Source organism: Neoarius graeffei, chromosome 7, assembly GCF_027579695.1.
Source record: "Neoarius graeffei isolate fNeoGra1 chromosome 7, fNeoGra1.pri, whole genome shotgun sequence".
Lineage (NCBI taxonomy): Eukaryota > Metazoa > Chordata > Actinopteri > Siluriformes > Ariidae > Neoarius > Neoarius graeffei.
The window spans coordinates 50,965,026-51,037,114 of NC_083575.1; the positions used below are offsets into that span (position 1 = coordinate 50,965,026).

The 72,089-nt window shown below is 41.0% G+C and overlaps 1 protein-coding gene across 1 annotated transcript; it reads right to left on the reverse strand.

The window, feature by feature from the left end:
- Nucleotides 1-1,626: 1,626 nt before the first annotated feature.
- slc25a28 (solute carrier family 25 member 28) lies at nucleotides 1,627-44,205 on the reverse strand. The gene is made up of 4 exons (XM_060925885.1): nucleotides 43,676-44,205; nucleotides 7,108-7,336; nucleotides 4,475-4,531; nucleotides 1,627-3,271 (listed from the first exon to the last, which is right to left on the reverse strand). The coding sequence occupies exons 1-4, from the start codon at nucleotides 44,012-44,014 to the stop codon at nucleotides 2,733-2,735; spliced, it is 1,164 nt and encodes a 387-aa protein (XP_060781868.1). The 5' UTR covers nucleotides 44,015-44,205; the 3' UTR covers nucleotides 1,627-2,732.
- Nucleotides 44,206-72,089: the final 27,884 nt, after the last annotated feature.

The window sequence follows — 72,089 nt, forward strand, 5'->3', positions numbered from 1 at the left end:
ATTAAAGTGAGAAGAAAAAAAACAAACAAAAGGCCGTCTGTCAGCAACTCCATGACTGAATCAACACCGATATGAACACACCTATATGGATACTTTCACGTTCTCAGTTATGGAACTTCAAAATGTTCACGGATCAGGTAATCATGACTGACCCAGACACCAGCTCTGGAAAAGAAATCAATCATTGTTACCTCAAAAGAACCTAAACACTTTGTGGCTCAGTTTTATAAACACCTCCAGGTAATCCTCTGCAGCTTCTTCTGAGGAAGCTCATCAGCGTGCATTGTGGGCAAGCTCATGCTGGCCAGCCGTGCCATGGATGGGAGGACGGAGATAAACGAGTGCTGGGGCAGGGCGGGGCGAACCACACCGTCACACACTCAGACACACAAAGACTGCTCATTAACACTCCCTGTTTGAACAGGTGCCTGACTGATGTGTGTTGGATGGGTGGCAAAATATCTCGTGCCTGGAGAAGGATTTTGAAAAGCAACTAGCTGTTAGACATTTAATCCTGGATGACCACACTGTCTGCTCTGTGTTTGCATTGCACATGGGAAACGGGGGCTACCGCATTCAAAAAACATTATAATGACATGAGTCAGGGCACTAAAGCAAGTGTCAAAATATTCCCTTGCAACAAAAGAAAATCCATAAGGAACACAGGCCAATAGGTAACATTTTTGGTGGGCAGTCTATACACTTGTTGAATGTTCTTGAGCTGGAAATGTCCTTCAGGATTCATTTAGAGGACTTTCGGGTGACAAAAAGAAGACACAGCAGAGCTTGTGTCAGACTTTTGTGTTTAATGTAGCATTAAGGGATCTGAAGGGTAAAGCCTTGTCCTGATTTCCATGTTAAAATAGTATTCAAATCATCTAAGTGGAAATGAGCATCTGACAACCAGCACCTTCTCATTCTTTTCCAACTCAGGTTATGGCTTGTTTCTCAGACGAAGGGTAAACATGCCTCTTGAGAGCAAAGGTGAAGTAAAATCTCCAGACAAACCGTTGATGGGCCAAAAGGAGGCAGCAGTCTGTCATACCAGCTCACTGTAATGTGATTGCACACCTCATTTGTTTGCATAATTTCTTCCTCATTGTTAAAACACTTCTTGACAAAGACCAACACCTCCTGCACTCCTACATTAGGAAAAAAGACCATGATCCTGCCAGTCAAGTTCACGTTCAGTTGGTCCGAGCTTCGGGCTCCTTCCCATTCCTCACCCGTCGTCATCTTGGTTCTCTTCAAGCTTCAGCCCTTCTGGGGGGTGACTGCTCAACGGGATTGAGGTAAAGTGAAAGCTCAAGCAACACAACCTTGCCTCAAGTCAGGACACACATGGTCAAAGGCCACATCTGCACCTGTGATTTAACCCAAACATTGGGCATACCACCAACAGAGATCCCTTTCAACTCCCGTGGCTTCGAGTTGCTACGGCTGAAACGTGCATACCATGAAGATGAGAGGTGAAAGCTGTCACAATACCATCAGACACTCAGACTTCTGCTCTTTTGTGGTGATCAATTACAGTATTAAAAATAAATAAATTCACAAATATATGCAAATGTAGCTCAATAAGAGAATTCATTTTTACACACTTAATAAAGAAAAGTCAAAAGTCACTTCATGTTAAGCAGGCAGTAGCCACTGCACTGCTACTTTATTGAAAGCTAGGAACAGGGTCGAGCGTAGACAGATGCCAACAGCACTGACTTCATAACTTATCAACATTAAGGTATAGTCAAGCAAGACAGGGTGCAGTAAAATAGACTTCAGTCAAAAACCAACTATGATGTTTCACAGAGGCCATTATATCCTGATTACAACCAGTCAGATTACAGTAAATGCATATTACAGTAACCATAATTACACCTCTTAAAATGGCCTTTGATTTAATCAGTGCAAAAACAGTTGGAGAAATGAGAACAATACTCCAATTACTAAACACTGTTATTGCTTGCCATGCAGCTTACAGATAATGTCGAAATGTTATAAAGATCAGAAGGGAAAGGCGACTCTCAACTGCATTAATTCCCAGCGATGTTTTCTCAAATGCTTGGGAGACTCAAAACCCATGATGGTAATTTAGGGGTCCCAGAATTCTTTAAGAACATACATTAGATCTAAAAACAGTGATTTAACCTTCGGTAAACAAAATGTGTTATTTGGTCTAAATGCCTTCACTTTCGTTAAAATTTTGATCCGTGTTGAACGTTCAAAAATATATCCTCAAATAACTACATCTTCACCTGGAGAAGGCTACATTATAGATTTATATTCTATACTACTGAATTTCAAAGACCTTCTGCTCATGAGCAACTTTTTCCATTTTATCCAAGATGGCTTCTGATGCCATCTGGTGGGACCAAGAGTAATCACATTTGGGCTGCCTGAAATGCTAGTGTAATGAAGCTGTGGGTATAAATAGTCGCTCTGATGTCCAACCAGTCTGTCCCTGTGCAGTATGGAGCTCTGGCTGGTGTAGTGGTGGAGCTTGTACAAGAGAAAAAGAAACGGAGAAGGAGAGGAGGCCAGGGTATCTTCTGAGCAAGGACAGGCCCAGACAAGTGTGCGTGTGAGCGGCTACTTCTCTCCGTCTCCCTGTAGCTTGCACGTCTCATTGGCGGTGCAGCAGACAGGAGAGACAGTGAGAGAGTGAGTGAGAGAGAGAAAAAGTCAAGACCAGGGGAGTTGCTGACCAAGGGCAGGGTTAGACAATGAACGAGCATCTACTTCTCTCCATCCCTCTGCATCCTCAGGCGCTCGAGCTGATGCTTGGTGATGACGTACTTGAAGAACTCGTAAACAGACCAGCTGATGGCTGTAGAGGGCATCTGGTAGATGACTCGAGCCTGCACACCTTTGAAGTAGGCGGGCAGACCGCCCAGCCTGTACACTGTCCTGAAGGCATGGGCCAGGCCTGAGATGTGTGCTCGGCCGGGGCTCACCGAATGCAGTGCCAACGTCTCCTGTGTGTTTAACAGAGTCTTACACACGTCCAGCGGCGTGGTGGCGGCAGCAGCCACCGCCCCAGCTAGAGCTCCCGAAATCATATGAGAAGAGGGGTTGTACAGTCTGGGGGGGTTGAGCATCTCCTGGAGGTACTCGTAGGTGATGAAGTGCAGCGCCTGGAATGGAACGTTCATGGTGAGCTGTGTGGTGTAGCTGCGGTAAAACGCCCCAGCGCCTTCATGTCGCCAAACGCAACGCATGCACTCCAGCACACTCCGATACGGCGAGTTATACATCTGCATCCTTTGCTTCACCACTGCAAGGCAGGCAGAGCCACAGGAACCAACATGGAGAAAGAGGAAAAAAGGGGAGAGAAAGAAAGAAGTCATTAAGCAGCCAACCTTTATAGCAGACCCAGTCAAAATATAAAGGTCATGACTGAAATACAGTATTGCCATCTGAAGAGGAGTGTGTGGACTCGTACACTGCAACCTGTTCCATCCGGACACGTGTGGATCAAATAAAGTCGTCTTTTCAGCACAGTCGAGGCCGTTTACTGAGAACGGAAGAGCTAAAGCTGCATGTGTGGTTCAAGGCAGCACAGCAGGTGTGTACTACCACCTGGATGCATGTGCCTGAACTGGCGTAATGCCATCGCATAAGCACTGCTACCAAACTCCGGCCACAGATGAGAGCATTCCAGTGCAGTGCAGCTGTTACTTACAGCGAAGGCTATGGTCTCCCATAGGACATAGCTTTAGAGCTTATGAGCCTACTGACCTTTTTCCAGGTTTACTCATGTTGCTAGTTAATTACACAGCACTTTGATGCCACCTACTGGTTATACATGTAAAGTGCAAAGGAACTACTCTCAACCTTGTAGACCAGACCAGGAATCTCCAACCTTATCCGCAAAGAGCCTGCATAGCTGCAGGTTTTATATTCCAAACAAGCACTTACACCTCGACTAGTGTCTCAGGGATGTCATAGTTAGACTGTGGGGGTCACAACCCACTCCCTGTAATCAATTAACCTTGGTCTAGGGGATAAGTCTTAATAAAGGTCATAACACACTTGAGATAGCATAGACACGCATCTCTTAAATAATTTTCACTTATTTAAATAACTTGAAATACGAGAAGCAACTATTTTTTCACTAAAATTTTGTTCTTAGCCTTCAAAATTGCATTTTTCATCCTGTCTGTTTTACATGTTTAATGAATGAAAACTATTTTCTTAAATGTGTAAAAAAAAAAAATTTAAAAAAGGAAAAAAACTCACACATTTTGTTGACATTTAAAATCATGCAAAGTTTTTTTTTTTTTAATATATAAAAATGCCATACAACTGTTTCATTGATAGTTTGCGAGCAAACCTACATACTGTAATATGGTGTGGCTCTTGTCTGTCTCGTATAAGAACCTGCAGCTACATTGGACCCTTGTGCAGAAGATTAGAGAACCCTGGATGCAGACTGATCAGATGAGAATGTGGGTGTTTGAGAATTAGCATCAAATACCTTCAGCCGGGTTCATGGCAGCATCGTGAAGCAGTGTGGCCACGCATCCTGCAGCTCCTGCCAAAATAAACCCTTAACAGTGAGCATCAAGGAAACAGGTAGGAGACAGAGCGGAGAGGAATCGCAGACATTTTGCAATCTGATCCGAGTAGGCCACTAATAAAAAGCAACCATAAAGAGCCTCGAGTGATTTGCTGAGCGTCATTAGGAATGTGACCGTCACAAGAGAAAATGGGCCTTCCGTTCTCGTTTATTCCAATTTAGTGTCTTTAACAGACTTTCTTTAACTCCGTAATTAATTTACCTTAATAAATGCTAGATTATACAGCAGCATCATACAAATCATAAAACCTTCTATTTTAAGGTAATAATAATAATAATAATAATAATAATAAGCAAAACTTGTATTTAATAGAACACTTTAAAAATTGTTTTGAGAAACTTTGCAAAAAGGTGGTACTAAATAAGAGGTTTATCCACACAAAGCACAGTCGCTCCTTGTGAAACAACCAAAGGTCTTCCCCTTTGATGGTGCAGGGTAAATTAAGCTGATGAGCACTCCAGAGGCTACTCACCCACTGTGCCCCTCACCTAGGCATAAAGAGAAAGAGACAGAGAGAAAAGGCAAAGCAACACCAAGCATCAGATCTGCTGCGTTAACCAAATGTTGCTCTAAGAACTTCATAGGCCTCTCACTGTATTTTACATAATGTAAAAAAGTACTTCAGATCATAAGGGGGAGTAATTCTAGGGGGAAAAGGGGGGGAAAAAAAGGAAAAAAAAAACAAACAATACAGTAATAAGAGTGTGTGGGTTAGAGGAGGAGAGGTTGAAGGACATATAACCGAAAGTGTAAAGAGAGGCATATTTAACGAACACTTCCTGATTGAAATAGTTTTGCTTTCCCCTCCAGCATCTCGTTAGTATAATAAAAGCATCTTGTTTGTACAAAACATCTCATTGTTATGAAGAAAGTAGTACAAGACATATTACTAGGGGGAAGGGGAAAAATATAATGAGAAAAGCCTTTATTTAGCACCGCCACTACTAATGACTGATATTTGATTAGTTATTTCCTTTGAATAATAAAAATCAAGTAGTCGACATCATATGGCACCTTAAAACCTACTTGTACAATTCCCCCCCCCGATAAATGCTACACTTCGGTGCTATATAAATATACTTCATTTTGTCCTAATATTCTGACTAATGTTAAAAAAAAAGTTCCAAACAATCTGTATTTATTTATAATGTACATTTTTTTTTTTTAATAGTGCATGGTTTTCCTACAGTATCTGTAGCATTACTGTTTTTTTTACTGAAAGGGAGACAAGGACAAAAATTTAATTCCTCATCTCAATTTAAATATTTACTGATTTGTTATAGTTAAGCAAAGTTAAAAAAATCAGCCATTAATGAAAAACTGTCAGCCTCAATGTAGCAATGTTACAAAAACACTTGTATTTTCCTCATAACAGCCACGTTCTTATCGTCAGAGGTGGTTAGAGCAGCATACAGTTACTCAAGTACAATTAGAGGGGAAAAAAAAAAAAACTACAAGTAAAAAAAGCTCACCCAAATACCTATCTGAATAAGACTTAGAAGTATCTACTTAAAAACACTACTAAAGCAGCTGTTACCTGTTACACAGGAAGCAACATTTAAAAAAAAGACTGAAAGTAAATAAAGTGTAGATGCATCCGATTTAAAACTCTTGCATTAATGTGAAGATATTAAGATTGAGTGAACACTTCTACTTGCTATGGCATGCCTATAGCATGTAGCTATAGGCATGCCATAGCAGAGCAGGGTGTCCGATCCAAACGTTAGTCATTTTAGTTGTTTAATGCTGATGAACTGAAATTTATTACAAATTAAGCATTTTGTGCAAGTTTATCATTAAAACAAACAAAAGCTTTCAACTTGTTTTCTTCACCCTCCATGATGTTCCAACCTCGACATGCAGGAGTATTTATAAAATGTATGCAAATATTAAACATGCTGTAATGCAGTAAAAGTACGTCTCTTTACTACATTTACTGCATCTTTTCTTGCTTAGACCTGGCATTTTACACGTTTTCCATTATGTAGCTGAATGTCTTCCTTGTTTGTTGTAAAGCCAAATTTGGTGTGCATTACCACCACCTTCTAAAGTGTCATTTACTGAAAGTTTAATTAGGTGAAATTTAATCAATTATTCTATTAGAATCTAGTATTTGAGACAGCCACAATCATGTTAGTACAAGAAAACCTCATTATTGTGGTAAAACCATCTTGATAGGAGATCAAGGTATTTATTATTATTAAAAAAAAAAAAAAAAAATCACCAATCTGTTTTTTTTTTTTTTAAACACATATCATAGCTGACATGGTTACCAATCAATGTTCTAACAGGAGTCTGATTTCATCATTACAATATTAACCCAACTGAAATCACAACATAAAACAGCTGTGCCAAGTGTTTGTCGATCCCCACTCAAACCTGCCCCTTACTATAACGCCTCCAGAATTTATATGTAAATTTCAGTTTTGTACAACTGATGTGTAACTTCTCAACCTATACAAGCATGTGTATCTAAAATCATTCCTGAATCTGTATTTATTTGGTCTGAGGTGTGGCGAGTGAGGTGTACCGTTCGCCAAATGACTGTTGGCTCCTGGGTAGATGACATCGCCAAGAGACTTTTTTAGCTTCTCATAGCAAGCAAAGTAGAGTGCATGGGCAGGCCCCGCCCCCACTGCTGTGACATTCAGGCCTCTGATTGGCCGCCAGACGCCTTCAGTCCTTATGATGCGCCACAGAGCGTCCATTACATTACGGTAGCGGGCAGCTGGATCAGGTTGCAAGCTCTGCATGCGGGTCTGAAGGACAAGAGAGTAAACAGTAGCATTATAAATTAGGACAATTCATTTTGATGAGAACAAGGAGAACATCTGCACCAGAGGCTTCGCATGTAACAGCTGTGTGATTGTTTTGACTAATAGTCCCGAATCCCTGAAATCAGCTTAACTCTCGGACACATCAATTAGCCTGACTAGCTTTCATGGGACACAAGTAAAGAGCAAAGGGAAAGGATCACTTCCTTTAAATGAATATGTAATTTACAGGCATGAGGTGGGAGGGGGGAACCCCACAGACTTCAGGGTTAACGGCATCACAGGACGTCCCACTTACAGGAAAGAAAAAAAAAAAAGCCAGTTGTCTTGCTGATAAGTGAAAATGGGACACACACACACACACACACCCCACATTCCCACAAAGATTTACCCTCTCCATACCAAAAACAGCAGACCATATTAAGGCCCCATTTATAGTTCTGCATTCATGAACATAGGAAGGTCTGATATGCAAAAATAGTACAGATGGCACCCTTATAGTTTTTTTGATGCTCATGACAGTAGCTACACTGGTAGGATTTTGGCATGCCCATAGTGCACCTCTACTCACCATATATTTCCTATATACAGCTAGTAAATCAAGATGTAGGGCAAATACAAAATGGCTTTGTATTGGCCACACAGTAAACTACATAGAAGCCATTTTGTTGTACTCCAAACAGGAAATAATCTAGGATCAGCCGTCTGACCTGATGAACATTGTTTTAATTTTATAGAATAAAACTTCTTCCATTATCATCAGTAATAACAGTTTATTAGTCATTATTCAATATTACTAACTTTTGAAGATATACACATATTCAAACAGCCAGAACCACTGTTTATTTTTATATTATTCAAGCAAAAGGAAACAAATTACTCATGCCATTTTTGGCAGGTTAACATTAATGATGCACCTGTTTTTGAAATGTCAGCATGACTTATCAGTTTGACAAGTGATACAACCAGGGTGTTGATAAAATAGCCGCTAAGACACATCTGCCTGTAAGAAACTGCCAGGTCTTTTCTTTACCTTTTGCTCCAACATCAAATCATGGAAAGAAAACAAGTACAAGTAAACAGACATGAAACAAATCAAACAAAGCATTGGAGACGAGACACAAATGCTATAATGGAACATGGTCCAAAAGTCTGTAGACCCTGCGCACCCCTCACTTTACTCGGCGTTTTTACAAACACATGGCAGCAAGACCGAAGCTTGGCCTTGCATTGTGTAGGTTCATCTCATTAAAGTCTGCAGCCGAGTGCCCAGAGGAATTATCTAACAACTTCCTTAGAATCTCTTTTCCCTTGAGCGTTCGGTGTCCTGTACCAAACAACAACAAGAAGCTTCAGAAAGAAACACCTGCAGCCCAACAATCAGTGACGGGGTTGGGGTTAAGGAGTTAGGGTCTGTTTTGCACTTCAAAATATTTACAGTACGATAACCTAGTCTAATATCACACTTTCACAGGATTAAATCAACCACATAGTGATTCCACGCTTATGGGTACTGAAATGGGGACATGAACTTATTTTTAAAAATTCACCTAAAACCATTTCTTTTTTTACCATCAGGTCACAAAACATGTCATCTTTAATGAATGATATGTTAAAAGATAACTTTAATTTTCTGAGATGTAATAAAAACATATTTATATGCCAAAGTCAAGCCTATGAGTTCCAAAATGATGTCTGTTACATTACTTCTGTTACGATTGTCCATCTCGCGTCTGTTACAAATTAATTACAATCTAGCTATATACCATGTTAATCTTATTGAAAGAATGTGTATGTTTATTCTACTACACATGTTTATTAATTATATTTGCTAAAACATCACCTTCCTACGTTTCAAAAAGTAATTCTACATTGTTAAAATTGAGAATATAAATGTCCACAACACTTCTGTTACGTTCTGACTTTGGCATATAAATATGTTTTTATTACATCTCAGAAAATTAAAGTTATCTTTTAACATATCATTCATTAAAGATTACATGTTTTGTGACCTGATGGTAAAAAAAGAAATGGTTTTAGGTGAATTTTTAAAAATAAGCTCATGTCCCCATTTCAGTACCCATAAGTGTGGAATCACTCATTTTTTATATATATATATAAAAAATAAAAATCCCACACACAAGCCAGTGGCAAAAATTAAAGGAACTATACATATCTGTGTGTAAACAAAAAATTATACTGCTCTCTCTGTGGGACAATGCAGTAGCGAATAAGTCATGTTGTGGGAGGACATCTCATTCACATGGGATGACTGATCCCATGTATAAATCACAGATCACAACGTACACGTTTATCACAAAAAAGGTCATGTATAGTAACAGTGATTTTATTACACACTTTAATATATAAAACTTCAAAACTTAACCAACAACATCCCTGCAAAGTGTTGCTTCTCTTACAAGTACTTTTACAAGGTCATCTGTATGATCATTCTACATTGTTAACTCGGATTAGACTAAAATTCCAGAGATACTCTGGTAATAATTGCATTGCCCCCTCATGTAAACCTTTTCCAATGCAAATAGGACTTGAACAAAAACAAATGAATTTTAACCAATATTGTGAAAATGTTCACTGGGAGGAAACTGTTTGAGTGTACACTGGGACAGCAACAATATCATCTTAGGTTTCATGAGAATGGTAATAAGTTTGTTGTTTTTAAGCAGTATATGTATGTATCTGGGTGAAGGCTTATGTGTCTATGGCAGTCATGAGGTAATCCGTTTCAATGCTGAAACTGCTTTAAGCTCAATAAATCAGCACATTATGCGTTTGTGAATATCAAGGTCACATCGTGCCATGTTAAATCAAGGCACGTCTTCAGTGTTGTTAAGTCTGAGCTTGCACAAGAGCTAGCTCAAAGTTCAGTTCACACAGATTAAAATTAACTAGTTCGTGTTCATAGTCCCAAAAATGAACAAGTTAATTTCTTCTAAAATTTAACAAACTGCTCTGAATCCAAAATTGACATTTTCGATCAGCAATTGAAATCCCAAATTTCACCTACCATTAAAGCTTTTGGAGTCTCCTTTACTAATGTAAGCAAATCAGTAGTATCACAACCAACACAAGACAAGGAATGCACCCCCCCCAAAGGGTCATGTAATAATTTTCCAAAGTGTGACCTTGAGACACATGTAGCACATCATACTTCATATATCAACATGAAAGTTAATTTTTTGCACATTATCCCTACTTCTGTAACAATGCTCACATTCATTAGTTGCAAACTGATTCGCTCAGTTCAGCGTTCACCAAAAATAAGTTTGCCTTCAATGAACAGCACTCATTTAGCACATTTATGCACAACACTGGCAGAATTGGGGCAACACTTGGTCCTGTAGAGCTGTGTTCTTGTGTCAGCCTCACGCTCATGCAAAAAAAAAAAAAAAGTCTACCTGTGGAATGCAGAACCTGTAAAGACACAACCTCACCCTATATGGCCTAAGGTTTGGGCATGATCTAACAGATTGCATTGTATTCTCTGTCTGCGGAAAGAGCTGCATGTGAGGTGGGTGTGTGTGTGTGTGTGCGGGGGGGGCGGTGGTAAAACAGGAAGAGGCTTGATTTATAAGAATCTTCATGAGACGGATGAGAAATCCAAGTTACCTACTTGTACATGCCTACGGTTGGTACATCGCAAGCACTAGGAGTCATTACAAAAACACCTCTTCCTACTTCCTCAATAGTCCATTGGCTTTGGCTCATTTCATAAGTCACTGCTAACAGCATGTGCGAGGAACATCAGTATAATGGTGTTTGCCTGGAAAACCTCTGATTAGACTGCAGACAAAGCCTGTTGCCTGCGTTTGCTTAAACCACTCCATGACTGTGGGGTCCCAAGCAATACTGAGTAAGGCTTCCTAAATATGCTCAACAACGTCTTCCATGACTCAGACGCTGACAGATATACACACACGTGGGACTCATCCCAAATTTTAAAATAGCAAGAAAGAAATATCCTGGCGATGGTCCAAAGTGTCAACTGACAGAGCACTGTAAATAACCATAAATATAAAAACTGAAATTCCAACAAAAGGACAGACCCTTTAGAGTAGACATAACAGCAAGACACACAGACATGGTTAGATTTATTTGCAAGAATATGCTTTTAATAGACCATAATGTACACAAAAGATCTTAATCAGAACAACGTAATGTCTTATTCCAGATCCAGTCCTTGGGAAAATAAATAAATAAATAAATATCCCAGTCTTACTTGCCCAATGGGCACCCAAAACATACCTGCCCGAAAAACAATTCCACTTGCCCAGAGCTTTATTTTGGAGAGGACAAAATGCAGTTGATTATTATTATTACTACTACTACTACTACTACTATTATTTTTTTATAGGTGAAGCAACATAATTATGATCAATCCACAAAACCATCACACCAATAATATGCAGACACATTCAGAAAGAAAAAAATTCTAGTAGCAGAGGAATTAATAATTTAGGGTATATTAAGCTGTGGAGAGTTTTAAATGAGTATAATAATGCTGGAGCTTTGTTTATCAGAGGAACACAGTCCTGTGCAAAATGTCACCGTGGAACCAGAGTGTAGAAATGAACCTACAGTTCAATAGTGTTCTACACAAACACACTGAACTTTACAACAGCTGCACACATGTGAAATGGATACAAATCCACTAAGGCAGGAAAAACTATTTTGGATAAAATTGTTACTGTCCGTTACACACTGATCAACCTGTGTGACTCCGTTGCGCCTTTGAATCAAGAATAAAATGAAGAGGGAACCGAACATTAACCATTTATTGAAATTATTGCAAGAATGATTATAGTTACTATATGACTACAGCTACAAGTGGAATGTGCTGATTGTTAGCATTTGTAATTATTGTACCATCCATTCTTAGATCAAATTAAAATAAAATCTAACAACATTGTTTGAAAGTCTAGAGCAAGATAGTTATTTGTAAAATAACACTTCAGATATTGTTTTAACAAGAATAAGAATCACTGTATAAGTGATAGAGTGCAAATAGCTGTGTAACTACACGTCCTCGGGGTTGATGAGACATGGAGGGGTGGGGATACCATCTAGCCCACAGTTCAGGTCAGAGCCCTGTGAGGATAAAGGCTTTCGCAGCATTCTGTTCCCAAAAGCTGATGTCAGGGAAAAAGTCTTTACACAAAGAAGGTTTTCTTGCTTTTGTAGTGTTTTTTTTCTTTTCTATAAACTGTTCTTCCATGTCAGGACTCTTCAAGAAAAAGAAGGTATATTCCAACATGTAGCCAATGCTAAAACCAGGCCATAAATCTGCACCGTCATGCCAGTCATTTCGAGGAATTTTGTACGGATCATAACTGCTAATAAGCTCTAATAGACCAGGGGTCGGCAACCTTTAACACTCAAAGAGCCATTTGGACCGGGTTTCCACGGAAAAGAAAACACAGAGCCGCAAATACTTTTTGACATCTAAAATGAAGACAACACTGTATATATTGTTATAATTTTTTTTTTTTACCTTTACGCTTTGTATAAACAAGTATGGGCAGCATGGTGGTGTAGTGGTTAGCGCTGTCGCCTCATAGCAAGAAGGTCCGGGTTCGAGCCCCGTGGCCGGCGAGGGCCTTTCTGTGCGGAGTTTGCATGTTCTCCCCGTGCCCGCGTGGGTTTCCTCCGGGTGCTCCGGTTTCCCCCACAGTCCAAAGACATGCAGGTTAGGTTAACTGGTGGCTCTAAATTGACCATAGGTGTGAATGTGAGTGTGAATGGTTGTCTGTGTCTATGTGTCAGCCCTGTGATGACCTGGCGACTTGTCCAGGGTGTACCCCGCCTTTCACCCGTAGTCAGCTGGGATAGGCTTCAGCTTGCCTGCGACCCTGTAGAAGGATAAAGCGGCTAGAGATAATGAGATAATGATAAACAAGTATAGTGTGTTGCTTATGAAATCTATGAAGTGCTACAGAGAAAATGGAATTTTATTCATGTAATGAAGACACTTTGGACTCTTAAAAAAAACTAATTAAAAAAACCCACCAAGTTAAGGGTCTCTTTCAAATGAATTAAAAAGTTGAACTTAAATTATACATGGAGCAAACAAAAAATGCCACGAGCCGTCATCCTCCTATCGCCTTTGGGCTTTTGGGGCGTGTATCGGAGCCTTGACCTGAATTTAAAAAATAAATTGGGGGAAAAAAAAAAAAAAAACCTTTCACTGAACAATGAAAATTAAATATTTGCAAAATATCTGTATACACTCACCGGCCACTTTATTAGGTACACCATGCTAGTAATGGGTTGGACCCCCTTTTGCCTTCAGAACTGCCTCAATTCTTCGTGGCATAGATTCAACAAGGTGCTGGAAGCATTCCTCAGAGAGTTTGGTCCATATTGACATGATGGCATCACACAGTTGGCGCAGATTTGTTGGCTGCACATCCATGATGCGAATCTCCCGTTCCACCACATCCCAAAGATGCTCTATTGGATTGAGATCTGGTGACTGTGGAGGCCATTTGAGTACAGTGAACTCATTGTCATGTTCAAGAAACCAGTCTGAGATGATTCCAGCTTTATGACATGGCGCATTATCCTGCTGAAAGTAGCCATCAGAAGTTGGGTACATTGTGGTCATAAAGGGATGGACATGGTCAGCAACAATACTCAGGTAGGCTGTGGCGTTGCAACGATGCTCAATAGGTACCAAGGGGCCCAAATTGTGCCAAGAAAATATTCCCCACACCATTACACCACCACCACCAGCCTGAACCGTTGATACAAGGCAGGATGGATCCATGCTTTCATGTTGTTGACGCCAAATTCTGACCCTACCATTCGAATGTCGCAGCAGAAATCGAGACTCATCAGACCAGGCAACGTTTTTCCAATCTTCTATTGTCCAATTTCGATGAGCTTGTGCAAATTGTAGCCTCAGTTTCCTGTTCTTAGCTGAAAGGAGTGGCACCCGGCGTGGTCTTCTGCTGCTGTAGCCCATCTGCCTCAAAGTTCGACGTACTGTGCGTTCAGAGATGCTCTTCTGCCTACCTTGGTTGTAACGGGTGGTTATTTGAGTCACTGTTGCCTTTCTATCAGCTCGAACCAGTCTGGCCATTCTCCTCTGACCTCTGGCATCAACAAGGCATTTCCGCCCACAGAACTGCCGCTCACCAGATATTTTTTCTTTTTCGGACCATTCTCTGTAAACCCTAGAGATGGTTGTGCGTGAAAATCCCAGTAGATCAGCAGTTTCTGAAATACTCAGACCAGCCCTTCTGGCACCAACAACCATGCCACGTTCAAAGTCACTCAAATCACCTTTCTTCCCCATACTGATGCTCGGTTTGAACTGCAGGAGATTGTCTTGACCATGTCTACATGCCTAAATGCACCGAGTTGCCGCCATGTGATTGGCTGATTAGAAATTAAGTGTTAACGAGCAGTTGGACAGGTGTACCTAATAAAGTGGCCGGTGAGTGTAAATATTTCTTTTACCTGGTTAATGGGACTTCTGCTCCTGAACCTCTGTGCACAGTGTCTGCAAATCAGGGCTGTAGGAAGTCACTTTCATCTTTCCGCAGGACTGTAAGCTGTCATCTGGGAGGCGTGAGCGGTGTTTGTTTTTAACGAAGTTCATGGTGGAGAATAGCGGCTCACATACGTATGTGGAGCCGAAGATCGACAGGACTCCAAATGCATATTTCTTCATGTAGGTGTTGGGAATTACATTTCTCTATACTTAGCAGGGCTCGAAATTCACGGTGGTCCGGTCGCCCGAGGCGACTTAATTTGTCATTTGGCGGGTAATTCCTGTCACTAGCCAGCCTGGCTGGCGAGTTGAAAATAAAAAAAAAAATATATGAAGCGAAGATTCAGACTAGGGCTGTGCGATATATCGAATATACTCGATATAGCTCCAAAAATTCTGTGTGAGATACATATATCGTAACTATCGAGCATTTTATGGTCATCTGCCGACTTGTGTTTGTTTAAAACCTCTTCCGGTGGTTTTCTCCCGGTCCCTCAGGCAGTAACATGAGAGGCTGCCTAAGGGTTTAAAATAATAATAACGTCACGCACTTGCCAACCAATCCCGGGCGACATTTCAGTGCTGAAAGGAACGTGTTGCCAGATTGGGCGGTTTCAAGTGCATTTTGGCGGGTTTTGAACATATTTTGGGCTGGAAAACGTCAGCAGTATCTGGCAACACAGCGCTGACTCAGTTCGTGTAATCGCTGGTGTTGCATAGGCTACCGTGTAAGCTCTGTCAATTTCAGCGACAAATTAAAAATGGAAGCGGACGAATTGGTTCCTAAGGCCACATCCACACGACAACGGCAACGTGATGTTATTTTAAAAAAATATCGCCTCCAAATGGGCAACGATCAGTAGAAATCAGGTCCATATGGCAACGCAACGCTTGCTGAAAACGATGCAATACACATGCCACACCTCTAGGGGCGCTGTAAGACGGTCCCTTCGGACACACCAGAACAACCCATACGAAAAAGAACAGTAAAGAACTTATAAGAGTTTACCACTGTCTTAGTAGTAAATCCTTATAAATATAAATAAATATATATGCCATGTATGATTTACTCCTGAAAGTGGCCCATTTTGCATTTTCCTCATACAAATTTTTTATGAAAATCTAGTATGTATGAAGTGAACATTGTGCATGGTTTTTACAGATAATGTGTATGATGAATTACACCGTCTTTGTATGCTTCACATAATGTTTGTAGTTTTAAATTATATTTTACAGTTTAAAATGTATATGCCTTTTATATGTAAATCCAACACAAACATATGTGGATTTACATATAAAAGGCATATACATTTTAAACTGTAAAATATAATTTAAAACTACAAACATTACATGAAGCATACAAAGACAGTGTAATTCATCATACACATTATCTGTAAAAACCATGCACAATGTTCACTTCATACATACTAGATTTTCATAAAAAATTTGTATGAGGAAAATGCAAAATGGGCCACTTTCAGGAGTAAATCATACATGGCATATATATTTATTTATAAATCCTTATAAGGATTTATCCTTATATTTATAAGGATTTACTACTAAGACAGTGGTAAACTCTTATAAGTTCTTTACTGTTCTTTTTCGTATGGGAATAGAAGTAAGGACGCATGCGCATAAACTATTATGCGCGAGACTTCATATTAGCCACAAAGTCAGGAAAATCTGTTCGTAAAATTACATTATAATGACCAAATACAATGAAAAGTATTTTTCCAGTCTCACCTGTGAAAGGTAATCCCATGTGATCTCGTTTGGACGGTAAACCTGTTGGTACAGTTAAACGCAGCTAATCTTTATTCTCCGCTTTGACCTTTCCAATATGGCGGCGAGGATGACGTACGCGGAAGGCGGCGTCTTTAATGGTCCGGAATAAATTGAATACTACACGTTGATGGATTAATTTGCTGTTTCTCACCTGTGAAAGGTAATCCCATGTGATCTCCTTTGGACGGTAAACCTGTTGGTACAGTTAAACGCAGCTAATCTTTATTCTCCGCTTTGACCTTTCCAAAATGGCGACGAGGATGACGTACGCGGAAGGCGGCGTCTTTAATTGTCCGGAATAAATTGAATGATACACGTTGATGGATTAATTTGCTTTTCTACGCCCTTTTTTGAGGAATGTATTGTAGGACTTAAACCATCATCTGAAGAGGTGAGATCGCTCCTTTTCCCCCCTTATTTTTGCTGGCGGGATTGACTCTGCCCTAAGGGCTATTCTCTCTCTCTCTCACTTTGCACCAGGCATTACACAATAAATATTCACAGTGAAAATATTTTGTAAGCGCGTTTCATGAACCAAGTTATAGGATTTCTTGACAACTCGCATCGCATCGCAATGAGATCATTGGCACTACTGGTGTTAAGAATCAGACCATTTTATAAATGAATATTTTGCTGTAGAGCTGCAGTGTTTGTACAATTGCATGTTTTTGCTTCACTATTACTGTCACTATTCTGCTTCTTGCATTACTACTGTGAACTAACACTGAACATAATAATAATAATAATAATAATATCCAAGCTCGTGTTTCACTCTCACTAGTGCTCTGTAAGGCTTTTTCCTGGTGATATTCGTTACACTTCTACCCGGCGTGAAGCATTCACAGTCATGTGGTTGTGACGTCATCGTAAACAAATCCGTTTTACTCATCCAGACGACTTCACAACGGCAACGTTGCCAGATCTTTCCACTCTGGAACCCGTTCTCAAAAAGATTGCGTTTTGGGCACCCAAAACGCCGGCGCCGTGTGGACGCCAGGCCTAAACGATAAGCAATTGTATCGGAGTCACCTGAATCCGTTGCCGTGTGGACAGGGCCTAAAAGAACCAGTAAGGGGTCAGTCATCTGGCATTTTTTTGAGATATCACGAGGAGGACGTGGAACAGCAAATGCCAGTTTGTAAAGTGTGCAAAAAAAAAAAAAAAAAAAAGTATCAAAATACTCAGGTCTTGAAATAAATGCACATTAGTCATGAACAATGGTAACTACTCCCTTTTGTGTTATTTTTGACAAAAGTAAAATTCATACATGAACAAACTTTGGCGAGTTGCTTTGGAACATTTTGGCGGGTATATAGGCTACCGGCTTCCGCGAGTGACGAAAAAAATTATAATATATATATATATATATATATATATATATATATATATATTTTTTTTTTTTTTTTAATATTTCAAGATCACACTAACGGTCCAATTTAGAATTACAATAAAAAATGAACTAACAAAAATAAAATGCACTTTAATTGGATACTTATAAAATTTACTTCCCCAAGCCGCACAGAGCCGCAGCATAAGGATGAAAGAGCCGCATGTGGCTCCGGAGCCGCGGGTTGCCGACCCCTGTAATAGACACTTCTTTCTAACTAAGATTGCCCAAGTAAACCAGTAGTAGGTGTGGGTGGTAAAAGAGAGCAACTGGACTTGCTTGAAGATTCTTGAAGACGTTTCACCTCTCATCCGATAGGCTTCTTCAGTTCTGTCTGACTAGTAGGGAGTATCAGGTATCAGTATCAGGTATCTGACTAGTAGGGAGTATCAGGATAAATACCTGATGCTCCCTACTAGTCAGACAGAATTGAAGAAGCCTTTCGGATGAGAGGTGCAACGTCTTCAAGAATCTTCAAGCAAGTCCAGTTGCTCTCTTTTACCAGCCACAGTTACTATGACCTGGATGACTGAGAATCTTCACAGGCATGTAAACCAATAGTAGGGTTTTTTTTTTTTTAGCTGTAGTTTTCTTTGGACAACAGCAAAAGACGCCGGACATCACCGCTTGGCTGCACTACATGAACTGCTAATTCGCGGGTCCCGTATACGTTCACAATGTCACGATCAGTGGCGGAACAACTGCACACAAGGCCCCGGGGCAAAACACCAATCAGGCCCCCCACATGGCGAAATTGCAAACAAACAAATTAGAAGGCTTGCGGCATATAGGCCTACTCAGGCTATATCTAACAAAAAGTAGTTTAAGAACGTAGCCTTTGAACCTAGGCGTGGCGAAACTGCAAACAAACGTTAGGCCTGCGGCATATAATCAGGCTATATTAGAACAGAACTTGCTCAAGGTTTTTTTTTATAGACCTACATGGCCTGTATTTTCCATTCATTGTTTATGTTCCAAATAGACACTAAACAACAACAAAAAAATCCAGCAATCATGAATGATACACCCTCACTGTGTAAGCAAGTCTTCAACTACAAAGCCGACACGGAAACCTGCGTTCGTCATTAAAAAGGCATTCGACGCACCTTGCGCTCCCACAAAGTTGTCAACTATTTGAGGGATATTAAGCGCTCTTGCTCGCTCATTCTCAATTGATAAAATGGCCAATCCACAGAGTCTCTCTTGACCCATTGCGCTCCTGAGATAATTTATCAACTTTAATTTGGAGAAAGAGCGCTCTGCTGTCGCAACTGAGACGTGGAGAGTGAGAAAAAGCAAGGCGGCGTGGTCCACGCTACTGCTGCTAGTGCCAACACAGGGCAATGCATGTTCACTACTAGCAAATTCAGGGACAGGAAAAGTAAAAAATGAATCCAACTTTGGAAGTTTAGAGTTTGCTTTCCTCTTTTGTGTCCCACTTTTAAACATGCTGAATTTGTTTCTAGTAGAAAATTGCAACCAGGCATGCACCTTCCTAGTCTTGTTGTATGTCGTCAGATGGATGAGGATGTTAGGCAGCCTTTAGATCCTACCCATCATGCACTGCAGCTTTTTTTTTGCGAATTCCTCAAACAAAAAACAATTAAATACAAAAGGAACAGCTTTGTTTAGCTTGAAAACATTACAATTTATTATATTTTAAGTTTGCTTAGGGATTTCACAGGGGTTTAATTTTTTTTTTTAACCATGATAAGAATGTGTAGCAAAAATGAGATATACAAGTCAACTAGTCTGGAATCATGTGAAAACTTGTAGGTTTCAAGGAATTTCCAATGAAATCGCGTAAGGCACATTTACTGGGAGGGCCTGAATGTCAAAAGGTGGGGCCCTGTACAGCTAGGGGGAGGGCCCAGGCCCAGGGGCCCCGCCCACCCCTGGTCACGATTTACAACCAATGGGAGACACCCTTTGTCAGCTGTCCACCAATCACAGGCTCCCGTGCCACAATGGAGGCATGTTGATATTTAGAAAATAAAAATATTACGAAATATATGAAACTATCAAAAGCAATTAAAAACCCCACATGTTAGAGGTGAGGAACATTCAGTGATATCGATTATTATTAACTCCAATCGTGATATAAAACTTCCAAGTTTGACACCTGCCTGCTTCAACCACACTGCTGGCACACGAGGTCCTTGAACCCCATCGCTCTTAGCCAATTGGTATGATCACATCATTACTTGGACCCCTCTCAGCCAAGCTTTTCCAGTACACTCGAACACACGCATACTTCGAATTACAACCAATTTGAATGATTTCTACAAAAAAGTTGAGCTTTTATATATTGTGCTGTTGATGAAAACTTAACGCATTTCCCGTGAAACGAGACGAGCTACTTTAGACTAGTTCCCTGCTCTCTTAGCACAGAGTGAGCACACAGTCAGTCAGTCAGTCAGTCAATGTCTCTGATGCTTGGTAGGATTAAATTTTATACGGGAACCAGTCCAGGAAAACAAGATTTTCAATAGACACAGGTGAACTTTGTTTTGACAAGGAGTCAGAGGTCATGATGCGTGAGTCGCTTTGCAGCATAATAATAATCAATTGAAATATGCTACTGCCAGACTGACGGTTTAGACCTGCATCATGGAGTGGTTGCCTGTGTTACTTAGGTTGCCAGCACTAACTTTTGTCGTCTGATCGGATGATTACCATTAAAGTTTTACTTGTCCTTGCACATACTTTAGTCATCTTGGACGATTGAACATGTGGTTTTTCGAGCACTTGGAATAGAGCAAAATTAGTTAGTGCGGCATAATAAACGTGACTTGGGAAATCAAAATATAAAAAAGTATTTTACAATTACAAAATATGGTTTAAAAAAAAAAGATTGAAATTGACAATTAATACTTATTTGGTTAGCAAGTAAGAAGGGGGGGGGGGGGGGGGGGACCCACACCTTAACTGATAAATAGAACCGTTCTTTTGTTAGCAACACAAACTTCTGTTAATTGATACAGACCCGTTTTATTTTGTTACCAGAAATAGATGAAATTGAGCTTTACTGAAACTCACTAGAATGGGAATTTGAACTGTCTGTCAATCACAGGACACTGTGGGCAGTTCCTCCACTGAATCAAGCTGAAGTTCTCCATCAATAATTACAACTATGGGCAGTTCCTCTACTTAAATCCTAGCTCAGGACTCCAAGAATTAGAACAACGGACGGTGTCAATCACAGGACAGTGTGATCAGTTCTCTCGGTCTACAACCCCGATTCCAAAAAAAGTTGGGACAAAATACAAATCGTAAATAAAAACGGAATGCAATGATGTGGAAGTTTCAAAATTCCATACTTTATTCAGAATAGAACATAGATGACATATCAAATGTTTAAACTGAGAAAATGTATCATTTAAAGAGAAAAATTAGGTGACTTTAAATTTCATGACAACAAATCTCAAAAAAGTTGGGACAAGGCCATGTTTACCACTGTGAGACATCCCCTTTTCTCTTTACAACAGTCTGTAAACGTCTGGGGACTGAGGAGACAAGTTGCTCAAGTTTAGGGATAGGAATGTTAACCCATTCTTGTCTAATGTAGGATTCTAGTTGCTCAACTGTCTTGGGTCTTTGTCGTATCTTCTGTTTTATGATGCGCCAAATGTTTTCTATGGGTGAAAGATCTGGACTGCAGGCTGGCCAGTTCAGTACCCGGACCCTTCTTCTACGCAGCCATGATGCTGTAATTGATGCAGTATGTGGTTTGGCATTGTCATGTTGGAAAATGCAAGGTCTTCCCTGAAAGAGACGTCATCGGGATGGGAGCACATGTTGCTCTAGAATCTGGATATACCTTTCAGCATCGATGGTGTCTTTCCAGATGTGTAAGCTGCCCATGCCACACGCACTAATGCAACCCCATACCATCAGAGATGCAGGCTTCTGAACTGAGCGCTGATAACAACTTGGGTCGTCCTTCTCCTCTTTAGTCCGAATGACACGGCGTCCCTGATTTCCATAAAGAACTTCAAATTTTGATTCGTCTGACCACAGAACAGTTTTCCACTTTGCCACAGTCCATTTTAAATGAGCCTTGGCCCAGAGAAGACGTCTGCATTTCTGGATCACGTTTAGATACGGCTTCTTCTTTGAACTACTGTATAGAGTTTTAGCTAGCAATGGCAGATGGCACAGTGAATTGTGTTCACAGATAATGTTCTCTGGAAATATTGCCGAGCCCATTTTGTGATTTCCAATACAGAAGCATGCCTGTATGTGATGCAGTGCTGTCTAAGGCCATCCTTTAAAAAAAAAAATCCGTTTCCTGTCCACCAGGAGAGCAAAAAAAATTCAGTCGGGAGGGAGGGATTTTTTTTTTTATGTATGGATAAGAAATCGCAATGCTGTGTTGGCCTTTTCTTTCAGTACTTTATTACAAAAGCAGACACATTTAATAAAATGACAGTTTAATCAACTGAAACTTGTACAAAAACTAAGTTAGGATTTTAAATGCTGACTGCAACATTTGCAAAACTTTTACAAAAAGGTACTTAAAATGTCCGACACACGGACTTTTTGTAGTTCTAAATCGAGCGTTAGGCCTAGTTCGGATGAAATTACACTATTAAAATGATCACTGAATTTGTTTTTCTGAATCTTTACTATTTTGTTGTTCGCTAGAATACCATTTTGCGATTTCACACTTAAGCAAATGTTTGAAAACTCCGGATCTCCTTCCTTCATGGTGGGTGCCATTTTTTTGTGCCGCACGGCGCATGCGCAGAGCTGATTCAATTCCATATTCTGCACGGAATGCAGGGCTTTCCACAAGCGCCGGCTGCCGGCCACACAATTAAGTCCAGCCGGCTACTTTAATGACCATTATTTTTGTAGCCCACAGGCTCTAAATATTAATTTTCGATTTTAATAAAATTAAATGTTTATCTAACAGACTGACAATAACGTCAAACTGAACCGCACTCCTTTAAGTTGTGATTCGCGCCGTTTGTACCGATAATAACCACAAATTCCCCGCCAACTTCGTTGATCAAGGGAGAGTAACTCATCCGCGGCCCCGACATGTGGTGTGCGCGCGCACTCGGCGGAGGCAGTAGTGTGTCGGGACCGTCGGAGAGAACAGAAGCAGAGATAACACTTATTTTGTCTCCGGTAAACCAGTCTTCTCTCGTTCAATTACGTGCTGGCATCAAAAGACACTGTTGGTTGTAAATGCTGCGGTCTCAGAAGTAGCCGGTCACTGGCGGCAAATCGCCGTCTGTGGCTTGTTATGCCGCCGGCTATTGTCAGTCGAGTCACAAAATTTAATATTAAATATTTCTGACGGCAAAAAAAAAAAAAAAAAAAGTTGTGAACGTAAATTACATCCACTATGTCATGTATGTCCGTTGCCGCGTCAACTTTGTTTACATCCTCGACATGAGTGCAGCCATTACTGCCCCTTGTGCCATATGTAAGCCGTACTCTGATTGGCTTAGAGCAGGGGTCTTCAATCCTATCTGCAAAGGGCCGGTGTAGCTGCAGGCTTTCATTACAGCCAAATTGGAGGCTCACTTGATTGTTGACTGGAGACGAGGGTGAAATGATTAAACAAGTGAAATCAGGTGTAGCTCCTACTTGGTTGGAATGAAAGCCTGCAGCCACACTGGCCCTTTGGGGATAGGATTGAAGACCCCTGGCTTAGAGTGTTCCATGGACTGTGAATGGTTCATACCATCATGTGACTCACAAATGGCGACGAAGAGAGTTGCAAGCGGCTCCATGCTGGATGCGTGGCTAAAAAGGTCTAGAGGGAAAGGTAAGTACGTTTTGAGCGCAAATTTATTCTGTCATTGTGTTGATATAGAAAAATAAATACATCTTAGTCCACCGTTTCTCAGCCTTGCTTAAGACATTATAATTGCAGATCGTAAAGTTGACTCTGCGTTTGACAGCTGCTCAAAAAAACAAACCGCGTGCGTAACAACGCTAATCAAGCTTAAGCTAGACGACCCGCCTCAAATACCCGTCCCGGGTAAATGTTATCCCAATTTTAGATGACCTGTTCCAAACCATCCCGCCCCATGAAAAATTCGTACTTGCATCTCTCTCTCTCTGTGTGTGTGTGTGTGTGTGTGTGTGTGTGTGTGTGTATATACACACACACACACACACACACACACACATTATATATATATATATATATATATATATATATATATATATATATATATATATATATAAGGGGTGGGCGATATGGGCAAAAAATAATCTCTATTTTTTAGGATTTTAACGATAACGATATTTTGACTATATTTAAAAAAAAAAAAAAAACACTTGCTTAAAGATTACAATAATTACAATGACTAAAAGAATCATTGCAGTGACAAGTATTTAAGGAAAAGCCATATTTATTTTCTTAAACAACTTTAAATTAATAAAATTGAATAATTCAATTGACAGTTCGTAACGGCAGCAAACATTCAAATCAACCGTCTCTGACGGCAGTACGGGTCTGCAAATATCTCGCCTGTTCCGCTGCCAACAACCAATCATATGTCGATCTGAACCAACAGCTTTCCAGTCATCTTGCAGCTTCGTGCTCCGCTGTCCCTCTCCTGCCGTTATAGAAGTACTGCGCCTGCGCAGTGTCAAAATAATCCACGAGAAAAGTGGATTTTAAAGCTTTTTCTGAGTCATGAGAACCAACCTAACACTCAAGTATAATCAACTTTTCATGGCGATTTCAATCATATGCTCTTCGCGACCGTTAGTTTTCACAGAGTCCAGTATTGATATCTCCCCATTCATGTTCAGAGGGTCTGGTCTCACTAATCCGAAAAAGATGCCTGAAAGTGGCCGGCGAGTGACAGCACTTGGCCTGATAGGAGCCCGTCACAGCTGCTTCTTCTTTGTTTGTTTTTTTTCCCCTCAAAAAAAAAAAACAAAAAAACGTAAACTACAAGTCAAAGTTTTTCAGTATAACAATAATAAAGAAAAATGTGCTCAATTTAAAATGTATTGAAACTATTCGAAATCGGCTGATCGGTTCATTCATTATTATCCGTGAGTACAGAAACACCAGTAATAATTTCTGGATCATTGCTATAAACGTGGACTAATATTTCTTGGGAACCAATGGGTTAATGTCATGGAATGAACCAACCGACCAATCGCATTTTTTCTTCAGATGGTATCTGGGTAAATGAGCAGCTGTGTCAGCCAATCACATTTTATTGCTGGACGGGATCATATCACGACATCTTCCGGTAGATACCCGAAATCAGCTTTGTGCGTTGTGAGGCCAGCGGAGCAAAAAAAAAAAAAAAAACTTTTAATATGCTGAGCAATGTTTGATGCATTTTGGAAAGTTGTTTTGGTTGCTTTATAGGTTTCTTAGAATATTTAACTCGTCACGTCTGTGCTGCTCTCCTGGGTTGCTAGAAACAGTTGTGTTGCCCTGGCTTGGCGTATAAAATGTGCCCCCCCCAAAGCAATTCAAGGCCCGTCCGTCAGTCCGTGTCTGGCGCCGGGTCTGCTCCGCTCTGTATTGATTTTTGGCGGCTTAATTAAAAAAACTCGATAATGCAAAATTACACATCGTCAAAACAACATTCACGATGACATCGCAGACGATACATATCGCCCACCCCTAAAAAAAAAAAATATATATATAAAAAAAAAGTGTTTATATATATATATATATATATTATATATATATATATATATATACACACACACACACACACACAATATATATATATATATATATATACACATACATACACATACATACACATACACACACTTATGCCTAACCCGCACTAAATAACTAGATTTATATAATTTCTATTCAGTAGACCCCTACATGATTAGGTTGATGAGATTTGGATAAAAGTTATTTTCAATAGAAATGCTGAGACTGTCAATGAGTGCTGCTAGCTGCTGTTTTTTAATAACGATGAAGTCAGCTGATGAAGTACATGTAGCTGCATTTTATGTAACAGTTTACTGACTGCCAAAAAATAAACATTTTGATTATAATTGAAGTTGTTTTGTTCTTCATCTGTATTCAAGATTTCACCATATTCTTCAATAGTATTAGAGAATCTGGAGAAACTTATCACCTTAGCTTAGTCAAAGTGCACATCAGACTTAAAATTATTATATCATCCATATGTGGATTTCAATCGGACTACTTTTTATATGTGTTTGTTTGCAAATATTTCTGAAATTTGATAAAATGACTGAGGTATGGTTTCATATTTCAAGTTTCCAAATAGTATTAATTACCCTTTATTTTCACTGTTAAAAGTTACCAGAGGCCACCATTTCTCAGTGCATTTCATAAAATTTTCCATGCCCAAAGGGGGACGCACCCCCCTTTGAAACCTCCCCTGCACGCTTTGCGTGCATCATGTCTTCCGCTGGCAGACATTTTACCATTTTGCACCCTGCCGTAAATTATTTGTAGCCTGCTATTCTCCCAAACTTTGAAGCCCCTGCAAATGAAACCAAACTGAGTTGTTAGAGTGTATTTTCATACACAAATGGAGAAATGTTCGCTGAGTGTTTGTGTAGCCACCACTGCAGACCGTTATTAATTCATAGCATGCTCAGTTGCGTGAATGTGTCATGCACCGAAAATAAGAGATTTACAAGCCAGGAACGCCTCATGATGCAATATGCAAGAAAAGAAAGAAGATTTACTGCCATTTTACTTTGTATTTGAGTAAAGTGAATAAATAAATGGTCTGTGGAAAATACATTTAATCCTGGGAACTGCGTGCACAGGAGTTTATTTTGTGTTTACCCCCCCGGCTACTTATTTGTCACGGCTGGCTAGTATGAGCCTTAGTGGAAAGCCCTGGGAATGCGTAAATGTCAAGTTCGATTTTAGATTTACGAACCCGAAAAAAAATGTCAAAGAACCGGCATTAAAAAACAAATAATAATAATAATTTTCAACCGCACAAACGGCACTCACCCAGCCGGTGGACCGGAAACAGAACACTTTTTAATAATGGCCTAAGGGCCCGAAGATCACGGGCACCCAGTATGGTTTTCTGGCCTTGACCCTTACACAGAGATTCTTCCAGATTCTCTGAATCTTTTGATGATATTATGCACTGTACATGATATGTTCAAACTCTTTGCAATTTTACACTGTCGAACTCCTTTCTGATATTGCTCCACTATTTGTCGGTGCAGAATTAGGGGGATTGGTGATCCTCTTCCCATCTTTACTTCTGAGAGCCGCTGCCACTCCAAGATGCTCTTTTTATACCCAGTCATGTTAATGACCTATTGCCAATTGACCTAATGAGTTGCAATTTGGTCCTCCAGCTGTTCCTTTTTTGCACCTTTAACTTTTCCAGCCTCTTATTGCCCCTGCCCCAACTTTGAGATGTGTTGCTGTCATGAAATTTCAAATGAGCCAATATTTGGCATGAAATTTCAAAATGTCTCACTTTCGACATTTGATATGTTGTCTATGTTCTATTGTGAATACAATATCAGTTTGAGATTTGTAAATTATTGCATTCCGTTTTTATTTACAATTTGTACTTTGTCCCAACTTTTTTGGAATTGGGGTTGTACAACAAACTACCAAATTCTAATCCAGATCATGTTGAAGACTAAAAAAAAAAAAAGCGCACAAATTTAGTCTGAGGTAGGCAAGTTGTCCATAGTTTATTTATAGGCCCCTATTCTAGCACTTTACTTCTTGGTACTCCTCAGGTCCATGTATGTAGCAGACTTGCACCGCCTTAGTAAAGCATCAGATTGCTCAGCCTCATGGTATTTGACACCCTTGGCTAACGTACCGTTTCTGCACAAGGTGGTCACGGAGCGTTTCAGTGGATATGCTTGATCTATGGGCTGTTTTGGTCTTTGTGACAAAGCTGAAGATTCTTTTGTAGTCTGCGTTGCTGTGAAATATAACTAATATAGCCTTCATCAGCTTAGGTAGCAGCACATACTTCAGGTTCAAACTGGAATCTTTCAGCTGTCCTATTAGGAACCACTGTTTATCAGCCCTTTCAGAGGAGAGGATTTCATCTGAGAGATCATCTACTTGATACTGAATGAACTCCTCCTGTAGGCAGTTGAGCTTCTCACTGGAACTCAGACCAAGACATGCAAACCAATTAGCAAAGAACTTGGCAGCAGTGAACTTTGCTTCAGCCCTCTTGCTGGCATGAGCAACTTCAGCATGTAGTAATACTGGGTCTGTGTAGGGGAACTTCTCTAACATGTACTCCACAGCTCTGCAGTAGATCTTTGACAGTTTCCTAAAATTTGATCTTCTCTACCAGGTTGCCTTCCTCCTTCAGGAAATTGGAAGTGAAACTAGCAATGAGCAGTTCATCATTGTCCTTCTGATGTCTGGATCTTTGGTAAGGCAATTCATGCAGAGCTTCCTTATACTTCAGAAGTGAGGTAGGTTTGATGACTCTACTCAATAGAGATCTTGCAGTCACGTGACCGGAAAGTACACAGCCGCCATCTTGTCGGTAAAAAACACAGCTGAATACTGCTGCACTCGTGTACAGAATGGATCAATTTCAACCGACAGACTACACGGCTCATTTTTCTAATGAACAGATAACTAGATATATGTCTAAAATAAACGATCTACAGATTAGTGACCCTTATGGCTTACCGGACGGAGTTTTCACGACCGTGTCAGTGGATATTGAACTGCCAGCGGAATACCCGGACGTGTATAATTACCTCATTAACTTTCCCTCGCTGTTCAGTGGTGAAGCACTGCGTGCTTATAAATCTCTGGACAGTTATCTTTACAGAAATTCAGGATTTGTCAGCGACTCAGATGTGGCTTGGCAGTGGAGATTTGAGTGGCTGTTTTCTGAGCTTAGTCAACAGGCCGGCTCTGCAGCCTCACTTTTGCTTCCGCTCCCGACGCCGCCTCCTTCGCTTTGCTTCCGATAACAATCCACGGAGACCCCGCTGGTCTCGCTATCTCGTCCGGAATGTTGTGCATGCGATGGAAATCGCTACAAACCGTCATTTTTTGCTGGAAACCAATGTCCAGTAAGTCCATACAGTTGTAGTGGATATTGAAGTCCGGTACAGATGAACACGCAAAAATACACACAAAAAAACAAACACACACCGTGCACAGGTAGGGAGAGCTTGTAGCCGCAGCCGTTGTAGTAGAATTGTATATAGTAGGGTTTTCCAGAAGAAAAGGTAGAAGTAGGAGACCGACAAGATGGCGTCTGTCACAATCTGGATCGGCTGTGACGTCCATAGCAACCTAAGCTGCTGCAATAAAGTCTGTCTCAAGATATGTATACATGGTTCCTCCTTCTGAAATAGCATGTTGGCTGTGTCAAAGACGGGGAGATTTTCACTGAGAAATATACAGTATAGATGAAGTGGATCATCAAGGGCAGCAACAACCCTTTCCACCCTAGACTTTGGTTTACATTCCCTGTTGGTGTGCTGGGTTGTTGTACCATTTTCCACCCAAAGTGGGAGGGTTGGGAGGCCTGTGTGGGTCATATTCTGGTCCTCCATCCAGGTATACCAAGAGTGCATTATATTTAAAGCCATTTTATAAATGAATATATAAATAAAAAAAAAAAAAAAATACAGAATATTTAAAAAAAAAAAAAAAAGTTTTCTACTAAAACATTTGGAAAAACTAATAAAAAAATACCCTTCACCACAACGACTACCATGTCGTTAACCACATCCTGTTCTCCTGGAATAAATCCATGGTTGTACATCATATTCCCTTGTCTTCCATTATCATGGGAAAAAGACGTTTTAACACATAGCAAATGGTTGTTGACCTGCACAAATCTTGTAATAAGAAGTTAAATATAGTACAGGCATACAATGTTAGAAACAATTGGAAATTTGCAAAGAATGAGGAGGCAGACAGTGAAGGCCAAAACATCTCAATTTTAGGAGTTGTACAGATCAGGGGATTCTTGTGTTTGTCAAGTTTCATAACTTCCATATGGCACTTTCATAATGTCAAACTCTTTGAAGGTGTTGCACCAAAGAAGGCCTTCCTGTCAGTGTTTCAGAAAATACAGCTCCTGAGCTTGACCAAGCATCTGAACTAAAACTAGTGCGTTTTGGCCTGATGAGACCCAAGGCAAACTCTCATCATGTACAACATCAGCAGGTTGAGTGATGAAAGGAGATTGCATACAAGGAAAAGTAGCTGAGAACCACTGGGGGGAGAACATTGGAGCTCAGGCGCTGCATTTTCTGAAACACTGACAGGAAGGCCTTCTTTGTTGCAACACCTTCAGAGTTTGACATTATGAAAGTGGCATATGGAAGTTATGAAAGCATCAATGATGCTTTGAGGATTTTTTTTTTTGGCCGGGGGGGTTGTTGAGCAAACCAGTGAAGTTGCTCATAGAGCCATGTTCGAGCTCATTTTCATCTTTATTGAAAGCATGATCTTGAGTCTTCCATATATGGGGCAGATCTTGCTTCAAGAATCATAGTTGGAGATCTGCAGTATTTTGCAGTCCTTATGTCTCCAAATCAAAAACAACAAGCCATCCCCATGCCACCAAACTATCTGGTTGGTTTGGTTTACAAATAGGATAAAATGGTTATTGAACACACTGGTTATAATAAGGTGTAAAAAGTAGGTTATAGAAAAGAACCCAATCCTCACTGTTAAATATGGTGGAGAATCTGTGATGTGGCAGCTGTTCTTACCAAAAGCCCTGGGAACCTTGCTAGGATACATAGTGTTGTGGCCTCCATGAAGTAAAAGGTGAATTTAAATGAAAATCTGGCTGCCTCTACCAAGAAGTGTCAAATAGGTCAATGGTTCAATGGACATAATCCCAATAACAACACCGTCATCCCAGTCCCTTGAACTAAACCCCACTTGAATCCTGTGAGGTAAGCTGAAGAATAAAGTCCACAAGAGAAAGAACTGTAGAATCTGGAGTGATCTGCTCTGTATTCTCCAATCTTAAGCATTTTCAGAGAAGAGAGATGGCATTTTGCGAAAAGAGGTTGCATGCATACATTTTACATAACATACATGGCTATAAGTTTGTGGACACCTGACCATCACACCTATGTGGTTCTTCCCCAAACTGCCGCCACCAAGATAATAGCACACAATTGTATAGGAGACCTTTATATGCTGTCGCATTACAATTTTGAACGAAGGGCCACAAACGTTCCAACACGATAATTCCCCCGATGCACGAAGCTAGGTCCATGAAGACATGCTTTGCCAAGTGTAGTGTGGAAGAACTCCAGTAGCTGCACAAAACCCTGACCTCAAACCCACTGCCATGAACTGCTACACCAACTGTGCCTCAAGCTTTCTCGCCTGACCTCATTAATGCTTGTGACTGAATAAGCACAGCTATACTCCGCAGTCTAGTGGAGAGCCTTCGAAGACGACTGAAGGTTATCACAACAGCAAACTGCAAATAAATCTGGAATAGGAAATTCAAAAAGCACATACAAAATGTGACGGTCTGGTGTCCACAAACATTCTGCCACACGATGTATTAATAAAATCCATGATCAGTTATTTTCTTAGAATGATCTCACTTCAATTAGGTTAGATTTCATATTTCGAAGAAGCATAAACCAATTAACCACCATCATTCACAAAACCTAACAAGGGTGCCAATAATTCTGAAGCTGACTGTCAAGCAGTTTTACACGCAGATTAAAACTCTTCCTAAAATACAATAGAAGGAAGGTATACATAATACTGTAGCTCAGTCAGATGTGTGTTGTGCAGCAGGAGGTAGGATTCGGTATATTTAGTGCATGGTGTAGTTACAGCATCAAGGTGCATCACATTACTATTAAACAGCATACTCAATAAAAATATCCATTTTACAAAAATGTCAATAAGGAGTAGGGCTCCTCTTTTTCTTGTTGTTCTCTACCAGGCAACTACCTATTAAACTTAACATCCTGGACATGAAATCTGCTCACCCCAAGGAATCCAAGCTAAGCTTGCGAGATTGTATGCAACATGCTATCGCCCCATCACACCCCCAACTTGTACTGAATGATCATAATATTTGTAAGATGATACAATCAAAATCTGTGGATTAGACAGGGAGAAATGGGGCATGCTCAGACGTGCATAATGTCTCATACACGTGTTATTACAGCAGAAAAAAAAAAAAAAAATGCACGAGTTGTGGGTCGGCTTTAGCTGCGATTACTAGCAATGGTGTAGATCAATTTTGCCTTATTCATTAATAAGGTCAGGAATCCTAACGGGAAACTAGCTACAACTAAACTCATTCCGGAAATTAAATACAAATTATACAAACCACGATTAATCAAAAGGTCTCTCTTTTCACTGGATTGGCTAAACAAAAAGGTGAAGGTTTTGCCACACCACAACCATAGTGCCGTGTGTGAATGCAGCAGATTTCTCCACTGAAATGAACAGCATGCAGTAGGGTGACGCTGCAAGGGGACACGTGCTCTGAAGGCGCTTTTGGCCAAACAGTCAGAGGGGCTTGTTGATAGGAACGACCCCCTGGGAAGCACATGCATTCAAGGGCTTTTTACCTCCACCAAGGAGGTTATGTTTTTGGTAGCGTTGGTTGGTTTGTCTGTTAGCAGGGGTTAAATTGGGATTGGTTATGTGGGGGGGCTCTGCCTCGTACCCGCCCCTGCCCCCGCCGCCCTGCCCCAATATACTTTTTGGAAAATAACCCTCTAATTTGATAACCATATCATATTGCACAGAGATATACACCTTATCTGTGTGTTGTAGGCCTGTGTGTGTCTTGTAGTGCCCCCCTACACATTATGGCAGTTTGAATGTAGATTGGTTGGCCAATGTAACAGATTGTACAAGTTGTTGTACATTGGTTTGAAGGAAATGATTAGTGGGGGGTCTGGGGGTCCTCCCCCAGAAGTTTTTTATCATCATACATGTTATTTGCTGAATTCTGGTGCATTTTAATAAGTTGTTAGCTGACTTTACAGAGGTAGGTTGAGCAATATCATGTTAAATCTTGTCACATGCCTACAGGTGAAAAATGTGAAGGAGAAAATGTTCAGTGAGAAAATTTGAAGGCTTGCACAATCTTAAATCAAAACAGTTGATTTATTTTGGAGGATAAATGTTAAATATGCCAAAACACTGTCAGTCAAATTGTCAAATATATTCATGCAGTGAATGCAACCAAATACAAACAACACTATAACATTGGAAGCATTTATTATTATTATTGTTATTATGTATTCAATTATTTATTTGGCATGTGGTGCTTTTTGTATTGTCTAGAACATGCATAAGATGAGCATATTATAGCAGCAAAATAGAAGCACAATCATTTGAATGCAGCAAAAGTTTTGCTGCATTCAAATGATTGTGCTTCTATTTTGCTGCTATAATATGCTCATCTTATGCATGTTCTAGACAATACAAAAAGCACCACATGCCAAATAAATAATTGAATACATAATAATAACAATAATAATTACACTAATACACTAATATTAACAATAATAATAAATTAACATTAAATTAAATATTAACAATAAATAATAAAACACTAATAATATTAACAATACAGTGAACATAATCATTTTGTTTATGTTTGCCAAAGGTAGCTAACTTGAGGCAACTTTTGGTCAATCTCAGTAGCTAACTTTAACTGACATCTCCCCCTTCCCCCTGGCTAATTTTTGTCGATAACTGAGGACTATGGAAATTGAACTCGCCAAATGCACAGACAGTTCGTTCAAGCACCTCTGATGGATTAGGATCGTATGCAGGTAAAAGGGGAGACTGTGTACGGAGAAAATTATAAACAAGTCACAACGCTGAAACACAAGCCCAAAAACCCGCAAACCACGACTTCTGATTTTTTTTTAAAGCGAGCTCACAAAAAAAGAAACCCCAAAGTCGCTTATAAAAAGCGGAATTGGCAACCCACACAGTGTTCCAGAAACCAGAATCTCTGATCGCAAGATCTGTTCTAAATAATTTTGACAGGTCGTCTTATCAGGAAAACTATGATCTATCTCATAAAAGTCATGGGTTTATTGATTAATAAAACGATATTTAATTATTCAGAACTGAAAATCGTGAAAAGGGTTTGTTGCTTTTGATGTGTGCGTGATCATATGCCATCCGCTCCGAGCTTATGTGCCGGGGCTCAGCCCCGGACAGCCCCGGCCCAATTTAACCCGTCTGTTAGCAACATTACAGAAAAAGTAATGAACGGACTGCTCTGAAATTTTTTCCAGAGGTGTGACTGGGCACAAGTAACAATCCATTACATTTTGGCAGTGATCCGGATCACCTTCTGGATCCCGGATTTTTTTAAAGGATTCTTGGCGGAGGTCTGCGCTCTCCGAGTGCTTTTCTAGTTTCTGTTTGCATTCATATCACCAGTAGGAACTCTGAAGTGAGGCAAGGTGGCTGACGGTTGCTATAGCAATGTCACTAGTTTGTCGTCGTCATACGAATGTGCAACTTGTCCACCAACATGCTTGTTCTGCTGTGAAAACAGCAAAATCGTAACATTAGGGTTTAAACTTGTGCATTTTCTTATGTCGTGTTTCAGTAGTACATGTTTCTACAGAAACGGAATGCTCCAATGTGCCGAAGAAAGGGGGAGACTATTAAGTGTTACATGCTGACAGTAAATAATTTTACATTAAAAAGAGCAAATTCATAGTGGAAAACAGTGATTGCTTAACCTGTTTACTTCAGATGCTCGTGTGTTTTTTTTTATTTTATGGGTCAGTCCATGAAATGGGGTTACCAAAATGTGACAGAGGGAGTCACTTAAAACAATTTACAACTGAAAACAACTTTTATTTCCATGAAGCATTGACCATATAAGAAAATATAACATTAGTTGTTAAGATAACTCCTGCTCTACAATGTATGATAAAATCCATAAATATTTACCCGGTTGCTAATGTAACAAAGACACGAACAAGCTTTTAAAAATAAAGGAAAAATATTGATAAAATCAATTTTTTGCTTTTATTTGCTTACTTTAAACATTAACACTGAATAAGAATTCATTAAAAATATTAGTTCAACATCATAAACACTGAAAATATGAAATACCAGTATTTCAAAATCTCTAAGATTTGAACAATAACAGTCATTAACAGGAAACAGTTTCATCCTATATGGGGTAAATGAGATTATTGAATTCATTACTTTACTTAGTCACACTTATATCTGCACTTCTCTAGAGCACGTGTTGTGGTGTGAGAGATCCCGCGAGAAGTTATCTCGCGTCAGTTCAGCTGACCTAGATTGAGTAAATAGGTCTCGCAGGTTGTGAACGCACCAGGAAGTGAGTGGACGCCAAGTTAGGATGTGAGAAAAAACATCGATAATTTCTTTTATTGCAGTTTGTTTAAATTTCTTTCTACCTACATCGTTTTATAGTATATTCTTCTTTATATTAAAAACATCAACCATGATTTCAACTCGTTTTATCATTTTTTATAAGCCTGGTTTCTAATGTAACACGGTAGGACACCACAATGTTACGTTCACAACCTATTTTTAGTGGATGAATTCGAAGCTAAATAGTTTATAGAACCTTCTTAACTTTATTATGCGAGTGTAAAACTAAATTGCAAGTACCATGAAACTAATTTTATTGAAATTCTCAGAAAGTAATGAAGGTTTATTTAAGCTCAAAGTCAGCAAATATTCCATGTCACAAAAAACGTGTCATCCGTGTCCAGTCACAGGGGAAGAAAATGTTTCACATTTCTTTATTTCAAAAGAAAACATTTTTTTATTTATTTTATTTCTTCAAACAATATTTATGGATAATCTGCTAAATATTTCTTTAAATCATGGAAATTAAAGATGAAATGATTATGTAAACCCGGACCAATGAAAAGTAACATCATTTCATGGACTGACCCTTACAGGCTAAGAATATTCTTATGCAATAGCTTAAAAAACATGAACAACTGGTTTAATATATGTTTATAATTCACTTAGACACACCAAAATCGCACTGCATTTCCTCCATTGCATATAGGCTCAATAAAGCCTGGGTGTTAAGAGCTGCTGGCTAACATTTTATACCGATTTGTAAAACTGCCACATGCCTGTGCCGCACAGTGCAGTCAGTACTGGCTCATGTATTCGACCCATAATCTGGACCGGTCACTGTACACTTACACCACTTATGGCTCCTCTTGTGCTGAGAGAGTACCTACCCTGAAGTTGGAGCTGTTAAAAAAAAGAAAAAAAAAAAAGCCCTCAAAACAGACACCGAAAAAAGAAGGAACTTCCTCCAACAGTTCAAAGAACTACGACAAAGTTCCTCCAGTGTGAAAGCACCTTTAATCTTTAAGCATCAAGTGGGAGGATTTCATTTGAATAATGACTGGTCTCACAACCAACCAACAATACACTGCATCAGGGAATTAAGAAGGAAGACTTTTTTTTTAGAACCTTTATCTTTATTAAAAAATAAATAAAAAAAAGTGAGCAATTTTATCAGAACTCAAAACACGAGGTTTTGCTCAGTAGCTCATGAACTGAGATGACGTCTCCAAAAGCTACACTTTTACTAAAGAGAACCACATCTGATAATGACATGAAATGAAGCAGTACATTGTCGTACAAGATCTCTTCAAGTCATTCTGCTAAGTCCAGATGCACTGATCCTTTCTCACACACTTTTTTTTATCCCTCAGACATGAGGGTTATCGATTCAATCATTTATGACAAACAGAAAAGTCTATCTGCTCTTTATCCACTGACAGGGAGTATTTTGTCTGATTCAAAATGACTAGACATATTTTTAATATCTAAGCTGAGCACTGACAACAAGGATCATTCCTGTAATCAGTGATAAATTCATTTTATTGATAAAAAAAAAAAAAACTGCTGTCAATCATAAACTTTTGGCACGCTACCTAGTGAGCTCAGTGAAATTGTACTTTTATTCACTGACTCCAGTGTTTCACTAACAAGTACATGACCATATACAAGTAAAGAATAAAAACAGGATGTGCAGTGTGGCCTCGACACAAAGCAGTTACCACCATGGAGTTGACCAAAGTGTTTTATTCTTCATGTACCACAGCAATTTGCAGTGCACTGCCCAGAAACCTAACTGTATATTTCAATGGCTTGCCTGCTCCAACACACCCTGTAAACGCGGTCAATTAGCTGTTTACTTGAAACGTGTTACGAGCTGGGAAGACACTAAAATGTGCAGGACAAACAGGACTTCCTAGCAAACAAAGCAATCAAATCAAAGTCCTTCCCATGCCACAAGGCACACTGAGCGGCGCTGATCTCCGTTTCAGTTGCCCTCAGCCTCTTACTTATTATATAAATATCTGAGGTACAGTGGGGGGCCGGTCCTCTGGTAACGACGAGAGCTTAATTCCCTACTCACATCTGTATTGCAGCATGCCTCACCAGATGGCAGTTGGTACCATTTTTGTGGTGGTCTTTGGTATGACCCAACCACAAGTAGAACTCTCAATCTCCTGGTCGAGAGGCAGACACACTAACCACTAGGCCAACTCACAGTATAAACAAAAGCAGTAAGGCCAAAAAAAACAAAAAAAGGGTGTGTTTTTCCGGTTACCCGACCGACCCTAATCCGTAGCGCCCGACCCTAAACTTTTTTTTCCCCAGTCGCGACTTTTACATATAACCCAACCGCGTGAACCGGAAGTTTTTGTCACTCACTGGGAAAATCAGGGCTTTCCACAAGCGCCGGCCATACAGCCGACTACACAATTAAGTCCAGCCGGTGACTTTAATGACTATTATTTTTGTAGCCCACAGGCTCTAAATATTAATTTTCGATTTTAATAAAATTAAATGTTTATCTAACGGACTGACAATAATGTCAAACTGAACCGCACTCATTTAAGTTGTGATTCGCGCAGTTTGTACCGATAATAACCACAAATTCCCTGCCGATTTCGTTGATCAAGGGAGAGTAACTCATCCGCGGCCCCGACATGCGGGGTGTGCGCGCGCACTCGGCGGGGGCAGTAGTGTGTCGGGGCTGTCGGAGGGAACAGAAGCAGAGATAACGCTTATTTTGCCTTTCACCTAAAGACATGATTCAAACTTTAAAACGGAGACAAAATTCTCCTGTGTGGATCTGGCATTCAACTTTTTTGCTAGGCTCTATACTTTTTGATCAGTCACAGATCAAACACCATGAGCAAATCTGGAGAAATTCAGGCTTTATAATGGGTGTCTATTGCGTTACACACCAGTGGCGCTCAGGAGTTTAGAGTGGAGGCAGCTTGAAAAAAAAAAGCTCTAACTTTCTCATTTAAACTGTTTTCTCAGCCACAATTTTCACTCTACACACACAACTTTCTCAAAAGTTGTAGTCACACATTGTGTGAATCAAGACAAGTGTCTACCTGAGCGATAGGATTTACAGTTTTGAATGAGAAGCCTGAAAGTAAGGAGAGGACAGCCACGCTCTCCCATAGACTCACATTATAAACCTGGCAGCGCTTTTACTGCAAAATCAGAAAAGTCACTTGTTTTTAACTCGCTCTAGTGTCCACGTTTTTTACACTAGGGACAAAAAAAAATTACATTTATGTGTTCATGGGAGCCTTGTAGCACTCAATGTGAAAGAATTTTGTGAATAGCTCCTTTCGTTTCCATGTAAATCAGCGTTGTTCGAGGAGAGGGAACTCTGAGAAAAAGCGCTCTGCTTGTTATATTGTGTCTTTTCCCTGCACCGTTACCAAGGCGACGAGCTCCACTCAGGAAGCAGAGAGGGGCGGGGCTGCTCTCTCTCTCTCTCTCTCTCTCATGGTGTATTGAGCTGTTATATTTACAGAAAAATTCATGTTAAAAGGTGTCTCATGCTGCATCAGATTCATCAGAAGGTGGTAACTTAGGTGACCTGCAAAGAAATTAATTATATTTTGTGAAATTACAGGTCCTTCTCAAAAAATTAGCATATTGTGATAAAGTTCATTATTTTCCATAATGTAATGATAAAAATTAAACTTTCATATATTTTAGATTCATTGCACACCAACTGAAATATTTCAGGTCTTTTATTGTTTTAATACTGATTATTTTGGCATACAGCTCATGAAAACCCAAAATTCCTATCTCAAAAAATTAGCACATCATGAAAAGGTACTCTAAACGAGCTATTAACCTAATCATCTGAATCAACGACTTAACTCTAAACACCTGCAAAAGATTCCTGAGGCTTTTAAAAACTCCCAGTCTGGTTCATTACTCAAAACCGCAATCATGGGTAAGACTGCCGACCTGACTGCTGTCCAGAAGGTCATCATTGACACCCTCAAGCAAGAGGGTAAGACACAGAAAGAAATCTCTGAGCGAATAGGCTGTTCCCAGAGTGCTGCATCAAGGCACCTCAGTGGGACGTCTGTGGGAAGGAAAAAGTGTGGCAGAAAACGCTGCACAACCAGAAGAGGTGACCGGACCCTGAGGAAGATTGTGGAGAATGGCCGATTCCAGACCTTGGGGGACCTGTGGAAGCAGTGGACTGAGTCTGGAGTAGAAACATCCAGAGCCACCGTGCACAGGCGTGTGCAGGAAATGGGCTACAGAGAAGCAGCACTGGACTGTTGCTCAGTGGTCCAAAGTACTTTTTTCAGATGAAAGCAAATTTTGCATGTCATTCGGAAATCAAGGTGCCAGAGTCTGGAGGAAGACTGGGGAGAAGGAAATGCCAAAATGCCTGAAGTCCAATGTCAAGTACCCACAGTCAGTTATGGTCTGGGGTGCCATGTCAGCTGCTGGTGTTGGTCCACTGTGTTTTATCTAAGGCAGGGTCAATGCAGCTAGCTATCAGGAAATTTTGGAGCACTTCATGCTTCCATCTGCTGAAAAGCTTTATGGAGATGAAGATTTCATTTTTCAGCACGACCCGGCACCTGCTCACAGTGCCAAAACCACTGGTAAATGGTTTACTGACCATGGTATTACTGTGCTCAATTGGCCTGCCAACTCTCCTGACCTCAACCCCATAGAGAATCTGTGGGGTATTGTGAAGAGGAAGTTGAGAGACACCAGACCCAACACTGTGGATGAGCTTAAGGCCGCTATCGAAGCATCCTGGGCCTCCATAACACCTCAGCAGTGCCACAGGCTGATCGCCTCCATGCCACGTCGCATTGAAGCAGTCATTTCTGCCAAAGGATTCCCGACCAAGTATTGAGTGCATAACTGAACATAATTATTTGAAGGTTGACTTTTTTTGTATTAAAAACACTTTTTTTATTGGTCAGATGAAATATGCTAATTTTTTGAGATAGGGATTTTTGGTTTTCCTTTACTTTTTTGCCAAAATCATCAATATTAAAACAATAAAAGGCTTGAACTACTTCAGTTGTGTGTAATGAATCTAAAATATATTAAAGTCTAATGTTTATGAGTACATTACAGAAAATAATGAACTTTATCACAATATGCTAATTTTTTGAGAAGGACCTGTATTCCTGTCTAAATATAGGTTATGGCAGCCATCTTGAAAAAAAATTCAAAAAAAGAAAGCCTGCCTACCGACCCTAGTTTTGAAATCTACGTAACCGGAAAAACACTTTTTTTGGCCTAAACTGGGCTAAAAAGTTGTAGCCAAGAGAAGGGTTTTTTTTGGCCAAGCATGGGATGCACTGGACTTTATTTTTACACAGTTTTGTCAGTTTCCACATATTAGCATGTTCTTGATTCTGGCATTGCTGTGCCATATATGCACGCAAAAAATAAATTAATTTAAACCCTCTTCCTCACAGACATTGGATCATGCCATGCCTGGTATATTGTGCAGCAGGTAGTTGGATTCTGATCAAGTAGCACATGCTGTAATGACCAACATGAGCCATATTGTTGTGACGTGAACTGAATTTAAACACAACTACATACTAAATGACTGAATAAGGAGATATACATTTTTTTTTTAAATGGTGGTCCCAGGCACCCAGCCTAATGGTTTGCCTACTCTTGAGTAAAGAACAAATCATCTTACGTTTTAATCATTTATTTACCTTTAATGTTGGGAAACGTGAAACAAGTGAATTCCTGTTAACACATACATTACAAAAGCTATAAACAAGCAATGGTTCCCACACTTTATATAGTAAAAAGACAACGATAGCAGACAGTCCTGTTACTGAGAAACTGCAAAGCACAAAGCTCTGATCTTAAGTTTTCCACTCATGTAAAGCTATAAAGGACGGTTACAAAATGCTCCTTTCATTACTGTTAAATGAACATCTCCACACAAAAAGCTGCATAAAATCTCCTGTTAGTTAACAGAGCAAGTACATTAATATAAACCTGTGATTTGCCTTGCAGCTAGTACGACCTCTCAGAGTTGATTAATTTTCTGTTTTCCCAGCAACACATTCTAGGCATTCAGATTTGAGAATTAAGATCTTCCAATCTGTTAGCATGTCAACTTAAGTGGTTTTTGTTCGCCCTAGTAAATTAAATACACCTGAGAATCAGTGAACATTTTTGATAGCACTTAAATACTATGATGTACTCTGCAAATACTGTGCAAAAGTATTAGGCACCCTATTTTTTTTTCCATACAAACTGTTATAGATTTGTATTTCATGACTTCTACATTATCGAGTCAGTACAAAAACATTTGAGAGAGTTCCAAACATTCGTTTTCCAGCACAAAATTAAGTGATACAAAAATAAAAAAAGGTCACATCTTCGGAGCATACTATATAAGAGAGACCACTTTTCAGAATTAAAAAAAATAAATGAAATAAAAAATGAAGGCTGCTGGGTTTTGCTGCAAAATTAAGACACAAGTGTGACAGTTAAAGTGAAGAACTGTGGCTGGTTCTGCAAGATGCTCAGTACAAAAATCTACAGCTCATTTCTTTGTCAAACTGCACTAACTGTACCTGAGACTACTATTTATATTTAAAGTGCATATCATGGGTAAATTCAGGAGCAAGATCATTGTAATTCTCCTATTTTATATTAAAACTTTGGTCAAATATCGGTCACATTTTGTGCAATTTTTTTTTTTAATCTTGCACAATACCAGAAAAACTCAGTTGAAATCAATCCATTTGAGGCGAATTGGTCCGCCTCTGAAAAAAACTTGGCATTTGGATTACTGGCAAACATTGATTTTCGTGCGGGACGCCTCCCTCTGAATCCTATGTCAGCGCTGGTTTGTTTATGAGAAAACGACCTGGTGGTTTTCTGCAAAGTTCTTCAACGTTATCGTGTAATTATCAAAACGGTAAACAGATGTATTGCAGGAGGGTGTAGCAACACCAATCTTAATGGGATTAGTACTCATCGTTTCCCACATTGCGCTCAAGTGACAATTCCATATTTCAATGCAAAATCGCTAGCTGCTAAACCTGGTCTACACAGGCTGCGCACTGAAACCGTGCGAGCTCTCGCAGCCTGCTGGCGCTTCCGCAGGTGACGTCACGAATCTGGCTCCAGACTCTCTTGGGATTTTTCCAGACGTGTTTTGCTATTTTGTTTTTTCCTGCTGTAGACAGACGGCCTTGTGCAAAAGTACCCTTCTGGATGAGTGTGTAAAGGGACATTCTTTCATATTTAAAAAAACAAAAAACAAATCTGGTCCAGGATATGCACTTTAACGCAAAGGGTCATCTCACGCCAAATATTGACTTTCATTTATGGCTTACTGCTGTTTACTGTACATTTTTTCCATGTCAAAATATTTCATTATTTTTAAGCCATTTTTGGTCTACAGCATTTCTTTACATATGCCTAAGCAGTACCGTATACTGCTAAAGAAATCAGGTATATATAAGGGGTTTTAGATCACTCAGCCAGACCCTCTGGATGCCATGAAACAAAAAGAAAGATGAATGAAGGAGCATCCGATGCACCTCATGCTGTGAAAGTGTGTAATGTTGACAGACTCGACACTGATCTTGAACATGAACTCGGTGTGCAACTCCATAAGGTTTCACATAAAGCGGTGAAGGAAGTGTACAGCTCGGTGTACACAATAGCTAAAGTCAGAATAAATACCAGCTATTGCACGGACTCTGACCGCCGATATCGGGGTCATAAAATGTGGCAGAGGATATCGTGGAGTCTGTGACCGATTTGCGCCTAAAGCTTGTGTGACCTTGTGTGTCAGAGAGACCACTGTGAAGGAGCCAAAGCAAACTAAAGCAGAGTTTTACAACAAAACTAGACTATTACACCTTAAACGATATATTTTTTTTAAAAAAATACTGTATTAGCAAATGGACACTTCATAAATAGCTCAATATAGCTGTAACTACAAAATATATAAACACCGAAGTGATTAGCCAGCTAGCATAAGACAGAGAAGGAGGCGTGGACTAGCAGAAGTTAGTAACTAAGTTAGTTAGCTAATGGAGGCTAATTCGACTCAATGTTTAAAAGGTTAGTTTTTGCAACATGAGCAGCAGATATAACCAGAAATTAAACTCGGAAGTTGAAAAGGTGTTTGTACGTATGTCAAGCCAAGATAAAACTTTCTCACGTTGAGTTGTAGAAATGTTTCAAATTAAGAACTAACTAGCTAGTAAAACTTGCGCGCTAGTCAGTCAATTAGCTGACTCTCTCTGACGGCTAGATCATTTATATACAGCCTATGGCATGGGATAATTTGAACACAGCCGCTCTAACTTGACTGATCGAAGCTAATGGCTAACTCACCTTCACACAGTCGATAGGAAACATGAGACAGTGCTCCATGATCCCCGCCACGGCCCCGGCAAACATGTACGTGCTGGTTGAAGCTCCTTGAGGCAGACCTTCATAGTCCGGTTCCGAAACCTCAGTCACCTCCTGGGAGCCATGCAGCTGCACCGTGTTAAGTTCCGACTCGCCTCCTATTCGCGGTGACAGAGTGCCCATTACGCCCTCGGACAGAGCCCAGAACCTGCCGCTGAGCCAGCGCACTTCTGCACCGGCGGAAGCTCCTGCCACCGCGCCATCTCCACCAGGCGGCTCCGCGCTCATCCGCCTCCTGCGAACCAAACCATCAGCTTCCATTTGCAACCAGACACACAGTCCTCTGGTTAACAAAGTGTTCGCTGGTGTTATCCTAAAAACATCCGTCGGCTTTATTCGCCGCCGTCCAGGTGTTTACACTCCGGACACTTCCATGGCTGGGATAGAAAGGGCAAACTGTGACCCACGCGGAAGGAAGTGCGCAGCGCGGGATGACAAGACGTACAGGCCGCGAGCGGAAGTGCCGCTTCTCAGCTACCGCCTCTGCTCTGTGATTGGATCAAAAGGTGTCAATCAAAAAATGTCAGCCGGATCAACAGGATTTTTTTTTTGTATTAGATCAAATCAAGTATACAAAGAGTATACAATACAATAGCATTGGTGCAACTATGCCAGGGGAATGTACATTATAAAATAAATAAACAAACAAACAAAAAAAAACAGATCATAGGCTCCAGCTTGTCTGCGACCCTGTAGAACAGGACAAAGCGGCTAGAGATAATGAGACGAGATGAGATAAAAACACATTGTATAGCACAAAAAGTGTTTGTGTTTTGACAGCCTTCTTATTATTGCTGCTAGAAATTGTGGTTGCATACTGTTTAATGTCTATACTAAGTTCTGTAAAATTAGTTTTTTTTTATTCTGAAATTTAGACTTATGTAGTATTTTGTCAATATTATTAAAAAATTAATCAAATACAAATGAGAGACAAGATTTCTGCTGTCATAAAAGCCAAGCAAGACATTCTCCCATGAATGGAGTCGATAATAAGATGAGTAAGCTTACGCCACAAAAGTTTTGAATAAGGGAAAAGCCAAAATAAATGAATAAGGGTTTCTCTTTCTAGAAGAAGAAACCTTTATCTGTCACATGCACACTTCAAGCACAGTGAAATTCATCCTCTGCATTTAACCCATCTGAAGCAGTGAACACACACACACACACACATACACCCAGAGCAGTGGGCAGCCACACAACAGCACCCAGAGAGCAGTCAGGGGTCAGGTACGTTGCTCAAGGGCACTTCAGCCCAAGGCCACCCCACGTTAACCTAACTGCATGTCTTTGGACTGTGGGGGAAAACGGAGCACCCGGAGGAAACCCATGCAGACACGGGGAGAACATGCAAACTCCACACAGAAAGGCCCCCACCGGCCACTGGGCTCGAACCCAGAAGAACCCTTGCTGTGAGGCGACAGTGCTAACCACTACACCACCGTGCCGCCCTACACCACCTGTGTTCTACCCCACAAAAAGAACAATTGACAATGATGTCTTTTTTACATTTCTGCAAATAAAAATTGGTAGGATAAAATCTATGTAGCATTTTGAAAGATATTTCTTTCACCTTATTGGTCAAAAATAATTTTTGTGGTAATAGCCAAACTTTTTCCCAACAGATCTCCCCCACCAAATTAGACCAGTGTGACAAAGAGCAATGAGTAGTAATGAGATCTTGTTGGAAAAGAATACGAAAAAAATTTTGTTTACATTCCTGTGTGGTGAAAGACAACTCTTTCCAATACTTGTGTCACACACACTGCCCAATGTAGGGAGATTTCAACTCACCCCCACTCCTCTAAAAAGCGTAATAATACCTGACGGTATTCCGTATCAACAGGATGCCAAACCTAGATCAGAATTTTACACGTAATCTCCAGGAGGAAATTATTTATGGAATGCACACATTAATCACATAAGCTATAAATAACTCAGGCTGTTACCTTTCAAATTATGTACTGTTAACAAGGCCAAATAAATAACTTAATTTTCTTTAGACTATGTGCCCTGTAAACTAATACTCAGTAATTAGGAATGCATGAGATTTTTTTTTTTTAATGCAACATTTCAGAGTCTCTGTAAACATTTAGCCTGTCATACAGTTAATCTTTCAGTAATTAATTACTCATTCACTTTTAAATATATTACTATATTCTGGAAATAGAAACGTAACTATGTCAGTATTCTTTTTTTTTCCCCTGCCACATGTCACATTAAGATTAACTGATGCCGAGCACCTGTTCCCAATCACAGTGCAATCAAGGCTCAGGTATTTAAAGGCAAACAAACCACAAAAAATAAACTCTTTGACAGATAATATCCATACAAGACATGTTCGAGTGTTCACTTGTTCATATTTGTACCTGTATACTGTGTACAGATTTTATTTTAAAAGAAAAACAATGTCCCTGGGTACTGCCACCTCACTCTCTCCGAGGTTTTAATAGTGCCCTCTGAGTACAAATTACGCGAGGCAATCCAAGATTGTGACGTCACTTAGACGCCACATGACTTTCCGAAGCTGAGATCTAGTGGATACTCATCTCATCTCATTATCTCTAGCCGCTTTATCCTTCTACAGGGTCGCAGGCAAGCTGGAGCCTATCCCAGCTGACTATGGGCGAAAGGCGGGGTACACCCTGGACAAGTCGCCAGGTCATCACAGGGCTGACACATAGACACAGACAACCATTCACACCTACGGTCAATTTAGAGTCACCAGTTAACCTAACCTGCATGTCTTTGGACTGTGGGGGAAACCGGAGCACCCGGAGGAAACCCACGTGGACACGGGGAGAACATGCAAACTCCACACAGAAAGGCCCTCGCCGGCCCCGGGGCTCGAACCCAGGACCTTCTTGCTGTGAGGCGACAGCGCTAACCACTACACCACCGTGCCGCCTCTAGTGGATACATTGCTTCTAAATTGTTGTAAACAATCCTAAAGATGCCAGAGTGTCAAGTGTTTGGCAGTAAAAATAAGCCTGATCATTGAATCAGTGATCTCACACACACACACACACACACACACAGTCTTTAGGAGCCTTTTGCTGCCTATAAACTCCATTGCTGATTACTCAGTGTTTTGTTTTTTCAAAAATTTAAAGTCTTCCTTGTATTTTTATGTGACTAAACAAAGAACTAGAGACCAGAGGTTTAAGCTGTGACACATGGAACATGGGGTGGATACGTTGCATGGTGAGTGGTAATGCCAGTCTGACGGAACATGGATTGATTACCTTGGTGATGAGGAAGGGTCCTAGGTATCTGGGCACCAGCTTGTGGGAGATAGTTCTGAGTGGCAGATGGCGCGTGCAAAGCATGGCTCGCTGCCCCACCCGGTAAGTGGGTGCCTTAGAGCTGTGTTTGTCAGCCTGCCTCTTGGATGCTAGGGTGGAGCGAATGAGTCTTCTCCAAGCCGATGCCCATGTCCTCCTGCAGCGGCGTATGAAGGTCTGGGCTGAGGGTACGGCGACCTCCTCCTCTTGGTTGGGGAAGAGTGGTGTGTGGTAACCTAGGGAGCACTGGAAGGGCAAGAGGCCTGTGGCAGATGAAGGGAGAGTGTTATGAGAGTACTCGACCCAAGGTAAGTACTTACTCCAAGAAGCGGCATCCCTGGACGTCATGCACCTGAGTGCCACCTCCAAAGCTTGAGTCGCCCATTCCGCCTGACCGTTGGTTTGAGGATAGAACCCTGAGGAGAGGCTACAGGAGGCCCCAATGAGTTTGCAGAAGGCCCCCCAGAATTGCACAGTGAACTGAGGACCCTGGTCAGAAACGATGTCAGTGGGGAGTCCGTGTAGGCGGAAAATGTGAAGGATGAGTAATTTGGCGGTTTCTTTAGCTGTGGGAAGCTTGGGCAGAGGGATGAAATGGACTGTCTTGGAGAACCAGTCAATAACTGAGGATGCATGTGTTACCACCTGAGTTGGGGAGTCCTGTGACGAAGTCCAGGGCGATGTGAGACCAGGGTCGATGATGAATCGGGAGGGGTCTTAGCAGGCTGGCAGGGGGTCGATTGGCTGTCTTGTTCCGGGCACATGTGTCGCAGGCCGCCACGAACTCCTGGACATCTTCCTTGATGGATGGCCACCAGAAGCACTGTTGGATGAGTGCCAAGGTTCGAGCAGCTCCCAGATGACAAGCCAACTTGGAGCCATGACCCCACTGCAGCACCTGGGTTTGCACAGAGCGGGGAACAAGCAGATGGTTAGGTGGTATGTTACTTGAGTTACCTTCTCATGGGTCCTGCTCCAGGGCCTTCTGCACCAACGTCTCTACCTCAAGTAGGGCGTCCCCCACCAGACAGCATGGAGGGAAGATGGTTTCAGGCATACTAAACTCCTCCTGGCGGGCAGAGAATATCCTGGACAGGGCATTGGGTTTGCTGTTCTTGGAGCCTGGGCAGTAGGAGAGTGTGAATTGGAAACGGGAGAAGAAGAGAGACCGTCGGGCTTGCCGTGAGTTAAGGCGTTTGGTGGATTTGAGGTATTCCAGATTCTTGTGGTCAGTCCAGAAGAGGAAGGGGAGATCTGACCCCTTGAGCCAGTGCCTCCACTCCTCTAAGGCTATCTTGACAGCTAACAGCTCTATGTTGCCGATGTCGTAATTTTGTCCAGCAGGGGACAGCCGGCTAGAGAAGAAGGAGCAGGGGTGGACCTTGTTATCATTGGCCCTCTGGGAGAGGATGGCTCCGACCCCAGACTCAGAGGCATCGACCTCCACGATAAACTGTTTTGTGGGATCAGGTATGGTGAGAATGGGTGCTGTGGTGAACTTGTGCTTGAGCATGGAGAAGGTTCTCTCCGCTTCCTCCCCCCACTTGAATGAGGTCTTAGTTGAAGTTAAAGCTGTGAGAGGTCTGGCCACTGTGCTGAAGTTGTGGATAAAGTGCCTGTAGAAATTGGCAAATCCCAAGAAACGCTGGAGCTCTCGTCGCGAGGATGGGGTGGGCCAGTCAGCAACTGCCTCAAGCTTGAGGGGGTCCATCTGGATCCTAGCCCGGGAGATGATGAACCCCAGAAACAAGACAGAGCTTTGGTGAAATTCACTTTTCTCCGCCTTGACATATAGCTTATTTTCTAGCAGGCACTAGAGGACCTGCCGGACGTGGCCCCAATGTTCCTCCAGGGAGTGAGAGAAGATCAGGATGTCATCCAGGTACACGAAAACGAAGATGTTGAGAAAGTCCCTCAGGACATCATTGACGAGTGCCTGGAAGACTGCAGGTGTGTTGGTCAGGTCGAAAGGGACCACGAGGTACTCGTAGTGGCCAGTGGTGGTGTTGAAGGCCATATTCCACTCATCCCCCTCCCTGATCCTGGCGAGATGGTAGGCATTGCGTAGGTCCAACTTGGTGAATATCTTGGCTCCATGGAGTAGTTCAAAGGCCGTAGTCATGAGTGGTAGTGGGTAGCGGTTCTTGACTGTGATGGCATTGAGACCTCGATAATCAATGCATGGGCAAGGCAACTTGTCCTTCTTATCCACGAAGAAGAATCCTGCCCCTGCTGGGGAGGAAGAAGGGCAGATGAGCCCAACTGCAAGAGACTCGGAGATGTACTTCTCCATAGCTTGCCTTTCGATGGGAGACAGACAGTAGAGTCGCCCTTTGGGTGGCACTGTCCCAGGCAGGAGGTCGATTCCACAGTCATAGGGTCTGTGAGGAGGGAGGGACACTGCTTGGGTCTTGCTGAAAACAAGTCTTAAGTCCAGGTATTCCGGAGGCACATGAGAGAGGTTGGGAGACTTGCTGGCTGGAGGCTGCGGTGGTCTGGCGGGAGGGAGAGCAGAGTTCAGGCAGGAAGCTAGGCAGGAATGGCTCCAGCCTAGGATGGTGTTGTTGGCCCAGTTTAGGTGAGGGTTGTGCAGCGTTAACCAGGGTAATCCTAGAATGATGGGTATGTGGGGATTGTTCACGACATGGAGCTGGATGGTTTCTGAGTGGTTACCAGAAATCCTCAGGGTGAGTGGGGTAGTAAAGTGGGTAATGGTGGTCAAGCCGGTGCCATTGAGTGTCAGGACAGTGAGAGGGACGTCGAGGGTGAGTAGTGGGATTCCCAGACGCTTGGCAATGGCAGAGCAGATTAGGTTCCTGTCTGCCCCTGAGTCAACGAGGGCCTGGAGATGGTGATGCAGGTTGTTGTGGATAATGATGACAGGGACTAACGGTCGATCAGTGGGGGGCTGGTTCCGAGTGTTTCCCACCAGGGCCCCTCGATTCACTGGTGGGGCTCGTCCTTTTAGTGGGCAGGCTCGGCAGGTGTGTCCTCACTGACCACAGTAGAAACAGGACCCTGTGCTCTGCCAGCGCTGTCATTCCTCCACTGACACCTGTACCCGGTCTGCCTGCATAGGTTCGATGGACATGGCGGGAGGTGGAAAGGAGGTGAAGCTGGGGTGGGTCTTCTGTCTCCTCCGTTGCTGGAGCCGGGTGTTGATGCGGTTGGCAAGGTCCATGAGACTGGAGAGGTCCGACGGCAGTTCCCGTGATACCAGCTCATCCTTAATGACGTCAGACAAGCCATGCAGGAACGCGCCGACCCGGGCATTCTCGTTCCAACCGCACAATGCCGCCAATGTCCGGAACTCAATGGCATAGTCTGAGGCAGACCGGGACCCCTGCCACAGCTCCATAAGTTCCCTAGCGGCCTCCTGGCCAGACAGAGAGCGGTCGAAAGTTCGCCTCATCTCTTCGGAGAAATCTTTGAAACAGAAGCAGAAGGGAGCGTCAGCGTCCCAGACCACTGTTCCCCACTCCCTGGCCTTGCCGGTGAAGAGCGTGATGATATATGCCACCCGGGAGCATTCTGTGGGGAAGGTCAGAGGTTGTAGCTCCATGATCAATGAGCATTGAGACAAGAATGATCTACAAGTACCTGGCTCTTCATCGTAGGGCTGAGGCACTGGGCATCTCGGCTCACGGGAAAAGGCAGTGGCAGGAGCTGAAGTTGGAGACTGCTGGGCAGAGGTAGGCATGGCTTGATAGTGCTGCATTTGTGTGTTGAGGAGATTGAGTGAGTTGGACAGGGTGGCGAGGTTCTGTGTAATCTGTTGGAGGTCTTGCTGATGGGTCCCGAGGAGAGTCCAGGGCTCGAAATTCGCGGTGGTCTGGTCGCCCGAGGCGACTTAATTTGTCATTTGGCGGCTAATTCCTGTCACTAGCCAGCCCAGCTGGCTAGTTGAAAATAAAAAATATATATGAAGCGAAGATTCAGACACTCCGTCAACTAAAGCCGCCACATATTAAGCGTGTGCCGTGTCTGTGTTAATCGATGTGTTTATCGGCAGGACGGAAACTACCGAAGAATTCCAAATCATATCGTGTACGAGTCAGGCTGTCAGTTTTTTCACTACTGCACATGCATATAACACATCTCGTTGAATATTGCTGTCACGGGCTGAGCCTTGACACTGACATAGCGTGCAGCACGCAGGTAGCCATTTTCTGGCATTTTTAAATCACTGCTGACCTGTCCTGTCGCTATTCTCATTGCCACCACCGTATGTACTGTTTAAGATCTCTTTCATATTGTCATTAATCACCATTTGCCATAGATTAATTATGCAGGGCCAAACTTAGTGTTTAGAGTGCAGGGAAAGGCCTACCAGCACTTCTAGATGGCTATTGTTTGTGCATCTGACTCATTCAAAATATTCGCTTAAAACATAGTCATTTTCATTCTTCATCTGTATAATCTTTGTCTAGTATCAAAAAGTAAAATAATTCACACTGGCTGTTAAAAAACTTCATTTATTGGTTAAAACTTTTGTTATTACAACTCCAATAGCAATTCACTCACCGGGCATTCAAAATGTTCTTCCTTGTCTCGTTTGGGGAAACAGATGGACTGTTCCACTGGGGGGGGGATAGAGGGGTTTCCCGGGTTCTTTGTGGGGCAGCCCATTGTGATGGGGGTGTTTTAGGGGTAATGACTTAAAAGCCATTTGGAGGGTTCAATAAGGTATTTTTGTGCATGTCAGTTATTATATGTATTTTTGTGTTATATGTTTTCTTATTTGATTTATTATTTGGTAATAATTATGTTGTTGTTTAGTTGATTATTTTTGACAGTGGGGCTATCCAGTGGGTGGGGCTACAGTTAGCAATGCTCTATATTAGGCCCAAGAGCCTCAGTAGGTGAGGGTTGGTGGTGAAATGAACGTGTCTTGTTAATTGAAGTTGCTCTTGATAGTAGTTCAGGGTCTGAGGACTTAGCCTGGCTATTTATGCTTGTTTATTTTCGTTTTGTACAGTTTTTGTATATTTTTTCATGCATGCTTGTCATTGTAAAAAAAAAAGAGAAAAGGAAAGAAAAAAACAAATGAAGCCTTTTCGTTGAAAACTATTTGGTCTCCTCCGTCTTCTCCGCTGCTGTGACTATCCTGCCATAATCACGGTAATCACGTTATCAAATTCAATAGATGTGGCCACATTATCGCTCATTTAAACGTGTTTTTGTTGTTGTTTACATCTACATCTGCCAAAGCTATGTTGCGATGTGGAATTTTCTGAAAGGTGTACAGAAACCGCCAGAGACAGGGACAAAGCGACCTCGGTCTGAAGAGGAGAAAAAGGTCGCCGATAAAGTGTACGAGGAGAAACGACAAAGGACTTATAAGCAAACGTGGGAGCAGGGTAGGCCTTGGCTGCGATACGATTTTTATGGAATAATTAATTTTTTTCAAGTTGATTCCTAGTCAATATGAAGCTCCTAATGCTTTCTCTCTCATAAATGGTTAAATACAGAAAGCATGTTGGACATATTTTGGGTGCTATAGTCATGATAGTAAGTATATTTGTTTTCAATACTCATACACCAAGTTGCCAAGTTTTCCAATATATTATTATTTGTTGATATTATATTATGGTGCTCTGTGTTGTTCTCATTTATGTATTTAACAACAGTATCAAAATACTCGGGTCTTGAAATAAATGCACATTAGTCATGAACAATGGTAACTACTCTCTTTTGTGTTATTTTTGACAGAAGTAAAATTCATACATGAACAAATTTTGGCTAGTTGATTTTCTGTTTGGCTAGTTACTTTGGAAGGTAACTAGTCCGGCTGGCTGGTGAAAAAATATATGAATTTCTAGGCCTGGAGTCCCTTGTTGCTGGATGGCCATTCTCAGATGGGTGAGTTCCGCTGGATCCATGTTGGCCAGAACGTACTGTTATGGGAGGTGAGATGTGGTGAGTAGGATCCAAGAGCAGAATACAGACAGTAATCAAATAGAGTTTTAATCCAGGGAAAAGGGTGTGGCACAAGGGTAAACAAATGGGACAAAAACAAATGGCAAAAATAATCCAGATAACAAGAGACAGAAAACTAGACAAAAACACGAAACAGGCAAGGACAAAAAATGCTAGGACAAGAAACCAAAAACAAGAAAAAGCCCCTAGTGCAAAAAACCATGAACTAGAATAAACCCTTAGTGCAAAACCATGAACTATTAATTAAAATAATAATAATAAATTAATATTAATAATTAATAAACCCTTCGTGCAAAAACCATGAAATAGAAAAATGAGCTTGAGCAAACAACCATGAAACATAACAGAGGCACAGAAATGGCTAGAAGCAAAGCGAGACATTCTGGCAAAGTTCCTTCTTCTTCGGTTTATTGGCGGATCGCGTCTCTTTGGTGCATACCGCCACCCACTGTACAGGAATGTGTAAAGGGACTTAGCAGACTATCATGGCTATCTGAAGTTTGAGGGAAAAAAAGGATCCTAGATCCTTTTAATTAAACCTGTATCATTAAGAAAAATAAATAGGGATTTGATCCCATCTCTCTGCATTCCTTCTTCCTTAAGGATGTTTTCTATTCCATTATCAGCCTCTCTTTCTCTCCATTGCTGTCTGTGTTCTGTGTATTTATTGCAATTAAATAAAACATGAACTACATCTTCTCAAACTTGACATTCACTACATAAACCATTACTCTTCCCTATTAACCACAGAGTGCCATTAAGACCTGTGTGACCCAATCTTAGTCTACTATATACCACCTCTTCCCTTCTGTTAAGACCTGATATTATCCTTTTCCCCCAAACATTTTCCTGGATCTCATGATAATGCCTTGCATTGAATTCTACCTTCCATTCATTTTGCCATTTAAGTAGAACTTCTGTTTTTATTTTAGATGTAGCTTCTCCCTGGGGCGGCACAGTGGTGTAGTGGTTAGCACTGTCGCCTCACAGCAAGAAGGTCCAGGTTCGAGCCCTGTGGCCAGCGAGGGCCTTTCTGTGCGGAGTTTGCATGTTCTCCCCATGTCCGCGTGGGTTTCCTCTGGGTGCTCCGGTTTCCCCCACAGTCCAAAGACATGCAGGTTAAGTTAAATGGTGACTCTAAATTGACCGTAGGTGTGAATGTGAGTGTGAATGGTTGTCTGTGTCTGTGTCAGCCCTGTGATGACCTGGTGACTTGTCCAGGGTGTACCCTGCCTTTCGCCCGTAGTCGGCTGGGATAGGCTCCAGCTTGCCTGCGACCCTGTAGAACAGGATAAAGCGGCTAGAGATAATGAGATGAGATGCGCTTCTCCCTTCCCCATTGAAATACTAATTCCTATATTTTCTTTTTCCAGCATTTTCTTAGCAATTTTGTCAGCCACTTCATTTCCTTTAATCCCAACATGGGCTGGAACCCAACAAAACTGAACTAATAATCCAAGGTTCTTAAGATTCAATAAAACATGTCTTTCCTCTATTACCAAATCCTCTCTTATTGAGTTTCCTGTTTCAAAGCTGAGTAAAACTGCCAATGAATCAGTACATATGACAGATCTTAGTGGTTTGACTTCTTCAATCCATCTCAGAGCAGTTATTATTCTCGCTAATTCTATAGAATATATTGACAAAGTTGCTAAGCCTATATCCATACTTTTGGTTGAATTTGGGAATATATATCCCGATTCCACAATGCCCATCTTGTGGATCTTTTGACCCATCTGTAAATATTTTAATAAAACCATAATATTTAGATATAAGGTGTATTTGGCTGCATTCTGCAAGGCTTTGTTCATTAGGCTGCTCTGCTTTTTCATTCAGCAGTTCTAAATCAATGGATGGAACAGGCAGCACCCATGGAGGAACTGTACTCAACACAAGTGCAGGGCTTAAGTTAAAATCTTTAATTCCATATTCTACCCCTGTGTTGTTAATATGCCATCCAAAACTAGAACTCTTTGAATGGTATTCCCAACACTCATTTAGAGCTGATACAGCAAGATTTATGCTCCCTTTAAGTCTCACCCAGTATGTTAAGGACAGTTTATCAAATCTTAGTTTAAGTGGGGTTTCTTCAGCTTCTACAAACAGTGCACAGGTAGGAGTTGTTTTGATAGCTCCTATAGCAATCCTTAAACCTTTAAACTGAACTCTATCAAGTTTCCTGAGAGATGTTGCACATGCAGAACTATACACTATGCAACCATAATCTATGGTTGATCTGATTAATGCTTTATAAATATTCATCAGTGATTGTTTGTTTGTCTGCACCCCAGTACTGCCCAGAAATCATCCTCATAAGATTCAATACTTTTTTACACTTAGTTTCTACATGTGCTATATGATGTTTCCATGTGATTCTTTCATCCATGAAGATTCCAAGATATTTAAACTTATTTACTCTTTCAAGTGGTTGGTTGTACAATGTTATTTTTAAGTTCTCTGGGATCTTCTTTCTGGTAAAAAAACATTACCTTAGATTTTGGTAAAGAGAATTTAAATCCCCAATCTATTCCCCATTGTTCTAATATTTGCATTTCTTTTTGTATGCTATCTATTATATATGGGACATTACGTCCCCTTTTCCATACAACAGCATCATCTGCATACAATAGTCCTTCACCTCCTTTCTCAAATATGTCATTAATCATTATATTCAATAGAACAGGGCTTATAATGCTCCCCTGGGGAATTCCACTTTCTACCCTATATTCTGACAATCCATTGCCTACTCTTACCCTCAAAGTACGATGTGTCAAAAAAATCTAAAATGAAATTGAACATTTATCCATTTATCCCAATTTTCTCCAACTTAATTAATAGGCCCTCTCTCCACATGGTGTCATAAGCTTTTTCAATATCCAGAAAAACAGCTGCCATCACCTCCATAACAAGACTTTTCAACCTCATTACAAAGTTTAACAAGTGCATCAGTAGTTGATTTACTCCTTCTAAATCCTGTTTGATAGCTTTTAAGCAAGCATTTCTTTTCTAAGAAATAATTCAGATGACCCACTACCAATTTTTCCATAAGCTTTCCTAGGTGTGAAGTTAAAGCTATAGGCCTGTAATTACCTGAGTTACTAGGATCTTTCCCTGGCTTAGGAAATTGAAGAATTGTTGCCTTTTTCCATGTTTTAGGTAATTTTCCTTCTTTCCAAATTTGATTAAATAACTCAAGTATCTTTTCCAGTACTTCCACAGGAAGTTTTCTAAACATAGTGTAGGTGCAATTGGTAATTAAGTGATCAATCTCATTAAATCAGTCTCATTAATACCATTAATTTTGGTGCTTAATAATAAATTACCAAACAGCTAAATTATGGTATATTCCAAATTATGATCACTTACCGTATTATATAACTCATATGCACTTTGGAATTCTTTTGAGATTGAGCGACTTCAAAAATATCAGAACAAATAAACACGCACAGTTTCAATAATTAATTGAATTTATTATAGCAAAGATAAAAAAATTGAATGATGGCAGTTGAAATATATACAAATATGATATATACTTGAGCGTGTGTGTGTGTGTGTGTGTGTGTGTGTGTGTTTATCTGAGGTATGCGTCACCACGTGGAAAAGAATTAGCTCTGAGTTGCTAGCTAAGATGTGTTTGTGAGGCCTGGTGACCACGTGTTTCTAAGTAAAACAAGAGAGCTAGCTTTGGTTGCTAATTAGACAAAAGAATTAGCCATATGTGGCTAGCTAAGGCCCAAGGATCCTACCTCATGGAGTTAAGACAAAAGGTGTTTATGTGAGTGTGGAGGAGGGTCGCCACGTGTTCCCTTGAGAAAATACACATGCCGCTTTTCCACTACCAACGCGGCTGAGTCGGGCTGAGCTGTGCCGTGCTGAGTTGGGCTGAGTCGAGCTGAGCGGGGCTGTTGGAGTTGCATTTCGACTACAACCGCGCTGAACCGTGCTGGCTGGAAGTGGGTGGACACATTGGGTGGAGTTAGCGAAAGTGGGTGGACGTCACGTGATGTCGTTAAGCAGCGCAAACAGTGACATCAGTGAGCTTTTAAGCGGTAGTCTCACGACCCGGATAGTAAACAATAAACATGGAGGACATGGAGTCGTTAGTGTTGCTGGTCTTGGTTCTGTGGCTTGTTGTCACCGACAATGCCAACAGATACTGGCAAGAGCGTATAGATGAGGCGAGGCACATAAGGCTTCAGAAATTCTCGTAATTCGTAATTATTATTCTTCCGGGTTTACGGTGTTTACAGATCCCAGCGTGCTCACGGGGTGTGTGTGGGCATGTGAGGACACTCCTCCTCACCAATCAGTGCACAGGGGAGTGTCTGCTCACGCCCCCAGCCTCACTCGGCTCGGTTTGGCTCGCTTCAGCCCCACTCCAAAATGGTGCGAGTTTTAGGGGCTAAGCAGGGCTGAAGCGAGCCGAGTCGTGCTGTTCTTTGGTAGTCGAAACGCGAGCCGTGTCGGGCTGAAGCGAGCTGAAGTCAGCTGAAAAAGGGTAGTGGAAAAGGGCCATTAGCCCTGGATGCTAATGGAACAAAAGAATTAGCCATAAGCTAATTTCACTAGCTTATAACAGTACTAAATCCACTGAAATCTTGATGCGGTCAAAATACGTGTAATAATGAAATTTAAGTGTTAGACAGGAATAGAGAGAGAGCATGCAAAGCCTATCTATTAAACACTTGAGAGATTAAAACAAAGTAGAACAATCAATTCAACACTGAGTGTCTACAGTGTACACAATTAAACCGTTCCTGAGTTTAAATTCACACTGCTTCATAAAACTAATTCCTAAGACTAGTTTTTATGCCCAAAATACCAAGTCTTACTTAGTGTCTTGCCTCTACGCAAAATTATGAAGAGACGTTCCGAGACTTTTGGAGTTTCACCATTGTGGAGCACGTGAGTCGCTTCCGTGGAAAGCAGAGGATCTCTTGGTCCGACGCGTGATCGCTCGTGATGAAAACAAAGTCTCTGATCAGACAATGTGTACACGCTTTAATTAGAAGGATCCGGTCACTTCTAACATTAACTGCTTGGGCTGCAGTCCATACGTACGTACAATGAATAACTGAAAACCGGTTGTAACTCAAGCTGAGTTTAAAAATCGCGCTATCCGAGAATCTACCGTGGCCAAAGGTGATAGGAAAGCGCGAAACTGATTCTTGAGGAAAAGAAAAGACGTCTTTATCTGGTTTTCTGGTGCAGGGTATCTCTGTGTCTGGATGCTTGAAATCCAAGACGAGAGAGAGAGACGGAAGCGTTGTTCCGTTACTTATGCCTTCAGGGAGGAAGTGACGTTGGTGATCCCGCCCAGCATGACGTAGGTCAACGCGGAAGTTGGCTGATGGGAAATGTAGTTTCTTAAAGGGACTATACCTACAATAGCATAACACAAATTATCACTTCCTGGTGAGGAGTATGCTGTATTAGCTACTGCCATTTTCAATTCTTACATATTAAATTCATTATCAAGTATAGACCCTGTTTCAGGTTTAGCATTTAGGATACCTTCATTCGCCTTTAATATATTCTCTTTCCTTTTTTTAAAACAATCGTCTAAATGATCACCTTTATGAATATCTGCAAATATTTTATCCAACATATTAGCCTTTTCCTTATCTGATACAGCTTTGAAATTCTTGCCGTCAATTAGTACAGGAATACTTGCAGGCTTATATCTACCTGACATCTTTTTGGCCATCATCCACATCTTATCTAAGGTTGTTTCCCTTCCAATTGTAGAGCAAAACTGTCTCCAAGATTCCCTTTTTACCTCTTTAATTACTTTCCTCACTAGAGCCTTTTTCCTTTGGTATTCCACAAGGTTATCTGTAGTTAGTGTTTTATGCAGTTTTTTAAAAGCTTTATTTCGGTCTTTAATGACTTCTTTACATTTATCATTCTACCATGGAACATTCACTCTCTTCTTCTGACTCTTACTAATAGGAATGCTCTGACTAGCTGCAGTAAGAATGAGGATGCTTAGGTTATCATTCATCTGCTCTATAGTTTGATCAGTTTTTGGAATATTTTTCATTTCTTCATTGCAACCTTTTAAAAATTTCTCCCAGTCTGCTTTCATAAAGTGCCATTTATGATGAATGTAACTTCAGTCTTCATTTCAATTTTACAAAAGATAGGAAAATGATCACTACCAATGCTTGTTTTCTGGTCTACCTCCCATTCACATTTACTGGCTAATTTCCTATCAACTAAAGTCAGGTCAATACATGAGGTTTCATTCTTATATATATACTGTATATTCATCCATGTACCACTGCCATTATTTAGACATACTAGCATTCTTTCATTTATCATTTCTTCAATAGTCTCCCCATTTAGATCTGTGTGTTTACTTCCCCATAAGCTATTATGGGCATTAAAATCCCCAAACCATATCTCTGAGATATTTTGATAATGTTTCTCAACAGTTCATTTGTTAAAGCTTTACATGGGTTATAGTAATTATGTATTTACCATTATCTCATCTCATTATCTCTAGCCGCTTTATCCTGTTCTACAGGGTCGCAGGCAAGCTGGAGCCTATCCCAGCTGACTATGGGCGAAAGGCGGGGTACACCCTGGACAAGTCGCCAGGTCAGTATTTACCATTATCTCTATTAAAAATTTCAGTCAGTACATTCATGTTCCTCAGCTGTACTCAAATGTCTGTATGACACTCCTTCTCTGACAAAGGTCATACACCCTCCTCCTCTATCTTTCCCCCCGTCATATCTAATGTTGTTATAACCTTTTAAGACAAAATCCAAATGTGGTTTTAACCATGTTTCCTGTATACAGATAACATCTGGTTTACTATTTAATTCATGCACATACCTTTTAAACTCTTGTCCATTTGCAATCAGACTTCTTGCATTCCACTGAAGAATGATTAACACCATTAGACATTTAACCAACTTGAGATTCTCCATATTTATTATTTAACATTTCATGAATTTCATCAGCTTTGGTTGTGGTACCCAAAAATTCATTTGCGGTTTCCACAACTGATCTAATTCTGTCACTCTTCCTAGAGTGCTGTATTGTGACATTAACTAAAGAACAAGATAAATGCTATAAATTCATTTTTCTTGATCAGTAGAGTCTCTTTTGAAATTCTTGTTTAGCATTCACAACATTCTATCACTGGGTTAGACCTTGGCAGGCCTACCTTTGTCTGTTGATATATATATGGTTCCCACCATTCTGTCTTGGAGTCCAAGAATTTTGCTCTGTTGGAGATACAAATCTGTTAACATTCACATCTTTCTTATTTTTATTTACCTCCTTTAGTGCATTAGCATATGACACCTGAGGAGTTAGTTTGAATTTCTGAACTTCCTTTGCCTCCTTCTGTCTCACACCCTCCATAGGCAGCACTATGCTGACCTCCACAGTTGCAACATTTTAACTGAACATTGTCCCCACATTTCCCATACTCATGTTCACCTCCACATTTTGCACATCTAAGTTTACCTCTACATTGTGCTGCTACATGGCCAAAACATTGACATTTAAAACATTGTATCGGAGGGGAAATTAATTCTCTCACTGGGTAGCTCATAAAACCCATTTGGACTTTGGCAGGCATTTCATTCTTAAAGAGTAAAACTGACAAACTGTTTTTTCTTTGCCTTTAGTCAAGCGTTTTGCATTGACCATTTCTGCCCCTATCAGATTGTTCTTGACCTCATCAATGGACACTGAAACTGGAATCCCAGTTATTATAACTCTTTTCTTTGCTGCTATTCCTGGGATGTGTGGTGATATTTTAGAACGATTTAATGTAGTCTTCTTTAAGATCTTATCTCGCTGAGCTTCAGACGCTGCAAAAATCAGTAGCCTACCATTTCCCATAAATTGAGCATGATTAATTTTACCCATTTCTTTTTCTATTGCTTTGGTAACATGAATAGGGTGTAGATCTGGCCCTCCTTGTTGATCAAACACTATTGCCGCTTTTCCACTACAAACGCGGCTGAGCCGTGCCGTGCCGAGTCGAGCTGAGTCGGGCTGAGCGGGGCTGTTGGAGTTGCATTTCGACTACAACCGCGCTGAACTGTGCTGGCTGGAAGTGGGTGGACACATTGGGTGGAGTTAGCGAAAGTGGGTGGACGTCACGTGATGTCGTTAAGCAGCGCAAACAGTGACATCAGTGACAGTGGCGGAACAAGTCAGAGCCGGGCCGGGGGCGGGGCAAATGACTGGGCCCTTTATTAAAGCTTATCATAACATCATTTTAGGCTACAAAATGTCCGCAACTGCGGTGTTTACCAATTTCAACACTACCGGGTGCAACTATGTTATTTAGTACATCAAGTCCTTCAAACGAACATGTAACTCAGAAACAAAAAACATTAGGATACTGTACATGGCTCATAATAAAACATCAATAGCCTATACTGCGCACATTATTTGAAGGGCATACGAATGAGCGCTCAGAGGTTGCAACGGTGACAGGAAGAGTCAGAAATAAAAGGAGGGCGGTGCAAACCTCACTGAATGCACTGTGTTTACCAATTTCAACACTACGGGGTGCAACTATGTTATTTTGTACATTAAGTCCTTCAAACGAACATGTAACTCAGAAACAAAAAAACATTAGGCGACATACTGTACATGGCTCATAATAAAACATCAATAGCCTACTGCGCGCATTATTTGAAGGGCATACGACGAGCCTTGCGCTCCGCGAACTCGTGCACGATGCTCTGTATGTCACTGATTCAGTGATCTTTTAAGCGGTAGTCTCACGACCCGGATAGTAAACAATAAACATGGAGGACATGGAGTCGTTAGTGTTGCTGGTCTTGGTGCTGTGGCTTGTTGTCACCGACAACGCGGACAGATACTGGCAAGAGCGTATAGATGAGGCGAGGCGCATAAGGCTTCAGAAATTCTCGTAATTCGTAATTATTCTCCTTCCGGGTTTGCGGTGTTTACAGATCCCAGCGCGCTCGCGGGGCGTGTGTGGGCGTGTGAGGACACTCCTCCTCACCAATCAGTGCACAGGGGAGTGTCTGCTCACGCCCCCAACCTCACTCGGCACGGTTTGGCTCGCTTCAGCCCCACTCCAAAACGGTGCGAGTTTTAGGGGCTAAGCAGGGCTGAAACGAGCTGAGTCGTGCTGGTTTTTGGTAGTCGAAACGTGAGCCGTGTCGGGCTGAAGCGAGCTGAAGTGAGCTGAAAAAGGGTAGTGGAAAAGGGCCATAAGATTACTTTCCAAACCTCTTTGTCTGGCTCCTTGGTTCTAGTTCTTAATTCAGTTTTGCTCCTTTTAACAGTAGCCCTGTTCACACGGCACATATTTGCATCGATGCTGCACCGATGTATTTTGTTGCGATATATCTTACATCGGTGTAAATTTTGTGGTGCGTTCACACGTCACAACCCTGCTTACTAGAGAGAAGCGTGTTAGCACCGGTGCAGCCTCACTTGCGGTCACACGGCAGTTTCTGCGACCGTGCTATAGTAGCAAAAACTTTATTACTATCATTTCCTTTGATAGTAATAAAGTTTTGATATCATTTCCTTTTATTATTATCATTTCCTATCATTATTACTATCATTTCCGATAGTAATAATGTGGAAATGAAATATGCGCATGCGTGAAAATGTACTTCCTTTTCCCGGTTGTCATGGCATCACCAAGCGCCGGGAAAACAATGTGGATGAAGACACCAGTGTTGCCAGATATTGCTGACTTTTTCCATCCCAAAATATGTTCAAATCCATCAAAATGCACTTAAAACTGCCAATCTGGCAACACTGGAAGACACGCAGTTCTGTTGTTGTTGATATTCGCCATTTTGGAAGCGCAAAATACCAGGATGCAAAATTATGCAATGCCCGTATGTAATCAACTCTCCTCACGAGTAGCGAGTCTACCCCTGTAGCGTTCAGACGTCCCATTTTATATCGGTGCTGCCCCGCAAACTAGCATTTACTCCGGAGTAAATTTCTTAAACCACCTCCCGAGCAGGGTTAGATTTGCACCGGTTTAAGCAGCTTTCAGGGGCAACACCGGTATAACTTTGTACCGTGTGAACGCTCTACCGGGGCAGCCCCGGTGCTACACCGGAGTAAAAGTTGCCGTGTGAACACCCCTAGTGTCTACGGATTCATTGCTGCTGTTAGAATCTAATCTTGGTCTCGCTTGTTTTTTCCTCACTTCCTCCCAAAACATTTTAATCATCATCCAAACCATAATGATGTCTTATATTACTGCCATCTGATTCCTCTGCCATTGTCCACTTTACATTCACTGTACAGTATTTTACTTTCAAACCTTCCGCGTTTATTATCATTGTCCACCGTCAACAGAGATCACCTAGGCCGCAGCCGGTCCTGGCAAAGTTCCTGTCTGAGAACAGCTCTTTTATAACAGCAGAGAAAACCAGGACGTGAATGCAGGCATGAAGGAATTCCTGTTCTGGATTCGGATCGGCGCTGGCATGAGAGATTCGTAATCTCCGGAGTGGATGTCCGGAGCGGAGCATGACAAAAACATCAGATTTTCACACAAGTCCTAAAAGTAGATAAAGAGAACCCAGTTAAACAAATGAGACAAAAATATTATACTTGGTTATTTATTTATTGAGGAAAATGATCCAATATTACATATCTGTCAGGGGCAAAAATATGTGAACCTCTGATTAGCAGTTAATTTGAAGGTGAAATTAGAGTCAGGTGTTTTCAATCAATGGGATGACAACCAGGTGTGAGTGGGCACCCTGTTTTATTTAAAGAACAGGGATCTATCAAAGTCTGATCTTCACAACACATGTTTGTGGAAGTGTATCATGGCATGAACAAAGGAGATTTCTGAGGACCTCAGAAAAAGTGTTGTTGATGCTCATCAGGCTGGAAAAGGTTACAAAAGCATCTCTAAAGAGTTTGGACTCCACCAATCCACAGTCAGACGGATTGTGTACAAATGGAGGAAATTCAAGACCATTGTTACCCTCCCCAGGAGTGGTCGACCAACAAAGATCACTCCAAGAGCAAGGCATGTAATAGTCAGCGAGGTCACAAAGGACCTCAGGGTAACTTCTAAGCAAATGAAGGCCTCTCTCACATTGGCTAATGTTAATGTTCATGAGTCCACCATCAGGAGAACACTGAACAACAATGGTGTGCATGGCAGGGTTGCAAAGAGAAAGCCACTGATCTCCAAAAAGAACATTACTGCTCATCTGCAGTTTGCTAAGGATCATGTGGACAAGCCAGAAGGCTATTGGAAAAATGTTTTGTGGACGGATGAGACCAAAATAGAACTTTTTGGTTTAAATGAGAAGCGTTATGTTTGGAGAAAGGAAAACACTGCATTCCAGCATAAGAACCTTATCCCATCTGTGAAACATGGTGGCAGTAGTATCATGGTTTGGGCCTGTTGTGCTGCATCTGGGCCAGGTTGGCTTGCCATCACTGATGGAACAATGAATTCTGAATTATACCAGCAAATTCTAAAGGAAACTGTCAGGACATCTGTCCATGAACTGAATCTCAAGAGAAGGTGGGTCATGCAGCAAGACAACGACCCTAAGCACACAAGTCGTTCTACCAAAGAATGGTTAAAGAAGAATAAAGTTAATGTTTTGAATGGCCAACCCAAAGTCCTGACCTTAATTCAATCGAAATGTTGTGGAAGGACCTGAAGCGAGCAGTTCATGTGAGGAAACCCACCAACATCCCAGAGTTGAAGCTGTTCTGTTTGGAGAAATGGGCTAAAATTCCTCCCAGCCAGTGTGCAGGACTGATCAACAGTTACTGGAAACGTTTAGTTCCAGTTATTGCTGCACAAGGGGGTCACACCAGATACTGAAAGCAAAGGTTCACATACTTTTGCCACTGAAAGATATGTAATATTGGATCATTTTCCTCAATAAATAAATGACCAAGTATAATATTTTTTTGTCTCATTTGTTTAACTGGGTTCTCTTTATGTCCTTTTAGGACTTGTGTGAAAATCTGATGATATTTTAGGTCATATTTATACAGAAATATAGAAAATTCTAAAGGGTTCACAAACTTTCAAGCACCACTGTATAAACTTTGCTGTGGTATCACCATTGTGTTGGAGGTTTAATTGAAAGCTAAAGAGAATCAGGAAGTGAATTGAGCTGTATTTATTGCAAACTTATAGCAACAAAAAGAAGGGTTAAAAACCAACATAACCCAGGAAGAAAACCCACACTGAAAAAAATGGCCTGTTAAATTAACAAAAAAATCTTGTACATCGGTTGCACTTATTAAAATCATATCCACTAAGACCAATTAAGTCATGTTCAGTCAAACAATTTTAATAAGTGCAACCGATGTACAAGATTTGTTAATTTAACAGGCCATTTTTTTTTCAGTGCATGGAATACACAATTTATTATTATTAGTTTTTACTAGTACAAATCACAGGGCATGGTGCCAGGTGTTTCTTGACTGGTCCCTTTTCCTTTGGCCCCACAGGTTCCAGGTGAGCCCTTGCCTTGTGATGTTGTGAGCAGCTTTGCAGAGTGTGTGGTCAATCCATCTCAAGCATTGTCTTCTGCAGGCTACTGTTGGTTTTGCTGCCATAATTCTTGGTTGTTTATTGTGTCAGGCCAGCGAATCTGGGGAATTCTTTTGAGACAGCTGTAGATACACAACTAGTACAAATAACTTGGAAAATGTTAGTAGAAAATAACAAAAATAAATAGGTCAGTAACATCATAAGCAGGAGTGTATTATGTGGCTGAGAAAAGTTTGGAAAACTGCATACTGGTCCTAACTGCTTGTTTGCATTTGCATGGACCTCCTTTCACTGATTTTAAAGACACGCCACCAACGCCCCTTCACTCCACTCCCATCTCAGTCTGTTTGGAAAGAAATCATGAGGGAATCCAGAAACTTTTACTTTGAGCAAAAAAAACAGTGCTTCCAAAAACATAATGATAAGGAGTGGAGTAAAAATAGAATAAATATTGGTAGTGCTTTTCCGTGATGGAGAAGTGTAGTACGATTGAAGGGGATAAAGTTGAAGGAAGAATTAGCAGCTTTTCTCCTGGACAGGAATGTAAATGCAATCTGTTTTAAATTACATTACTTATCCAGAGTGACATACAACATACACCTGGGGACATACAACAGTGCCTTGCTCAAGGGCACTTCAGTCATTCCTGCTGGTCCAGGGAATCAAACCAGCACCTTTTGGTCCCAATGCTGCTTTTCTAACTATTAGCCCATGGCTTCCCCATGGATGTCTTTGTGTAATAAATCCCAGTAATGGAGTTCATGTGAAAAATGTATGGGAACTCAGTATGAAGATAATCAGGACAGTGAAGGAATTCCATAAAGTTTGTTTATATTTTATAGTGTTATAACAATGTTATAAGTAGTTGAACAGCCTATGTGCAAAACTACAGGTCAGTGTAAAATGCTCAGACCACACTCTCTAAGAAAAAAGGTGCTGCTATATTAAGAAGAGTACTTGGGCACAATGATTAGACTGTATCTCGGATTGGAGAAGGGAAATGTAATGGTATGTCAACTTGCCCAGGTCAGTGATGTCAGAGCGCAGGCACTTACGGATGCAGGGAAGAGTGGGTGCAGCACAAACTGCAGCTGTAGCCAAATCGTGAGGCAGAAATCGTAGTCAGGAAACAGGTGCAAGTTGATCGATCAGTAAACAGGGCAATGCAGGAGAGACAAGGAAACAAGGTTGAAAAAAGTAACAAAAACAGTGGTCTTTGTCAGGAAGTCAGTCAGGAAAGAAAACAGCTTGGTATAGTCAGGTACGGTACACAGAATGATACTTCGTAAGGTGAGTTTGTGACTGCTGAGCTTATGAAGGGAAGGTGATTGCGGGATAATTGGACACAGGTGATGTAGTTCGAACTCTGGTGATGGGGGGTGCTGTGTATCATGGGAAGTGTAGTCTGGAGTGACCATGTTTGGATGCTGCTCTGAACTCAGATTTTCAGTGTTGTTACTGATAGAACAGCCCCCCAAGGACCTCCATCTGGGAGCAACTTCCTTCCTTGGTTGACCTCTCTTTCTCAGTGCAAGTTTTTCAGGGTGCTGGCTGAGGAACTCTTGAGTGAGCAGGGGGTCTAAGATGTCCCTAGAGCTGATCCAACTTTGTTCCTCCAGGCTGTAGCCCTCCCAGTCAACTAAGTATTCGAGTTGTCCCTGGCTGCGGTGGGAATTGAGGATCTCCTTGACTTGGTAGATTGGTTCACCTTTGGTGTCTGGGGAGGGGGTTTCTTGGGTGGGTGTGTTGAAGGCTAGGGACCTTGGATAGCAGGTTTGAGGCATGAGACGTGGAATTTTGGTGCCATCTTGCTGTGAGGAGGACGCTTGAGCCTGTATGAGACCTCATTGATTCTACGTAATATCTTGAATGGACCAATGAATCTGGCTTGTAACTTCTTACAGGAGTTAGGTAATCTGAGGTCCTTTGTGGAAACCCATAGTCTATCACCTGGGATATACTTGGGAGTGGCACTTTTAGGCTTGTCGTGAGCTTGATGGGTCTCAAAAATGCATGGGTGGTCAGACTGTACTTTTGAACAATCTCGTTGTTTATGAAGTTTCCCTCTGCCCCTGAGTCTATGAAAGCAGAGAGCACATGGGTCAAGTGTGGTAGCTTTAATAATACTGGCACTTGGAATGACTGAGTTACAAGACGTGTCAGAACTCACCGGGTTTGTTGAGCTGGTAGTCCTGCTTGGCTGGTAATCTCATGGGGGTTGAGTAGGGCACTGGGAGATCAGATGGCCTGCTACTCCACAGTAAAAGCAGAGGCCCTCTCACCTTCTTCTCTCTCTTTCAGACTGTTGAAGTTGGGTGTGGGAGACTTCCATCGAGGACACAGAGTTAGTATTAGGAGAGAGAGCAGGAGATAGTCGGAGTGAAGGCCATTTGTGGAGGAGATGATCTAAATGTATGGCCAGGTTAATAAAAGAGTCAAGAGAAAGATGTTCATCACGGCATGCCAGTTCGCTGAGTACCTCTGGATGCAAACCTTGGCGAAAGATGGCTTTCAGGGCTGGCTTGTTCCAGCTGCTGCCAGTGGCTAAGGTGTGGAAGTCCAGTGCATACTCTGCTACACTCCTTTCTCCTTGATGGATAGTCAACAAGCATTCTCTGACTTCAATTCCCTCCAGCTCATGGTCGAACACTCTCATGAAAAGCTCCAGAAAACAGTCATAAGACGTGGTGTGTTCGCCCCCATGCTTTTACACCACGCTTGCTCACTGGAGAGCTTTACAGGTGAGCAGACTGATAAACTGGGAGATCTTGTGCTCATCCGTTGTCCCTGGGAGAAAGGAAAAATACAAGGAACACTGAAGAAATCTGTTACAATGGTACGCTTCCTCAGAAAAATTTTCCGGCAGAGGAATACTTCGGGACGTACTGGGAGGAGAAGAGGGACATGTGAGGATGGCCTGAGACACCACAGCAGTCAGTTGTATCATCCTGGTGTTGAAATTGCTCATCTGCTGGTGTTCCCCTAACAGTCACCCCTGTGCGTGGATTGCTGTCTGCTTAGCCTCCTCTGCTGTTTCCATGATGGCAAAGTACCCTGTCAGAGTGCAGGCACTTACGAATGCAGGGGACAGCGGATGCGGTGCAAACTGCAGCTACAGCCAAATCGTGAGGCAGAAATCGTTGTCAGGAAACAGGCGTAGGTTGATCAATCAGTAAACAGGGCAATACAGAAGTGACAAGGAAACGAGGTCGAAAAGTAATGAAAACAGTGGTCTTTCTGAGGAAGTCAGTCAGGAAAACAAATGGCTTGGTATAGTCAGGTACGGGGCACAGAACAATACTTCACAAGGTGAGTTTGTGACTGCTGAGCTTATGTAGGGAAGGTGATTGCAGAATAATTGGAGACAGATGATGTAGTTCTAACTCTGGTGACAGGGGGCGCTGTGTATCATGGGAAGTGTAGTCTGGAGCGGCCATGTTTGGAGGCTGCTCCGAACTCAGGTTTTCAGTGCTGTTACTGACAAGTGAATGGATACCTGCTGAGGTGAGAGCAGTACTGTTGGTGCTTATTTTTTAGCTTGGTGTCTGAAAGTCAGCACAGTCACCCTGATATAAAACTAGCCTCTAACCACAGTGTGCACTCTTAACAGATAAATTTTTGGGGGTTCTGTTAAGCAATGTGAGCATAATGCCAACTTAGGTGTCTACTTGCAAGGTAGTGTTATCTTCCCTAATCAGGTACAACAAACATTAAGAACTTTTATCATCTATTTCTAAATCACAAATTAATAAACAGCCTGCGTCACCCTTGAAAATGATGAAGTGGTGTCACCACAGTCCTCAGTAATGCTAACTCTAATGATCTCTGCTGGCCACCACAGATTCTCAGGGTGGAGGTGTGTGTGTGTGTGTGTGTGTGTGTGTGTGTGTGTGTGTGTGTGTGTGTGTGTCTAGAAATGGGTGGAAAATACTTGAGTTACTGTACTTAGTTACTATACCGAAGTATTATTATTTTGGAGAATTTATACTTTACTTGAGTATTGTGTATTACCTGAATACATGTATTTGTACTTAATTAGGTTTTCAAGAATGTCATCTTGCCAGTGACTCTGTGCTATACATTGATAGAATGGACTCCTCTGCATTTTATTTACATTTCAGTTTAAAACATCCAGTTAATGTTTGTCAGTGTAGGGGAAAAAAACTATCAAGATTCATGCCAATTCATCATCTGTAGTATCTTTCTCATGCTACACAATTTAGCTATTGCTATAACTCTCTGTATGAGTCTAATTCTGGAGCCTGTTTCTTTGTGGGTTTCAGTTTAGACTACCACTGACTCCATTAGCTAATATAATTGGCTGAGTAGCAAGTCATCGTATAGCTAATGGTAAATACTGGCTAGTTACAGGATATTTTGCAATGTTGCTTATGACAGCTTTAGATCAGTTTAGATAAGTAATACATTTCAGATGAGAACACAGCCTTTCCTGCAAGTCGTCAGCACTCTGAACTCATGATCATAAACTCCCTTCAGGTACTCTGCATGTACACACACACACTGCACCAGATCATACATGCCACAGAAAGCAGACCTTAAGACATTTTTGCATGTACAAAGGACAGTTGAGTGTAAATATATGGTACCAGTCAAAAGTTTGTACACCCCTACTCATTCAGGTTTTTCTGTATTGGGACTGTTTTCTACATTGTAGAATAATACTGAAGACATCAACACTATGAAATGAAATAATATATGGAACATATACAGAATTATGTGGTAAACAAAAAAAAAAATCAACGTTTCATATTTTAGATTCTTCAAAGTAGCCACCGTTTACCTTGACTCTTTACACACTTGACATTATCTTAGCCAGCTTCATGAGGTAGTCACCTGGAATGCTTTTCAATTAACAGGTGTGCCTCATCAAAAGTTAATTAGTACAATTTCTTACCTTTTTCATGTCTTTGAGATCAAACAGTAAATAATAACAATACAGTAAATAGTCCTATTCCACAACTGTAGTAATCCATATTATGTCAAGAATCACTCAACTAAGTAAAGAGAAATGACAGTCCATCATTACTTTAAGACATGAAGTGCCTTTTAACTAATAAAAAAAGAAAAAAACATTGAATTAGAAGGCATGTCCAAACTTTTAACTGATGTGTATATATAGTACAGATATGTACATACATTCTCATATGTGTATTTTTTTTTAATGATCTTGTTTTGTTTGCACTCTCCCTTACTTCCTTAACCCTAGACCCACTGGTATACTGTCTGAATTTATTGTTCTTGATGTGCACAGTGTTTGGAATAGTTACATCTCATTTCACTGCACTTTTGAACCTGCTACAGCTGCACATGTGAAAATGACCACATAATAACATCACCATATTGGCTTCATATTTGCTCTATACATGGATTTGATCACACAATAATATGTAAATCAGTATGGGCTAGATATGATTTATTAAGGAATAAACAAGTGTATATAAAAAAAATTAAAAAGTGGAATGAAAAGTATTAATTCTGTGCCAATCATATGGACATGACTTTGGTTATAAAACTGTCCAAAAAAAAATTTCAAACCAAAAAATTCTATATGTGAAGAATTAATGTGTCTGATGCAATATGTGTCTAAGGTAATTGAAGGAAGTAAAAACAACAACAGCAACAACAACCCAGATATGCCATGTAATGTGTGTGGACATGGTGATGAAATAATGGAACATAAATACTGCATGTTGACGTAATGACAAAAGAATTATATCAAAACCAGAATATAGTCACAGTTTAACCTCTGGATGGAAAATGTCTCATAATTGTCATCATCATGCTCACACTCATTACCAGCTCTGATTACACTGGACAGGTATTACGATGGTCTTATAAGATCACTAGCTTGATCGCCAGCAGCCTAAAATCCATAATTACCATTTCTTCTCTGATGTTTCAGCTGGAAAGGATTTGAGTTGCTCAATAATGAGCAACATTAATCTGATTTGAAGAGGAGTCATTTTCAAATGATGCAAGATTTGATTTACTCTTGCTGTTAGAGCTGGAGTGTTGAATTTCTGCCGACCAAGGGAATGAAGTGTTAATTTTTGCTTACAAGAAGAAAATTTCCCAGACTTGATCTAATTAATGTTGATGATGTGTTGGCCAGATGCATTCCTTTAAGGAAAGATAAGCTAGGTGGTATGGAAGGTGATCTTTCTTCCATGTCCCTAATTCCCTTATTATGTACACTGATAGAGGTGTTGCGAAACTCTATATGGTTAATTGAGGTCTGCTTCATTCCTCTCCCTGGGAGCATGAGAATCAATAAAAGAAAAATTAGAGTTGTTTTTCACAGCATAAGCAAAACAAGTGGAAGTTAAAGGATATTGTATTCTGTTTCAGAGCAATTTACATGATGTAGATTAAAGCCAAACTTAATTGATTTACTCTTCTCCAACCACCACTTCCAATGTTTGATTATTTTCTGTTACTTGAGTGAAATGTTGCAAACCACTAATGTCCTGTTTTAAGGTGCTGCTTCTAAAAGCTGTATAGAGTCACATCAGTATGGCTTTGATGTATTACCTCTTATCTCATTTAACACAGATGTAGAAGCACTTATGGACTCTTACAGCCG

Bases quoted from the DNA above. Each gene is read 5' to 3' on its own strand.
- slc25a28 (XM_060925885.1), bottom strand. From the start codon at position 44,014: ATGGAAGCTGATGGTTTGGTTCGCAGGAGGCGGATGAGCGCGGAGCCG. The intron at 4,532-7,107 runs GTACACCTCACT...TTATTTTGGCAG, and splicing joins CAACAGTCATTTGGCGAACG to GAGCTGCAGGATGCGTGGCC. The intron at 3,272-4,474 runs GTATTTGATGCT...CCTGCCTTGCAG, and splicing joins TGCCATGAACCCGGCTGAAG to TGGTGAAGCAAAGGATGCAG.